This window comes from Glycine soja, chromosome 10 (assembly GCF_004193775.1).
Source record: "Glycine soja cultivar W05 chromosome 10, ASM419377v2, whole genome shotgun sequence".
Classification (NCBI taxonomy): Eukaryota; Viridiplantae; Streptophyta; class Magnoliopsida; order Fabales; family Fabaceae; genus Glycine; species Glycine soja.
The window spans coordinates 26250335-26322423 of record NC_041011.1 but is presented as its reverse complement, the minus strand read 5'-3'; the positions used below and the strand labels follow the sequence as shown (position 1 = coordinate 26322423).

The following is a 72089-nucleotide window of genomic DNA, read 5'->3' as shown; positions in this document are numbered from 1 at the left end:
GAAAAAGGATAGCCTCCAGGTTCAAGGTAGTCCCTGGAAATACACACTATTCTATTTCTCAGTTATCTCAAGATAAGGCATTAATCAATTCTATTGTTGCTAAGCTTCCTACCTTTGACCTTCAGGTAAGGTTGAATGAGTTATTGAATATTTTAAGATTCAATGCATTAGTTACTAACAGGGTTAGTTAATATACTTCTAAGGATCAAGCTGATCCACCTGTGTCATCAGTGCATGAGAATAATAATGTTTTTGACAATGTAAGTTATTTGGTATTGTTGATTGGGTTAATTGTAATTTAACCAATCAGAATGTTGTATGATTAATTGATTCCAATTCATACTTTGATGCAACAATGCTTCTCTGCCACCGTTGAGTCTGATCCACTCTTACCAGGATCCATTAAACCAACTAAGTGCAATATGATTTGCCTTTTATTTTTGTGTGTTTGATGAACTGAGTTTGTTTTAGGTTCTTATAACATCCTGCATAAGTAGGACTTTTAATGATGGGCATGCAATATTTCTTTTTTAGCATAACTGTGACCTTATCAACATGAGTTATGTTGAAGCAACATTACTATCAGACTATGGGCGCTTTGTTGATCTTGTGAATGAGGTATTTTCTTAGACTTATTTTAGCTAAATACTTATATCATTTATTTGTCATTATCTATTCTTAGTTTTTATTTTGGTTGGTTTACTTCTAGGAAGTGAACAAACATCGTCTGATATTTGTGAGCAGTGTTGGTAATAGCGGGCCAAGATTGAGCACTGTTGGTGCACCTGGTGGTACATCTTCCAGTATCATAGGTGTTGGCGCATATGTATCTCCTGCTATGGTTGTTGGTGCTCATTGTGTTGTTGAACCTCCATCTGATGAGCTTGAATACACTTGGTATATTCACTTCTCTCAAAACTTCCTCATTGATAAATTTGTTGTGCATTGTTGATCACAATGATTGAGTCAGGTCTTTTTAAACTTGTAGAATGAATTTAAGATGGGAAAACCAATTACTGATGACTTGTAATCTTATAAAACTGATGAGAAATTAAAGAGTTAACTATGCCACACTAGTTAACATCCTTAAGGAAAGAACATAAATTAGAGTCCGTAGCTATTCTGTTAGAAATAAATTGGTGAGAAATTGTGGGTCTGTTTGATTCCTGTCTCACTTTTTTGTTTGGAAAACAATTTTCTAAAACAATTCTACAATATGTTGCAATCAATTTCTTATTTAAAATCTATTAAGTTTTGAAAGTTATTTCCAAAACAAGTGTTTTAAAATAATAAAAAAAAACAAAAAGAACTAGGAGATGCCTTGTCATTCTCTTTATCTATTTTCTTCAAATGCTTTGTTCAAGTGCTCAGGGTACAAATTTTTAGAAAATACAAATGTTCTCTAGGGACAAACACTTTCGCATGTAGTAAAGGGACTAACAAATTTTAGAAAATATTTTTGAAAACAATAATAATGACTTATTAGTATTTACAGTTGTTGATGACAGTAATTCTAACTCCTAATTCAACCTACATTAATTAGGAAGTCTAATTATTTACAATGAATGGCTTGATTCCTGATATATTCAAGTGTTTAACATATAATTAGGAAACAATGATAATTAGCCTTACTCCCATCAAGTGCCCTCTTGAAGATATCAGCTACTTGTTAATTTTGTTTTCCAGTTCTAACATGCAGTAGGCAATGGCATAAGTCTTAGCTAAATTTTAATTTGTCTTAGGAAATTTTAATTTGTCAACCTGCTATTTTTATTTAATTTATCATTTAAATATTTATTTTACAAATATTTTTAATATTAATATTAATTACAATCATGCTAATATAGATTATTTTTAATTATTAATATTTTTTCTGATGGGATATCATTCAAAAAAAAATATCAATAATTAAAAATAATGTATATTTCAAGGACGGTGCTTACATAAGCACCGTCTTTGAAAGTTGTCAGCTTTCTAAGACGGTGGCTTTTGACCCGTCGCTGAAAGGGTTAACTTTCCACGACGTGGGCTTCTACGACGTTCAACGACCATCATTGTATGTTGTTTTTTACCATCGTAGAATAGCATTTTTTTTAGTAGTGAAGTGAAGGTTATCAGGCTATTACACTAGAGTTTCTACATTCATTAAAAACATCTGGATTACCTAATCATAAAATTAGGCTGAAAAAAGGTACACCTATTATGTTGATTAGAAATTTGGATCAAGCAGAAGGGCTATGCAATGGTACAAGGCTAATTGTGCCTAGAATGGCTAATCATGTTATTGAAGCACAAATTATTTTTGGGAAAAACATAGGTAATTTGGTCTATATTCCATAATTTTCATTATCACCATCACAATCTACTTGCCCTTCCAAAATGATTAGAAGACAATTCCCAATTACAGTGTCGTACGCTATGACAATCAATAAATCTTAAGGACAATCTATTGAGTATGTTGGATTAAATCTTCCTAAACCAGCTTTTAGTCATGGCAAACTTTACGTGGCATTTTTAAGAGTTCAAAGTAAAAATGGATTGAAGATTTTGATTTGTGATATAGAAGGAAAACCACAAAATATAATTGTCAATGTGGTTTTCAAGGAAGTATTTCAAAACCTACAATAAGTGCTAATTTGGATTAATTTTCTATTAATTATAAGTTCTTTATAAACAGTTGGTAATAATGATGTTTTTTCTAGTGTGGGATTTTCCAATGAAGTCTATTTTGGAACAACATCACGACACCAACTTTTTGGTCAAGTTACACTATCTAATATTTGTATTCATAGAAACCCGAGGTTGCAAGGGAAAGTTAGTTATATAGATAGATTATAGATGAGAGCCAACATCATTTATTTCATGCACTACAAGTGTGTGCCATATATAAACTATTATGGTTTTAACTATACAATCAAGACATGTTAAAAATAACTTAATTAACTATATAGTTTTCATTCAATTACACGTTAATATAACATATCATCAATTTTAACTCATTTATTTTAACTTGCACAAAATGTGGTATTTAAAAGTTAATATTTGTTAATTTAATATTTTTCAATAGTGGCACTACATAATTTGTAATTGTGGTCAAATTAATTTTTTTTTAATCAGTAATGATGTATCTTAAACTAGACATTTTCTTCCTACACCATTGAAGAAGGAATAATACATTTAAATTTGAGATATTAGAATATTCTGAATGACTTTACTGGGTGTAGTACAGAAAGAAAAATTTGGATGTAGTGTAGGAAGAAAACATGTTGAATTAGTTAAAGCATGTAACACATGGGTCTTACTCATGTTAATATATGTCTTAATATTTAGGCATTTTCTTCCTACGCTGTGTAGATTTCTTCTACACCCAACACTTTTACGAATTTTCTCATGAATCTGTTTATTAGTAGGGGTAATTTTGGAAAATTCATAAAAGTGTTGGGTGTAGAAGAAATCTACATGGTGTAGATAGAAAAGGCCTAAAATTTAACACATGGGATCCATGTAACACCTGGGCCTTACTCATTGTGGAATTTTAACCCGTTGATTCAGTCGACCATTATAATTGGTCATCCAATTGCCTAACCACTAACTAGTACTCACGTCCCTTCAATCTGTGCACGGTCATAGCTCTAGCAATTCAGGTGATCAGTCGTCACCAGTAGTCACGTTGTTTCACTTGGTTCACTAACATTGCTTCGTGAAAATATGAAAACAGAGGCAGCATTGTAGAGGACCAAACTGCATCCAATGTTCATGAAGAGCACCTTGCTAGAGCAAGCTCAAGCCATCTAACGCCCAACCATAGTAGCACTCTGCCATGTAACACCCTGAAATATTATTAATTATAAATCTATGTTTGATTGTGTTTAGCTTGTTGTTTGAATATATGTTTGACTTGAATGATTTGAAATACGACTTGAATTATTCATGTGTGAATTTCTTGATGTGGATGTTGAGTTATGTGGAGTTTTGTTGAGCAAAGTTGAAATTATGAGATTTTAGATTTTTGCCTAAACCTAGTTCATAAAAATCGTGATCCCAGATTCGTTAACCGTTGGATCGTCTTCATATTTTGTCTCGCACTTAACAAGCCATGTTTCCACAGCCTGACCGGTGGGATTTTGAAAAACACAAATTTTGTTCTTTGCTAAACGCGAATGGCGCGCTTAGCACAATTCCTACCGAGAGGAAGTTGCGCTGAGCGCTCTGAGGTGCGCTAAGCCCAATTCCAACCAGAGAGGAAGTTGCGCTGAGCACCCAAGGGTACGCTAAGCCTGCCCTAACGCAGAGGGGGTTGCGCTAAACATAAATTCTTGGGCTAAGCATAAGAAGTGGACTTCGGCTTAACGCGATAGTCTCGCTAAGCGAAATTTATAGGTTATAAATACATCCTCAGTGTGAAAAACACGATTTTTCACTCTCCTCTTCTCCAAAAATGCCACCCAAACCCTAAAACCTCATTTTTCACCACCCAAGACCACCAGTGGCTGCCGTAAGCCGCCGTTGCTTGTTGTTGGACCCCTACACCAAGAGGAACACTCTAATCGGAGCGGAATTCTCAGGATCCTCCTCAAAGATTCAGTGGAGAGAATCCCTCAATCCTCCATTTCAAAGTTTCTCTGAGGTAATCTTGACTTCTAAACCTTCTCATAGCTAGTTTGAGTTCCTCTTAGTGTCTCTTATGTGTTGGGTACTGTAATAAGGTGTTTTTACACTTCCTTTGAAAAACCCTAGAGAATGAGACATTGTAAAAGTTATCTTTTTATAACATTGAGGTTATTTTTGTGGCATTCACTGAACCCTGGTCACATTGGCGTGATCGGAATTTCAAAATGATGTTTCCATTTGTAGAATCCGAAACACCCCTTAGCCCTTTATGTTTTGACAGGGGTATTTGACCCCGAATGTTGCCTTTGACCTTGTTTTGAAATCCATGCTAAATTCCTTTCGTTTTGGCGTAATAGAGACTTGCATTGGACCGACAAGCATGAATGAGAGAGAGACCTCTAAGTGACACGAAGAGGAACTGATGGGGAGCTCACAATAGGTGAGGTGATTTTATTATAAATTTATCGTTTCTACACCATGGTTAGGGTCAGGGAACCTAGCTATGAGAATATATGTCTGTCCCTGTTACATGCTGAATTTTTTTTTCTAGAAAACCATGTTTTCGACGAATGGGATGCGATATATATATATATATATATATATATATATATATATATATATATATATATATATATATATATATATATATATATATTCCTTATTTGACTTGTGTTGTTTGAAGACCTGGGGAGCGTGAATCTCAGGCATGAAAGATATATGCACATGCGGAATGTGACTTACTATTGATGTTGCTATTGATGACTTTAAATTCATATGTGATGATGTTGATACGCAATGAGGTTGTTGTTGTTGATAACGTCATTGAGACGAGATGATGTTTATGTTGAGAATGATATTGAAATGAAATGTTGATGATGTTGGAAATGCATTGAGATGATGCATGTTGTGTATGTTCGTGGGGGCTGCATTGACCTTGTCGGATGTCCTTGGTAGGGGAAAATAGAGTGATTAAAGAGTTTAAACATCTCTGAGGGGATGTTTAGGATCTTTAATTCATCTGTGGTCTTTGTACTTGATGGTGCTCACGTTCATACGTTGTATGTTGTGTATGTTCATGGGGGAGTGCATTGACCTTGTCGGATGTCCCTGGTTGGGGAAAATAGAGTGGTTAAAGAGTTTAAGCATCTCTGAGGGGATGGCTTAGGATCTTTAACTCATCCATGGTCATTGTACTTGATGGTGCCCATGTTTCATGCCTCATATGACACGGGAAATAGTAGACAGTATGTACTTTGTACTAGGGGGTGCGTCACCTAGTAGGGAACTCCCTTGTGGCCTAGGCTGATCACTGGGGGGGAGTTATGGTGCACGACTGGGTGGCCTCGACTGTGACACCCTCTACCCCTCACATATATATTAATAAAGGAATAAAAATTCAAATATTAATTAAAAGTATTTTTAAAACATTTTTAAATACAAGCTTTTCAAATGGGTAAAAGGCTCACATTCACTTTCTTCTACATCATATTCAAACTTGTCCAAATAAATAATAAAGTCATCTCGACTCAAAGAAAGTCATATAAGTCTCATACAATTAATATAGAACCTATATCCTAATGTCACATCCTATCAGAGCGTGGTTTTCCCGTGTCCTCTAGCATGAGGTTCTTCATAGTCATCCACCTATTCATCTGCTCCCCCGAACACAAAGTTCAAGATCATCACAGGATCCAAACACAAACAGCAAACCGGGAGTGAGTTATCACATTGCTAACTACTAGAGAGAAACAACACAACATATAGTAGCCAAATACAATTTACTTAGCATATCTCACATTATTTCATCACTTTGTCATTCATCAATCACACCTTTCAATCATCAATCATTATACACAGGAATCACACACTCCGATCAAGACATAATAACACATCAATTTCATAATAAACAATTAGCAAGCGTATGCGATAGTTATGCTAAGACTCAAGCCTATATGCAATGTGGTACCATGTCAGTGAAAAACCACCCTGGGGCGCTTAGGAGTACATAACAAGACACACCACACAATGGGTTTGTCAGGTCACTCTCACTAAGTAAGATCATAGGGAGACCAGTCAGGGTCACGATGTTTTACGAGAATGCTCCAACCATATGGGATCAACATAGGCTTAAAGGAGCACTCAAACCCGGTGACCCCCAAGGCCTACACTCCGAAGAGTCCTTCAGGGCCTCTCCCTCCTGATTCAGGTCCAACCCCTAAAATTATTTTAGCACACAGACTCTATCTATGAACTGTACAAAACACATGACTCCTCAATTATTCTCAAAATAATTTTAACTCGTCGCCCTTTAAGGGTCTTATCATTAACTCGTCGCCCAAAAAGGGACTTAGCATCAACTCGTCGCCCTAAAAGGGACTTAACATCAACTTGTTGCCCTAAAAGGGACTTAGCATTAACTCGTTGCCCTTGAATGGACTTATGATCGTGTGATTGTACAATTCATAGTTCACAACTCAATGCACATATATATCTCAATCATATACATACTCAATTTATCACATACACTTAATCCCAATCACAATGGTATAATATCAATTTAACATGTTATCACACCTCATGAATCATGTACACTTTACCTATGAACTATGCAATAGACACATCTACTCAATTGTTTTCAAAATCATTTTAACTCGTCGGGTTCCCACAGTGGATCCCATCACAATACGCGTCGCCCTTAAAGGGTCTTACAATTGTGTGATTGCACAGTTCATAGTTCACAACTCAATACACACATCTCATCTCAATACACATGTATTTCATCATCCGTCACATGTTCAATTTATCACATACTCACAGTTTGAATCATCATTTCATAACCTCAACATAACAATTTATACAAAAGATTTCATCACAACATGGGGTGTAAAATCCCTGAAATAGTTTCTCACAATTATATCAAAATCAATTAATCAAATTCATGGGTTAAACACAAAGACATCAAGAGCACTCAAGTTTATCAATCAATTCTCATCAAGACATCAATTGGTACATAGAACACAATAATATTATATTTATAATCATAAAGAGAAAATTATAATTCAATAAACATCCCAAAATAAACCCAAATTTAGTTCTCTAAGGATCCCTACACATGTTTATTCTAATCCCCAATTGCGATAAACTCATCCCTTACCTCTGAGCGGACTCACGTCTCTTCAGCCAACGATAGTAACATCTATAGCGGTTCCCTGAGATTCCTTCAGTTATTCCTCCGACTGCTCCGATAGAATTCCCAAATGTCAGAGAGACGGATAAGAGATTGAAACCTCCACTTGTACTGTCTTCATGATATTCCTTTTTCTCCCTCCACAAATATTATCTCGAAAATCCCAATGGTGGAAGTGTGCGCAATTGACTTTCGAACAACATATCCAAATTTCATGAAAATCCAACGGTTAAAGAAATCGGGATCGTAGTTTTACCGAGACAGTTTTGGGTTTCTGCGGGAAATTGAAATGCTACAATGCGAAGGGTTTTCCTCTAAGCTCAAACATGATTTTGAAATTCCCAACGGTGAGAATGTTCTAAATTGGGTTGCAAACATGGTACTCAAATTTCACAACGATCCAACGGTGAACGAGTCCGAGATCGTCGTTTTTCTGAGACAGGTTTGGTGGGCTGCGGAAAAAAGAAAGGGTTTTAAGAGGAGAAGGGGAAAAACGAAAATGAGGCCAAAAAGAGGCACCTGACTTAACATAACTATTTATACCTAGGGTATTCAACCTATTATTTGCTCCATATTTATTTATTTATTTACTTTATAAAAACAAACTCTATTTTATTTTCTATCAAACAAATAAATGAAATATCCTTTTTATTTTCTCTCAAATCATTATTTTAATTAATAATTATATCTCCTTATTTATTTATTTATAAAATCTCATCATTTTTCTAAAACTCTATTTATTTATAAATAACAATTCTTTTTAAACTAGATTACAAAAATTGGGATGCTACATCGATAATTACTGCATAGTTTCCCTAAGTGAGGTGTCGTGTGGACAAGCTTAGATTATTTCCTTGGTTGATGGTACGTACCACATTGCATATGAGAGTTGAGGTCAGGTGCATGCATCATTCTGAGCAATATTGATTGGATCCGTGGATGGACGATGAATAATTATTGAATGTGGATGATGAATAATTATTGAATGTGGGTGTTGAATAATGAATGTTGTGTAAGCTCATGATGTTTGCCTATGTTTTCTTGCTAATTGTGATTATTTGGATTTAGCATTGGTTCTTTTTATAATGAACACACCCCTTTTGTATCAAGTGGTTTATACCTGTGATGATTGTGAACCTTGTTCGTGGGAGCAGAATGACAGCAGTAGGGTGCAGGAAGTGAGATTCTGTTGAGGAGCTGCCGAGCCGACGTGATGACATTGGGATTATTTTGGGAGAGAGTTGTGTTTTGTTAATCAACTCCTCCATAGTTGGTTTCATGATTCTTTTGTTGAATTAAAGATGTAAATCACATATTTGAATTATATGTATGAACAAGTTTAATTTCCATTATGTGAATGATGTGTACTAAGTTACTATACTAATATATACGTATCCACTTAAGTAATGTGTGTTGTTTGGTGAATGTATGTCAAGACAAAAATTACTTTCATTTTTTTATATAAGAAAAGTAATGTGTGTTGTTTGGTGAATGTATGTCAAGACAAAAATTACTTTCATTTTTTTATATAAGAAAATTAATGGATTTTTCATTTAAAATTTGAAATGATCGCGATTTAGAATGGTGATATTGTAGCGATGAGGCAGGTCGTTACATTAGTGGTATCAGAGCAGGTTGAGACTTTCGGCTAGTGAGTTGTGAGTCTGCTGATGGAAGCTTGCTTGTGGGGCTTCTATGGAGGCTAGATCTTTGAGCTTCAATGAGGTCCTTTAATGGTGATTTTCCACCATGGAGATGCAGCGGAAGACAAAGGAGAAGAGGTGAGAGGAGGCGCCATCCACTAGGGAATAAGCCATGGAAGAAGGAGCTTCACCACCAAGATGAGCCTTGGATAAGAAGCTTGGAGAGGATGCTTCAATGGAGGAAAAGAAAGAAAGAGAGAAAGAGAGAGGGGGGAGCACAAAATTGAAGGAAGAAAAAAGAGAGAGAAGTTGAACTTTGAGTTGTGTCTCACAAGACTCTCATTCATCAAAGTAACAACAAGTGTTACACATGCTTCTATTTATAGACTAGGTAGCTTCCTTGAGAAGCTTTCTTAAGAAAACTTCCTTGAGAAGCTTTTTTGAGAAAACTTCATTGAGAAGCTAGAGCTTAGCTACACACACCCATCTAAAAACTAAGTTCACCTCCTTGAGAAGCTTCCTAGAGAAGCTAGAGCTTAGCTACACACACCCATCTAAAAACTAAGCTCACCTCCTTGACAAAATACATGAAAATACAAAAAAAAAAGTCCCTACTACAAAGACTAAAACCCTATACTACTAGAATGGCCAAAATACAAGGCCCAAAAGAAGGAAAAACCTATTCTAATATTTACAAAGAAGAGTGGGTCCAACCTTGACCCATGGGCTCAAAAATCTACCCAAAGGTTCATGAGAACCCTAGGGCCTTCTTTAGTAGCTCTAGTCCAATCCTCTTGGAGTCTTCTATCCAATACCCTTGGGGGGTAAGATTGCATCATCTACTATGTTTTTTTGTGCGCTTTTTGGTTGCCTTGTTGAATGCTTGATGTATGTTGTTTGCAATTGGATCTTATTCGCTTTTTGTCTTTCCATGTGTTGTAGAAATTTGATTGTTGTAGTCGTAACGTGTTTGGTTTCCTGATGTCTACTATACCATGAGTTTCAATGTCGTGTCATGAATTATCAGACTGGTCATCTGTATAATTTCTTATGTACAATGGGATGATATGGAAAGCGATCAACAAATACAAACGATGGGAAATGAGTGTTAATGTCTCGAGGCATCAACTCTCAAAAGTAACCAAGTAGGAACTTGTGATGGTTGTGATTTTTGTGTTGCTCTTTTTTTTCTTGTGTGTATTCTTCCCATGTCTCACTTCCTGGTGTGTATAGGGAGTGATGGATGGACTGAATGATCGTGATATAGCTTATGCTCTCCAAGCCTTAGCTCAAGCTATAGGGAATCCAAATAGGGGAGAAGCTGGTGGAGCTGTTGAGTACCAAGGGTTAGACCGCTTCCAACAAAACAATCCCCCTTCATTCAATGGAGGATACAACCCTGATGGTTCTCAGAACTGGATAAGGGAAATTGAGAAGATTTTCCGAGTGATGGCATGTCCAGAAGGGCAAAAAGTTTCTTTTGGTACATACACTTTGGTGGAAGAAGCTGAGTATTGGGGGGAGAATACTCGCCAATGCCTAGATGTTGAAGGTCAAGATGTGACCTGGGATGTCTTCAAGAGGGTATTCTTGGAGAAATACTTTCTTGAGGATGTTAGGAACAAGAAAGAGATGGAGTTCTTAGAGCTCAAGCAGGGAAACATGACTGTAGCTGAGTATACAGCCAAGTTTGAAGAGTTGGTGAGGTACTTTTCCCATTATCAAGGGAGGGATGGTGAAAGCTCTAAACGTGTGAAGTTTCTGAACAGCTTGCGACCTGAAATGAAGCAAGCTATGAATTACCAGGATGTTCGTCAGTTTCCACTCTTGGTTAACATGTGTCGGATTTGGGATGAAGACTCTCGAGACAGGGCGAGCTATTATAAAAGTATAGGTCCAATGAAGAACAAAAAGAATGGACCCCAACATCAAGGAAAACCGTACTCGACCCTTCCTAAGCAATATGGTAACCGCCCTAACAATCAGAAGACTGTTGCCATGGATTTGCGGGTGGTAGTGGTAGCAAACCCAATACCTTCCCCACTCATATCACTTGTTACAGATGTAGTAAGCCAGGGCACATCTCCTCAAATTGCCCTAATAAAGGCATAACATGTTTTAATTGTAGACAAAAAGGGCATTTTCAAAGAGATTGTCCACATCCCAAGAGGGAGCAAAATGGTGGGGGCCTAAATGACCAAACTAGACATCCAAAGGCCACTAGAAGAGTTTTTACCCTTAACGGTGTTGAAGCTTCGAAATCCAAGGTAAATGTTTCATAAATGGAATTCCTTTACTTATGTTGTTTGATTCTGGTGCAACCCATTCTTTTATATCCTATTCATGTGTAGGGAAACTTAAGCTTTCTGTGTCTTCTTTAAATAAAGACCTGGTGGTAGAGACCCCAACTAGTGGTTATGTGTTAACTTCTAAGGTGTGTTTGGATTTCCCTGTGGAAATTTCTGGTAGAACCTTCTTGATTGATCTAATTTGTTTGCCTTTGAGCCAAATTGATGTTATTCTTAGTATGGACTGGTTATCTTCCAACCATGTCTTGTTAAACTATTTTGATAAAATTATGGTGTTTGATGGTCTTGGAGTGAGTAAGGATATGATGTTTATCTCTGCCAACCAAGTTGTGACATCTTTGAAAGAATATGCTCAAGTGTACATGATCTTGTCTAACCTAGAAATAGAGACAAAGGTTTCCATGTGTGACCTCCCTGTTGTCAGAGAGTTTCCTGAAGTGTTCCCTGAGGATATATCCGGTCTACCACTCGAGAGAGAGATAGAGTTTTCCATAGACCTGGTACTTGGTGATGGACCCATATCCATAGCCCCTTATAGGATGTCTCCTATAGAGTTAGCCGAGCTTAAGAAATAGTTAGAGGAGTTGTTGGAGAAGCAGTTTGTGAGACCCAGTGATGCAATCCTATCCCACAAGGGCATTGGGTAGAAGACTCCAAGTAGATTGGGCTAGAGATCCAAGGGAAGGCCCTAGGGTTCTCATGAGCCTTAGGGTAGATTTTGAGCCCATGAGCCCGCTTATCTTTGTAAATATTAAAATAGGTTTTTCCTTCGTTTGGGCCTTGTATTTTGGCCATTCTAGTAGTATAGGGTTTTAGCCTTGTATTTCGGGGCATTTTGAGTAGTCTTTGTAGTAAGGAATTTTTTTTGTATTTTCATGTTTTTTGTCATGGGGGTGAGCTTAGCTATTATAGGGGGTGTGTAGCTAAGTTCTAGCTTCTCATCTCAAGGAGGTGAACTTAGCTATTAGGGAGGTATGTGTAGCTAAGCTCTAGCTTCTTTAAGAATCTTCTTAAGGAAGCTTCTCAAGGAGGTGAGCTTAGTTATGAGAGAGGTATGTGTAGCTAAGCTCTAGCTTCTTAAGGAAGTTTTCTCAAAGAAGCTTCTCAAGGAAGTTTTCTCAAGAAAGCTTCTCAAGGAAGCTACCTAGTCTATAAATAGAAGCATGTGTAACACTTGTTGTAACTTTGATGAATGAGAGTCTTGTGAGACACAACTCAAAGTTCAACTTCTCTCCCTTTTTCTTCCTTCAATTTCGTGCTCCCCCCTCTCTCTTTCTCTCCCTCTTTCTTTTTCTCCATTGAAGCATCCTCTCCAAGCTTCTTATCCAAGACTTATCTTGGTGGTGAAGCTCCTTCTTCCATGGCTTATTCCCTAGTGGATAGCGCCTCCTCTCACCTCTTTTCCTTTGTCTTCCGCTGCATCTCCATGGTGTAAAATCACCATTGAAGGACCTCATTGAAGCTCAAAGATCCAGCCTCCATAGAAGCCCCACAAGCAAGCTTCCATCACCCAGTGTGTCTCTATGGGGAGCACCAGTGTTGTTAGTGAAGAAGAAAGATGGGACCATGAGGTTGTGTGTAGACTACTGCCAGTTGAACAAGGTGACGATTAAGAATAAGTACCCTTTGCCTAGAATAGATGACCTTATGGACCAACTGGTAGGAGCTTGTGTGTTTAGTAAGATAGACATTAGGTCAGGTTACCATCAGATTCGAGTGAAGTCTGAGGACATACCTAAGACTGCTTTTAGGACCCATTATGGTCACTATGAGTATTTAGTCATGCCCTTTGGTGTGACTAATGCTCCAGGTGTGTTTATGGACTACATGAATAGAGTCTTTCACCCTTACCTTGATAGTTTTATGGTAGTATTCATAGATGATATTTTGGTATACTCCAACACTAGAGAGGAACATGAAGAACATTTGAGGATTATGCTACATACCCTTGGGGATCGACAACTCTATGCTAAGTTGTCCAAGTGTGAGTTCTGGTTAGAGAAAGTTAGTTTCCTAGGACATGTGATATCTCAAAGGGGTATAGTTGTAGATCCCTCTAAGATAGAAGCCATTCTGGAGTGGGAGAGTCCTAAATCTGTTTTTGAGATTAGGAGTTTTCTGGGTTTAGCAGGATACTACCGGAGATTCATAGAAGGTTTCTCCAAGTTAGCTTTACCTTTGACTAAACTAACTCGTAAGGGTCAAGCTTTTGTGTGGGATACCCAATGTGAGCATAGTCTCCAGACCCTTAAGGAAAGATTGACAACCGCTCCAGTGTTAGTTTTGCCTAACCGGTGTATTGTGATGGATCAAAGATGGGTTTAGGAGGAGTGTTGATGCAAAATGGCCAAGTAGTGGCCTATGCTTCTAGACAACTCAAGACCCATGAGAGGAATTATCCCACCCATGATCTAGAGTTGGCTGTTGTGGTTTTTGTCCTTAAGATGTGGAGGCATTACCTGTTTGGCTCCAAGTTTGAGGTGTTTACTGATCATAAGAGCCTTAAGTACTTGTTTAGTCAGAAAGAGCTGAACATGCGTCAAAGGAGATGATTAGAGTTTCTTAAAGATTATGATTTTGAGCTTAGTTACCATCCCAACAAAGCCAATGTAGTGGCTGACGCCTTGAGTAGGAAATCCCTACATGTATCTGCTTTGATGGTTAAAGAGATGGATCTCCTAGAGCAATTTAGAGACCTTAGCCTTGCATGTGAGGTTACTCCTAACAGTGTGAGATTAGGGACTTTGAGGATTACCAATGAGTTACTAGGAGATATCAGGGAAGGCCAGAAGTCTGATCCTTTTCTAAGGACTCAATTAGAAGCTATAGAGTCAGGAAAAGATAGTAGTTTCAATGTTGGGTCGAATGGAGTCTTGAGGCTTCAAGATAGGATTTGTGTTCCCAATGTGCCCAATCTTAGGAAGATGATCCTAGAGGAAGGACATAGGAGTAATATGAGTATCCATCCTGGTGCTACCAAAATGTATTTGGATTTAAAGATGATGTTTTGGTGGCCCAACATGAAGAGAGAGATTAGTAAGTTTGTGTATGCATGTTTAGTCTGTCAGAAGGCTAAGATAAAACATCAGAGACCCTTAGGGAAGTTACAACCCTTGGAGGTACCCCAGTGGAAGTGGGACAGTATTTCCATGGATTTTGTTGTAGGACTACCTAGGACCCCCAGAGATTTGGATTCTATTTGGGTTATTGTTGATAGACTTATCAAGTCTGCTCACTTTATTCCCATTAATATCAGATTTTCCTTGGAAAAGTTGACCTCTCTATATATTAGTGAGATTGTCAGGTTACATGGTGTGCCATCTAGCATAGGGTCTGATAGAGATCCTAGGTTTACCTCTAGATTTTGGGAGAGCCTGAACAAAGCGTTGGGGACCAAGCTTAGACAAAGTTCAGCCTACCATCCTCAAACTGATGGCCAAACTGAACGGACCATACAGTCGCTAGAGGACCTTTTGAGGGTGTGTCTTAGAGCAAACGGGAAGTTGGGAGAGTTTTCTGCCATTGATAGAGTTCACTTACAACAATAGTTTTCACTCTACCATTGGCATGGCTCCCTAAGAAGCTTTGTATGGTAGAAGGTGTAGGACACCTCTATGTTGGCTAGAGCCCAGAGAAAACCTCACCTTAGGACCTGAAGTGGTACAGCAAACCACCAAGAAGGTGAAGTTGATCCAAGAAAGTATGAGGACTGCTTAGAGTAGACAGAAAAGTTATCAGGATAAGAGGAGGAAAGACCTGGAATTTGAGGTTGGTGATCATGTATTCTTGAGAGTCACTCCATGGACTGGGGTTGGTCGAGCATTGAAATCCCGAAAACTCACACCTCGCTTTATCGGTCCTTTCCAAATTCTTAAAAGAGTCGGTCTTGTGGCATACCAAATTGCATTACCCCCATCACTTTCTAGTCTTCACAATGTCTTTCATGTGTCTCAACTCCGTAAGTATATCCATGATCCATCTCATGTGGTCGGATTGGATGACGTACAAGTAAAAGAGAACTTGACATATGAAACATTGCCTTTAAGGATCGAGGATAGAAGAACAAAGCACCTACAAGGGAAGGAGATTCCATTGGTTAAGGTGATCTGGGGCGGTACATCAGAAGAAGATGCCACCTGGGAATTAGAGAGTCAGATGCGAGCAGCCTATTCATCCTTGTTTGAATCAGGTAAATTTCGAGGACGAAATTTCTAAAAGGGTGGGAGAGTTGTAACACCCTAAAATGTTATTAATTATAAATTGATGTTTGATTGTGTTTAGCTTGTTGTTTGAATATATGTTTGACTTGAATGATTTGAAATATGACTTGAATTATTCATGTGTGAATTTCTTGATGTGGATGTTGAGTTATGTGGAGTTTTTTTGAGCAAAGTTGAAATTATGAGATTTTAGATTTTTGCCTAAACCTAGTTTAGTAAAATTGCGATCTCGGATTCTTAACCGTTGGATCGTCTTCATATTTTGTCAAGAGCTTCCTAGGACAAGTTTCCACAGTCTGAGCGTTGGGATTTTGAAAATAAAAACTTTTGGTCTTTTCTAAGCATGAATGGCATACTAAGCGCAATTCCTACTGAGAAGAAGTTGCGCTGAGCGCTAAGAGGTGTGCCAAGCTCAATTCCAACCGAGAGAAAGTTATGCTAAGCGCCTAGAGGTGCGCTAAGCCCAATTCCAACCAGAGAGGAAGTTACGCTGAGCACCTAAGGGTGCGCTAAGCCCGCCCTAGTGCAGAGGGGGCTATGCTAAGCCTAAATTATTGCGCTAAGCGCAATAAGTGGACTTCGACTTAACGCGATAGTCTCGCTAAGCGAAATTTGTAGGTTATAAATACATCCTCAGTGTGAAAAACATGATTTTTCACTCTCCTCTTCTCCAAAAATGTCACCTAAACCCTAAAACCTCATTTTTCACCACCTAAGACCACCGGTGGCCGCTATAAGCCGTCGTTGCTTGTTGTTAGACCCCTACACCAAGAGGAACACTTTAATCGAAGCGGCTCAGGATCCCCCTCAAAGATTCAGTGGAGAAAATCCCTCAATCCTCTATTTTAAAGTTTCTTTGAGGTAATCTTGACTTCTAAACCTTCTCCTAGCTAGTTTGAGTTCCTCTTAGTGTCTCTTATGTGTTGGGTACTGTAATAGGGTATTTTTACACTTCTTTTGAAAAACCCTAGAGAATGAGACATTGTAAAAGTTATCTTTTTATAACATTGAGGTTATTTTTGCAACATTCACTGAACCCCGGTCACATTGGCGTGATCGGAATTTCAAAATGATGTTTCCATTTGTAGAATCCGAAACATCCCTCAGCCCTTTATGTTTTAACAGGGGTATTTGACCCCAAATGTTGCCTTTGACCTTGTTTTGAAATCCATATTAAATTCCTTTCGTTTTGGCGTAATAGAGACTTATGTTGGACCGACAAGCATGAACGAGAGAGAGACCTCTAAGTGACGCAAAGAGGAACCGACGGAGAGTTCACGATAGGTGAGCGAAGTTTATTATAAATTTACTGTTTCTACACCATGGTTAGGGTCAGGGAACCAAGCTATGAGAATATATGCCTGTCCCTATTGCATGCTGAATTTTTATCTAGAAAACCATGTTTTCGACGAATGGGATGCGATATATATATATATATATATAGCTGATGAATAAAATTATTGTCCTTATTTGACTTGTGTTGTTTGAAGACCTGGGGAGTGTGAATCTCAGGCATGAAAGATATATGTACATGTGGAATGTGACTTATTGTTGATGTTGTTATTGTTGACTTTAAATTGATATGTGATGATGTTGATATGGAATGAGGTTGTTGTTGTTGATAACTTCATTGAGATGAGATGATACTTATGTTGAGAATGATATTGAAATGAAATGTTGATGATGTTGGAAATGCATTGAGATGATGCATGTTGTTTATGTTCGTGGGGGGTGCATTGACCTTGTCGGATGTCCCTGGTGGGGGAAAATAGAGTGGTTAAAGAGTTTAAACATCTCTGAAGGGATGTGTGTGTGTGTGTGTGTGTGTGTGTGTGTTTGTGTGTGTGGTAGATGTGTGTATCTTAAAGCAATGTGAAGAAAATCTTGTAATAAAAAGCATAACATTTTATGTGTGTATTCTTATATTATGCATTGGTTTCAAATACAACAACATATTTTGTGTGCATAAGAAATTGACACTTTATATTATGCATTGCTTGATCATTTTCATCTTTATTTATGTTTGACCATTCTATGTGTATATTCTCTATTTATTCTGCAATTTAGGAATGATAGATGAGGATCAAAAGTGTTGGAAAGACATGACTAAAGTAATGATGAAAATTAATAAAATAAAATAAAAACTAGCATGTTCGACACAGTACACATTAAGGATCAGCTTACAAGTTAAACTTTATTATCAAATATTCATGACTTATATAACTTATCAGTATTGTTTAAATTAGTTTATTTTATATGTAGTCTTATGGTGAGGTTAGTAGGAGTTTAGCTATTAGATGATACTTGGCATCTTCTAGATAGAGATGACAACATACACTTTATTAAATACAACCAAAATCTTCAGAGCCCAACTATAGTGGCTGGTTGGACTCAGCTCAGAGATTTCTATGGTCTAACAGACAATCATCAACTAACTATGACCTATTGTGGATCATAAGTTTTTTTTGCTGACTATCTTCAAAAGCAACTTTCAACCACGAGCTTTTCCAAAATGACATTTGTTGTATCAACAAAATCCTAACTCAGTCACGTTCAAAGTCCTATTGAATCAATACAAAGTAACTTGTAGCAGTTTGGTAAGTGATTTAAGGTTGTATATAATAAATAGTTTTGACTATGAAATTTTTGAAATTTACAAACAATCTTGCATTCAAGACTATATATATTTATTATATCTCACATAAACTTAATCTTAATTTCAAGATGTGCCAAGTTCTATGTATTCATTCATGAAAAATGCAAATTTCACACATGTCAATTTGAAAAGGACTGTAGAATGCAACATTGTCTAAATCATTGGAGGAAGACTACAAAAATTGACTCCGGATGGAGGTATTTTGCAACTGAAAAAAATTTGGAAGCTGGCCAATAAGTTATTTTTGAGTTCCCAAATCCATAAGAGAACTTTGCTTTATTATGGATTAGTATTTAAAAAACTTTTGATTACACTCTACCAATTTCTCTTACCTATTATTTATAACTCTTGGTGGTTTATGTCACCACACATGATGCTTTAGATTATACTGCTACAATTTTGTAAAGTTATTAGCTATCTAATCATTGTTATTATAACAAACATGTTATATATTCCAATGTTATTATATTTGACTTTCATTTATTTCTTTTCATATTATTCCTTACAAATTTAGTAATTTAATATACTAACCAAACTGTGTGCTTGGGATTCTTTCAATTTCTGTGGTTGTTTTGGAGTTAATTCATTTTTTTTATCTGTTGAATGTTGTTATTGATACATATGGTTGATTTAAATTCAAAATTTGAGAATTCCCTTATGTGTATAAGTACTTATACCAAAATAGTTAAATTTACTTCTAATTGCATTATCTACTTCTAATTCTATAAAATTAAAAATAATAGATACAATTATACCAAGAAGGTAAAATTTGCAACTAGCCCGTGCATCCGCACAAGTGTTTTACTAGTTTAACATTATATCAAGTTATGTTATGTTATGTGCACTCCCTCAACAAAAACTAATTTAACAATATATGAGACAATGTCTCACCTATTTGATATTAAAAAAATAATGGTATGTGATATCTTAATCAAAAGGTTGAATCATGAATTGTTTTTTACATCTTGTGTCCTTTGATATTGTATCAGCTGCATAATTTGAGACTTTTGAAAACAACACACAATAGAGTTTGTCCTGAACCTTCAATTCTAGTAGTGAATGTTTGGTTCTACTTCAAACCATAAATGATCTGCATCAAACCACAAGTTACCCGCAACTTCTGCATTATTTACTTGAAGTGATCATGATTTTTTAGTTTTACCAAAGTTATCAACGTGTAGAAATGCAACTCCTTTCACATTCATATAGTTTTCCATTCGGCTCAGTACACCTAACCATAATTTTCACAATGTTCTCATTTGTGATTTAGAGTGATTGAAGTAAAACTTTGGACAAAAGCTTCATTGCCAATACCACCAGATCAAAACACTGCGACCACAAACCTTGAGAGGGATCAATCCCATTCCCTTCAGCTCCAATCAAGCACCTCCACAAAGATAACAAAGCATGATTTTGAACCTCATCTCTTTGGTCTAAAAAAACACATGAATATCAGTGTTCAACTTAAAACACATGTCTGATGGTGAAAATATACAGAAGATAGAAGTAGAAAGCAGCATAAAAGTCAAACCTCATCATCAACTAAAACCATTTCGACAACAAATAGCTTATTGGGTTCAAAGAAAGAACATATATCCCATAAGCAGATTACTCGAGTATTAATTCGATCTCTATGACTGCCTGCCAGGAGAAACCTGGCACAACCGATCATAAGCTCCTATCATCAAAAGACAATGAGTAGTTACTAGTAATGGAACACTCAGAGTTTAGAAGAGAAGGTCTGTAGGTGTGTTAACTCAGTGCAAACATGAGGGTTTTGTAGAAAAAAAATCTAAGCGATAACAGAATTGTATTCAAATTCAAAATAGCATTAAATGCTACATTGTCCTTTATTCAGTTTTGATTTAGAATGTTGAGAAGTTGATTAATACATAAAATCAAATAGTTCATAAACTAATAATTTGTGAACATGTGATGATCTAGATAATCTAATAAACTAATATAAATTAATAAATCTCAAATAGGATATAAACTAATAAGTCTCTGATAGTTGTACAAACTAATTCTGAAGAAATGGTAGTAATTAAAGCTATGGTGCTTCAAATACTACATAAAGTTTTGTAAGATAATAAAGGATGACACACTTCACACTTCAGGCTAGACTGACATTTCTTCTAATTAGTCTCCGAATGTTTAATGAAATGATCAAATATTTTGAAAGCATATTAACATTTAAACAGATAATAATATAATAAATTGGAATGGTAATCTAACTTAAATATTATGAAACGTGGTATAAACCTAACAATTTTCTGATAATGGTACGAACAAACTCTGATAAAATGGAATCTAATATTAGATGGCAGAAGCTATACCTATAGCTAATAAAGGATCTTCAAAATGTCATCCCATTGGTTTTTCTATTAGGTCAAATGCTCTGGACCAATTTTTTGTAGTGAAGGTGGTGTTTTGATACAAATAAGATGCCATTTCAATTTTTTCTCACGATTTTAGCAGGTAGCAGGTGTTGGAGATATGCAAATTTTTCAAATAAAGTATCATATACTTACAATGATGAAACCCTACCCCATAAAAGATCATACTATTAAGCTATATTTGGAAATTAGTTATATTTGGTAATCTTTTAATGTGCAAATCAGAGTTGATTTTGTTAATAGCTATTTACAACTATATAATAATTAGGCACATGTGTAATTGGTAGATGGAGATATCAGAGGCATGATTTTAGGAGGAATCGTAGGTCACATTCTTGTATATAAACAATGGTCCCTTGAGGAATAAAAGAGTATCTAAACCATTATTTTTACATGGTATCAGAGTCTATCCTAAATGGATCCCTATGTTTGTCACGCTCTAGGCAGGTAGTCTTGAGCGTGAGGGGAGGTGTTGTTGCAACCTACCCTTCGACGGGAGGGTGAGGCAAGACTCAAAGGTACGTCTTCCAAGAAAGAAAATGCGCGGGAGTCGTCACCAACGTTTATTCAAGGAAAACGTTAGAAAAACCAAAAGATGAAGGTCTACAGATTTTGAAAATAAGGGTTCGGGAGTTGTTTACGCACAGAGAAGGTATTAGCACCCCACACGCTCGTCACGAAGGATGGCAGCCTTTAATCGAGTGTGCAAAACATGACTTCAAAATTATGTATTTTCCTTTTTTATATTTTTATGTATTTTCTCTTTTTATATTTTTTATTTTTTTGTTTTTAAGGTCGACAGGGGTGTTACCCTTGCTTTTACGTATCCTCAGGAGCGATGAGGAATCCAGACCTACGTAGTTCTTTAAGTCTGAAAGTTTGTGTGTTACATTGATTTTATGTTTTCTGAAAGATTGATTTTAATTGCGAACAAAAGTCGTTTAAGGCGTTGGATCTTGAAACGATGTTTTAAACTTTGAAAAGTGGAAAGAATCGTTAAGGCATTGGACATTGAAACGATCTCAAGTGATTTTAATGAAAAGAAAATCAGTTATATGTTGATTTCATCTTGTTTTTATTCATTAACTTTCAATCTCTTTAAAAAGATGATTTACGACATTAACGATCGGTTGAAACTTAATTTACAAGAAGAAAAGTGATTACTGATGATAGAAGAAAGAGATAAAGATGCAAAAAACAAGAAAGAGGACCTCTAAGGGTACATAGATCGCATTCAAATGCTTAAAACAAAAACTAACCGGAAGACGAACCAAGAACAATGTAGAAGTCGATTACAGTCGTAATTCGGTAGCGCTTCGACCTCATTTTTCTCTTCTTTCTTCTTCTCTCTGATTTCTCTCAATGCTAGACCTTGGAATCCATCTCTCAGCCTCCCTCACGCCTATTTATAGCAAATGAAGGGGTTAGGGGTCATGACAGCTCGTCCAGGCGAGCTATTGCTTCATCCTGAAGTAAGCTAGCTCGCCCAGGTGAGCTGGTTACTTCACCATGAAGTTATTTGGTGGCCTAGGTGAGCTAGAGGCTAGCCTGGGTGAACCAAGGTTTAGCAAAGGCCTTAAAATGACCTTTTTGCCCTCCCCTTCGGGTATTTTTGCATTCTTGATCGAAACATTGAATGATCATCTGTTTCGCATTGTAACTGGCGTTTAACACCACAAGTCAACTAGCAAGGATCAAAAGATCAACAAACGATAGTCCCTAAACGAAATTAGGGTATGACAATATATATATATATATATATATATATATATATATATATATATATATATATATATATATATATATATTCACCTTGTCATATGAATCGCAACTCTGCATCCACTTGAGGAACCACAGACTCAACAATGGCTTCGTATCACAAATATGTTATACCACAGACTGATGATAAGGAAGAGAAGAGGGTTTTAAGGCCCCTTTTTAATTTATCTTGAAAACTTGTCAAAATAATTTATTGATATTTAATTTTATTTCAATATAATAATAATAATAATCTCAATATCATATAAAAATTTAATTATTATATTAATTTAATGATATATTTATATAATTACTTATTAAGTATAAAAACTAATTACCTAATTAATTAATTTTTACTTTGAAATTCTATAAAACTATTTTCCCTTAAAAATAATCTATACTAAGTCTTATAAATGAGATGTCTATGGAAATGCCTATTGTACCCATGCTCCAGGTGGTGACACGTGTCCCCCTACAGTTAACAGAATTGGAATTTTGTAAATTTTTTAAGATTGACACGTGACCCTACAACTGTCCATTTCTTCTATGCCTAATTCCATTTCTCTCTCTATTTCTCTCGTGCCTCTTCCTTTCTTTCTTCTTCTATTTTCTTCTCTTCTCTTCCAATTCGAACACAACCAGCCACAACCCGCTTCAAGCTTTGGTTGCTCCACATGCCTCCTTCTCCAGCCTTCTCCCGTTGTTTCCTCTGAACTGTGTTTCGCCATTTCCTCACCTTCTCCCGTTTGCTTTTTTTCTTCATTTTTGTGGTCCGTTTCTTCCAGCTTCACTTGCCGTTGAGTTTTCCCCTTGGTGAGGTTTTCCATTTTTTGTTTGCTACACGAGGTTTCTTCCGTGCTTTCTTTCTTCTCCATTTTTGTGGTCCGTCTCTTCCATCTTCACTTCCAGTTTTTGCTTTGGTTTTCTGTTGAGTTTTTGTTGTTATGCATGTTTTCTTCTTAACTGATAGTTATTTTTTTCTTACTGATTTTTCTCACTACTAGAAAATATGCTTTCTACATCGGTTATTTATGACTTTCAACATCGGTTTTTGAACCGATGTTGAAAGTACCGATGTTGATAGTATTTATCGTTAACATCGGTTTTTTAAAAACCGATGTTAACGTAAAATTACCAACATCGGTTATATAAATAACCGATGTTGCTAATATGAATTACACCCAAAAAATGTATATTAATGTTGAAAGTTAACATCGGTTTTTACAAAAAACCGATGTTAACGAATGTGTTAATGTTTCAGAAAACCGATGTTAACGTTAGTTAACATCGGTTTTCTGTAAAAAAAAACCGATGTTAACGAATGTGTTACTATTGACAGTTAACATCGGTTTCTTAAAAAATCGATGTTAACGAATTTGTTAATGTTGACAGTTAACATCGGTTGTTTGTAAAAAACCGATGTTAAAGAATGTGTTACTATTGACAATTAACATCGGTTTTTTAAAAAATCGATGTTAACGTTAGTTAACATCGGTTTTCTGTAAAAAAAATCGATGTTAACGAATTTGTTAATGTTCACAGTTAACGAATGTGTTGCTATTGACAGTCACGTTAACATCGGTTTTTATAAAAAAACCGATGTTAACGAATGTGTTACTATTGACAGTTAACATCGGTTTTTTCAAAAAACTGATGTTAACTAACGTTAACATCGGTTTTTTGTAAAAAAAAAAAAACCCGATGTTAACGAATGTGTTATTATTGACAGTTAACATCGATTTTTTCAAAAAACCGATGTTAACGAATGTGTTGCTATTGACAGTTAACATTGGTTTTTTTTATAAAAAACCGATGTTGCTTTCAGGAATGGTTTTTTAAATAATGTCTCTATTTTTACAAAAAAAACCAAAATTTAACCTGTAAATTTAAAATCAGACCACACAGCACACAACATATATCATTTGCATTCTGTTTTCAAATAGATTTTAGCAAAAAACTAGCTATCAACAAAGGTTATTGAATGTTAAGATGAAACAACAATTGTAAAAAATGTAATGCAAAGTATGTAAACTAATTAATTAACCTAAAGTTACATAGTTGCCTAACATCCTATGTTTGATTTCTAACTTTTAGATAATATTGTGCCCACTGTATGCGAAGTGCCTTGAATCTTTCTGCTTCCAATGGTCTAACTTCATTAAAATACTGCATGATCAAATAAAAAAATAAATTAATAATGTAATAACAATTATAAAAAAAACCAACTTTGTTTGAAATAAACAATTACCGTCTCCCAATTATTCCTGAAAGATCCTAAGATTATCGTGGACATCCAGTTCATCACGTAGTAGTCACAATCAGTTATTCCTTTTTGTCTATTACACTAAATACATAATGAAATTTGGATATTTATTAAATGTTAACTACAATTAGTGTACACTCACATAAAATATATATAAGTAGAACTTTTATTTAAATCACGTACCTTAACAACAATCCACCTAGCAACAGCCTTGAATTTCGGTTGTGGAGTATCATCAAGTCCTTTCAAAGCACTAGTGTTGAATATGAGGAACATTAAAATATTGATGTTGTTGAGTTATGCCAATGAAAATGTATTGAAAACAATATTGACCTGTTAATTATTCCCTTAAGGTAGTTGTCTGGCCTGTTATGTAAAGAACAAAACTAGACAACTAGGTTTTCCTTAGGCAGAATGACGACCATTTGCCAGTGTCCGCTGCAGTAGAGACGAATATGGGTTATTGTAGTAGTATAGATTATTTAAATTCAATTATTGTGTTTGACTTACCCATTCAGGTAGACTCCAAGGTAAACATCTCGTTTTGAACTCTGTATCCAACTCTTGATGTAACTTTCAGATTCAAATTGTGATTGCCCAGATCTCTGAATGGACTGTGGCTCGAGGAATCCATACACATCAGAATTCCCCGCTCGCACACTTGTCTCAGTCAGATGGCTGTGTTGTTAAGTCAAAGTTAATTATGTATGAATTTAAAACAATTACTTTGGTAATTAATAGTAATCTAAAATGACTTACAGAATCCACAACTGTATAATAGATATGCTGAGACATTGACCACCGTGTGCAATTTCAGAGAGATCTTCGTGCTTTATATAGAACGGGAAGTTTTGATTAAACACCCCGAATATGGTAGCATCCCACATAACCTGGAGCGGCTTCAAAAACAGTTGTGGGATGGTCAATGTCATCAGGTACAGGGGATCATCGACCTCTTCATCCGGGCTTTCTGGAGGTTTTGCTGGAGACACAGCTGGCTGTTGATAAAACATAGTTAATTAGCAAGTTTTGATTACAGTGAACAAATTAATTGAAAAAAATAAACATATAATCATAGTAAAATACTTGTTCTGATAAACGCTTCACAAGATGTGTTGGCCAAGCAAGGAAGGTGTTAAGTGTCTGCCCCACTAAGGTAACCTCGTCAATGGGTACAGGAACGAGAGCCTCTGCATCTTTAACCTCCTCAACACCAACCTTGACTTGGCCATGCAACAAAGGGATGTTGTGAACTGTTGTGGATCCCTCATAAAGTCTTCCTAGGGCAACCAGGCAGGAAGGATTTTCTTCAATATATAGTCCGCATTTGTCTGAGTCACCCATCCCTGGATCGTTCCCTGAGGGAGCAACACAACTCTCCTTTGTGCTGACACGAGGACCTGAGGGACCAACCTCTGGCTCTGGAGGTAGTGCAAGTCCCTGTGATTGCATCTGAGACTGGAACCGGGACTGCATCTGGCTGAAGGATTCCATCATCTTTCGAGTCACTTTTTCTGTGATTGACTCCTCCAGTTGGTCTCTGATTTGTTGGGTCAGCTGTTCTAGGTCTTCAGGAGGCATGGAGGAAAAAGTGCGGGACGTTCGTGAAGTCGATCCAAAGTATTGCTTTATGGTGACACCGGCTCCAACAGCACGAACACGGCCAGGGTGCTCTGGTCGCCCAATGGCAGCAGTCAGGATATCCTGACGTCCATGGGCGACGAACGATTCCTGTGACGCCTGCTCGTCCAAAGAATCTTGTACTAAACACATATTTGTCCAAGGAATTCACAAAATACACAAAGATAATTACAATTATTAATTAAAAATGACTTACAATCCTGTCAGCTATTTCCTTTGATGCCTCAGACGTCATCTGTCCAGTTTTCTTCGTGCGGGCCATCTTCCATTTCACGTGACGTCTGATGGGAGATGGAGGGTCAATGATGCCCTCAGTGCTTCCAGACTGGGCAGCTTCTTCCAGTCTTTTCTTTGTCTTCTTAGCCATGAGCTTTTCTTCTAAATATTCATAACCCCCACAAGACAATACGTGGGGGCAGTGTTTTGCTTCTGGGAGGCCTGTGCCTTTTTCCGCACATCCTGCAAAAGTTTAACATTAATGCAAAGTGTTGAGATTCAGCCCTTAGGGTGACCCCGCTGTTTTGCATTGTACTTTTTTCGTTAGTAAGTTTGAGATATGATCTACACGAGCAGTGGCAGGGACAGTGATCACTGGTCAAACTCGCGAAGAGGAACGAATTGAAGCTAAGAACCCAACACTTATGTTGTAGCTAGCGTTTAGGTAGGAGACAGCTTTTGAATGCATATACCTACCATTTACTGTCACCGGAACAAGACAATTATGGGAAAACTGGACTATACTTGACAAATTTATTAAACAAAATTCAATAGTCTGGTAAACAATTAATAACAGGGTTGTAGGCACTTCAAGAATAGTCAAACTCGAGCAAGAAATCTTGTCTTCCAATAACGAAAACTTATTAACTCCTAAAACTAATTGATAATCAAAATCTATATATTAATGATTGTTGAGTGTTAGGTGAAGTCACCAATTGGGGCCTGATTGCAATTCTGGGAATCTAATCTAACTAGGAAAATAGCTCCTAATACCTTGGATGCCATTATTAGGATATTCTAATTAAATAATAAATACCATGCCCCTCAAGTACAATAGCTAACATCATGTGTTGGTTATGGAGTGCATATGTTATGATTCCTGAAATCTGGAGGTGCATATGTTATGATTTGAGACATAAGTGTGGGTCCAACTAAGGGATTCACAATACGTGTGGTTGATTATGATTCTATTACATATATAGATACTAGATAGGGGGGTGAGGAGCAAAAACAGTTGGAATGCTTTGCCGGTTATATTGTGACACAAAGTTAAGGCAGCAGGGCCCCATTGAGCGCAAACGGTGCATATTATAGGAGGCCCTCACACAGTCGCAGAGAAGCTGGGCATAGTTGGATATTATTGTCCGTGGATGAGTTAACAAGGTTTGGGGATATGAATATATATGAACAACATCTTGTATTTTTTTAAACAAAAGTAATTTAACCAAACATACTAAAGAAATAGAAAATTTTGTATTTTATTATAAAAAGTGCTTAGTACAACAACATAATAGCTCTTGTATTTTTTATCATATTAAACTAATTATCCAGTACATATTACACAATGCAAGGTAAAGTAATAATAATGAGTAGTTTATAATATAATACTAAAGAATGATATCATAATATATATACTTGCTTTGTGTAAAAAAAATTCCAAAGCATCTCGTAACCGAAGATTAGATACTAATCTTTTAAGATATAATGAAATCTATTTAAATAGCTATTATCTTGTGTTATGAACTTGTAGATTAAAATTATCATTACATAATTAAAAGACATGATTATCTATCGATAAAGACGTCATGTTGGTGCTTCATAATCATATAACAATTATGGACAACATATTTGCACTAAACATATATTTAAGTCAACTTTATGTTTTTCATATATTTATGCATAAAAGTTGTAGGCAGCAAAAATAAGACATGTATAAAAATATAATGCTCTACAATTTTCATTAAGCTATCCAATTGTTTTTGAAGTATTATTAAAGAATTAACATAAAAAAGTATGAGTATTAAGAATTTAAATTAGAGAGTAGCTTTTTTTATGTCTTTTTAATTTCTCCCAGACTAATCTATCTATTTTTTAAAAAAAATTCTATATGATTCCTCACTTATTTTGTAATAAAAAAATTTTGAGACTGTTGGGTACCCCACCCACAATATTAATTAATGACTCCATTTTCTTTCGTGCGTTGCTCAACAAAAGTGGGTCAGGACTCAGGATGGAGAGGATGATACATAAGAGACAAGATAAATCTTCATCATTTGGGAGCAGACCCGTGGCCATGGCATTCAATTATTTTCAATTTGAATTCTATTGCACATTGTTCTTAAATTTGTGCTGGAGTGAAGCACACGTGATGTTAGTGACATTTTCATCTGCCACTTCCACTTTCTAGTTTATATATCCTTCTATAATAATGATTTACATTTACAAGTTCTGCAGTTTCTAACTATCTTTGAATTCTCAGCTTAATATTCTACTTTATTACTTTTCTCCTTGATATAGTGTCTTTGAACATCACAGATACCACTCCACCAAGGATCCAAGGATCAGTGTCCTGCTCAACCAGATCCCAAAACTATGCCCTTCCCACAGATAATGGGGAGCGTCCCTTTTCAACCATCCCTTTTTCCTTTTTCCTTTTTTCTTTTTCCAAAGTGTTAGGTAGAGACATTAGAAGCTTCCATAAGAATTTTTCTTACGCTTTATGGATAAACTAAAACATTGTTCTTACGCTGAATGTTCCAATTTAAATAAGGCTAAACTAAAACACCTCATGAGATAGTGAAAGGATATAGATTGCATTGTTCAGCCTATTACTTTCTCACGCTTTATCGTGCCAGAAGAATTCATAAATCATGACATAAAATAAATATCAGGCACACCTGGTTATTCTCGAGCCCTGAGGTTCTGCAATCCCAGCTTATTAGCCAACTGGTCTTCCTCTAAGGCTCCAGTTTGTTCTCTTCTTCTTCAAAGCTTTTCTCCAACAGATGGACCTAACTATCAATCACACTACAGTGTCACAACATGTAAATATAGGATGCAACAATATATATTAATCTAAAAAACCAAGATAGTAAAAGCCTTATACAAATTATCAAGGGTTTAAGGGGAAAATTTTCCACTGCACCATCATCGGGTGATTCTCTTTACATAATCAAAAACAAGAAAATTTTATAATCTCTCACTTTGATTTGAACCCGAAAGGCAATAGTTGTGAGTTAGAAACTTTCGTTGGCATAAACCCTAGCCCATGGAGAAGAGTTAATCTGCTGGAAGTATGTGATGGAAGGAAGAGAAAGAGGCATTATAGTACCTGGAGCGAGCGAGGGAGAGTGAGTGAGTGAGTGAGTGAGAGGAAGAAGCTAGCGAGCGAGGGAGAGTGAGTGAGTGAGAGGAAGAAGCTGAATGTCTGCTTTGTCAAAAAGTGTTAGGTTTGTTCTAATGATTAGTTTTCTTTTTCATTCTTTTATTTTTTCTGGAGATGGAGGAGTTAATGGAGCACTTATATAAAAGGGTTGGCATATGAAATCATGATTTATTTTAAAATATAATAAATGATTATATTAAGAATAAAAATGAAATAAATATAAAAAATCTAAAAACTATTATTTTAAAATACGTTAAAAACTAGTTGAAATAATTTATTGATGATATTATATAATGTCAAAACTTTAAAAACATTTTTTGAAATCATTGCATAATGGTCCTAAAACGTGGCATGATGCGATTTACTGTGCTGCTTTCAGGCAGGGCTTTGAATGGTTTCGACTAAGGTAGGAATTTATTATGTTTCATTCTCTAACCATGTCTTTAAATTGGCTAAAAAATTCATTTTAATTGCACCATATAATTTGTACTAATAATATAAACATTCCGAACAGGTCAGTAGTTTTTACATAATTATTATTAATTTTTTATACAGGTTTAAAGATGGCAATATTGATACAGTCATTCAGTAAAAGTTCAAATCATATTTGTATCTGTTTTTTTTTTAAAAAAAATTGTGTAAAAGATATAAGTACGCAAATAATATTGTTGAATCGTGATTTCAATTATTTCTCCATTTTAAGGTCGAATGATTTGGTTTCCTTTCAGTTTGTTTGGTCTATATATCGTAGGTTAAAGCAGCATTTCAGTCATAAGCATTCTACTTTTTAGCCATTGAATACAACATGGGCAGAAGATAAACTTTAGAGTAGATGGGATCAAAAGAATATAAAGCCTGACAAGTTTTTTTGGTTTCCAGTAGAATAGAAAAATGAAATATGCATGGAGTGGGGGTAATTGTGTCATTGTGAATGGTCCACTAATAAAAAGTTGTAGTGCCCAAGCAAAATTGATGATGAGAATAAAAATTATATATGAAAGGGAAAGACATAAAAAACAAAGACTAATGTGGGTGAGCTGTTGTGGTGCATTAGATGCCTTTATTTGATGATTTTCTATAAAGTAAATTTTTTAAAAATTGTTTTAGAAATATATTTGCATATTTTTTAATTAATATAAAATAATTTAATATAATTATTTATTTATTTTTGCTTTCTTTTACGTTCATTCAAACAAGTAATATTAATATTTCCACTTATTTTTCTTTTTTTCTATTTGCCTAACAACACTTTTTCGACTATATTTATCTTTAATTTTTATTTGTTTTCCTTCATTCCTTTTAATTTTTTTCTCTTTATTAATCTAAACAATTGGTAAACCACATTTGCACAATAAAATCTATGTTGTAAAAATTAAATTAGAATGTTCTTAATTTTCCTTTTCTTAAAAAAAATTGTCCTCACCAAAGTCATGAAACCCCTTGCAACCTCATTTTTTTTTTGTTTAATTCCAATTTGAAGTCGTGAGTTTATCCATGATTTATTTCTTTCTTTTTCGCATTTTTCTTACCTTTTATTAGTAAATAAATATTTTATCCTTAATATTAAAATAATCATATTAAATAAATTAAATAAATTTTTATTTTAATAATACTTATTTCAAAAAAGAAAGAAATCCCTAAATATTCTACGACCTCTATTTCAATTATATTAACAAAAAAGGAAAACTAAAAAGTCACAGGCCCAACGACTTCTAAAAAAATCAGATTTCATAATAAAGTCAAAGAAATTTTCACGACTTTTATAAAAAACCAAAAATAAAAAAACTCTAAAGTCCTAAATGGTATCTACGACTTACCCTTGACTTGATAATTTTTCGAAATGTAACTCCATTTTGGAATTTCGGAAAAATAATTGTCCTTTCTTGAAAAAAAAAAAAAAGAAGCCAAACTTATCGTTGTTAACAGTAATGTTAACTAACTCTACAGTAATGTGAATTTCAACTTAATGATTATAAGATCAGGAAAAGAAATAAGTTGACCATAGTTTTGATTTTTTTTTTTTAATATCGTAGCATTGGATTTTATATTATTTATTAATTAAGATCGATAGTATATGCGTGCAAGTGCAAAACAGATTGTAGTATGTAATGTAGTATACTACTCAATAGAAAGATAGATAAAAGAGTTTATTAATTCAGAGCCAAAGTCATATCTCAACTTGAGAGAAATAAAAAATGTAAGAGATAAACTTGTCGGATTTTTTTCAATAAGAGTAGGCAATTTTTTTTTCAAAATTACCCAATAGGGATATATTTCAAAAAAATTCCTAATCGAGGGTACGATAAGTTGTACATAACAGTTATAACTCTTAAGTGAAAGTCGAATACCAATTTATGATAATTTTGTCGTCTATCAAATTCTATTGTGTTGTTTCTTTGTATTTTTCTATTGGAATATTGTAGTGAATATATGGATTAAAATATATTTTTTTCGATGATGTTACAATGCTTCATAGTGGCTTTAGAAACATGTTTGATGATAACCAAAATAATTTTTATCATTTCAATCAATTAGATGAAATATTCTAGATTAATCAAATAAAATGGTTGAAGATAAAATGCTTAAAGATCCTACATATGAACTTGATTACCTGACTTTTCAAATAAAATAATTTCATATGTTCTTCCCTCTCAATCAAGAAATTATTAAGTGATTCGGACTATCATATTATCTATGATCCTAATCAATAATCATGTGACATATAGATAATTTAATATTTTAAATTAATTAAAATCCCTTAGATAAATGAATAATACAATAATTATTATTCACTTATTATGATTATTGGTCGGAATCATGGATGACGTGATGGTCTTAAACTACTTAACAATGTTTTTTTTCATCTACGAGATTCAAATCCAAAATCTTACTTTAGCCCACTACTATTTGGACCAACAATTTATCGATATACAACTTAATATTTGATTTATTTTTCTATAATCAAAGTTCTCAAATAAAAATTAAAAAAAATCAGGAATACATGGATACTTATGTTTTTCAATAATCAGGCATAGTGCATTTTAATTATTAACAATTATTTTTTATATAATAAATTGTAAATTTTTTCTATTTTAAATAATCATCATAATTAAAGTTTTTGACTCTATAAAGCTCAATATAATTTTAAAAATTTGGATCTTTTTGAGCAAATCATTATAATGTTGATTAATTTTCATGGGATATAATCATATTTTTTAAAATATGTATCTTTTTAACGGCATGTATTTAGTATTATGCAAGAATCATATCTTAAATTAATTTTTAGAATTTTTTATAAATAACAATGATTTTATATTTATTCTGAAATATGTCCATTGAAATAAATTATTTTATCGGTCAAAGAGATCTGACTAAACAATTATTTTTTTTTGTCTTTTCTTGGTTGAATAGTTATTATATATTTTTATGTTTAATTTTTACGAATAAAAAAAATTAATCAATCTGACCCTACACTTACTTGGGTAGTAGTCACACACTACATTTGGACATTTGTGGTAGACCGATCTTTGACAAAAAAAAGTTACGCAAGATTTTAATTTCTATAAAGAAACCATATAATTTTTTTATATCATTCATTAGTTAAAATTTATTATTACAACAATTTTTAGGATAACTAACATGAGAAAAAAAAATTGTACATAATAATTTATTATTAAATATTAGCGTAAAAAATTAAATTATTAACATACACTATTTACTCTCTTTTTTAGTAGCATCCACTATTTACTCTTAACACAATGCATTTGGTAATAACCAAAATATTAAATTTTACCTCCATTTATATGTTGGTCATTTAAGCACTGAAGAAAAAACTTTGCTTAGTCAAATGACAAAAAATATGGCGAAGTCTGGTTAAATTTTGTTGATTAAATAATAATAAAATTAAAATTACGAAATTCATTTTAAAAATTTAGTTTAATTTTTAAATGTTTACCTTTTGAATTTATAATTGTTTCTTAATTATTATATTTTTTTAATTAAAATATAATTAATAACGCAATATATGATTTTTTTTAAAATATATAAATAATTAAAAAAAAGTTTATATTAACATCGGTTTTTTGAAAAACCGATGTTAACATATCATACGTTAACATCGGTTTTTCAAAAACCGATGTTAACGTGTATGCATTAACATCGGTTTTTTAGAAAACCGATGTTAACATATCATACGTTAACATCGGTTTTTGAAAAATCGATGTTAACATCATTAGTTAATATCGGTTTTTAAAAAACCGATGTTAACGTGTATGCATTAATATCAGTTTTTTGGAAAACCGATGTTAACATATTATACGTTAACATCGGTTTTTGAAAAATCGATGTTAACATCATTAGTTAACATCGGTTTTTGAAAAACCGATGTTAACGTGTATGCATTAACATCGGTTTTTTGGAAAACCGATGTTAAGAAGGATACTTTATTTACAAATATGTCACTGCGTTTAACTTAACATCGGTTTTGTACAAAACCGATGTTAATAAGCCGATGTTAAAACTGCTTTTTGTAGTAGTGTCTACTTTGTTTTTGGTTCCTTTTTTATCTTTCCCCTTACCAGGCTATCGACGAAGAAGCATCTTGCAAGCAAGTTTTTTTCACTTTTCTTATTATGCATGTTTGTTTTGGTATTATTTGTCTCTATTTGCAAGGTCTTAATTTTGTTTGTTGTTATGCATGTTTTCTTCTTAATAATAATTATGTTTTTGTTATGTTGTTGTTCATTTTTTGTTGAGTGGAAAAATTTTGACTTTTGCTTCCCGTCATGCTTGGTTTTGTTGTTGTGCATTTTTTCGATGGCAAACGAGGTTTTGCTTTTCTTTTCCTATTGTTCTTCTCATGCATGTTTTCTTTTTGTTCTGATCCATGTTAAGTTTTCGTTTTCCTGTGTTTTTGGTGCCTTTGTTGTTGTCCATTTTTTGTTGAATGGAAAAATTTTGACTTTTGCTTCCTTTTTATAATTTTATTGATGGTCTAACATTTATCCAATTTCTTTAGAATCAATTGGATTTTGATGGTTTTTAATTGCAGGTTTCTTGGTGCTGTTTGTGCATTGTACATTATTATCTCTACATGTTCTGGTGAGATGCGCTTCCATTATTATCTCTTGGTGCTTTTTGTGAGCTGTTGCATTTAGTTTTGTTGAGCCTATTTGAAGAGCCCTTAAAACCCTGTTTGGATCAACTTATGTACTTAACTCTTATAAAAGTTGTCTCATCTAACTTATGGGAGAGTTTTATTCATTTTACTTTCTTATTTTTTTTTCTTACAAGTGCTTATGAAGGAGGTAGTCTCAATCGGGCGTAATTGGAAAGAGAAGGTTTATGAAGGAGGTAGTCTCCAATCCAAGTTCTATTATTTCTCCTCCTATCATAAGCACCACCCCAACAACAGCACCACCACAACCACGCACAACAACAAAGGTATTGAAGAATAAAGGTTCCATTTTTATCTATTTTTCCCCCTTTTTTTGTCTAATTTTTTGTGGTTTAATTTTTGGGATAGGCTAACAGCGGTGCTGAAGGTTACGCGTTTTGCCCATGCAATGGTTGCAACAATAGGACTCGAGGTTACTGTTATGTTTTTTTTTGTTTTTTTAAAGACTTGAGGTTACTGCTCTGCTCTTTTTCGTTTTTTTTAAAAGAAAATTATCTCCTGCCATTTTTGCTACGAGAGTTGTTGTTGATTTCTTATTGTTTCTCTTATGTTCTTTTTCGTTGTTTTTTAAAAAAAAATGATCTTCTACCATTTTTGCTACAAGAGTTGTTGCTGATTTATTGCAACAATATGATTACCAGGGCGGTGTTGAAGAATAAAGGTCTCATTTTTATCTATTTTTTCCCTTTTTTTTGTCTAATTTTTTGTGGTATGATTTTGGCTTTGTGTGTTTTTGTGGAGGATTTAGGGGGGTGAGAAAGGAGAAGGGTGGCTTCAGAATCTTCACTATGGTGTGTTTGGCCTTGGAAACAGACAATATGAGCATTTTTACAAGGTCTGCATTGGATTCTTACATTATTTTGGCTTTCTAAGGTTTCGATTTGATTTTAATCATGGAGTTGTTGCTTGTTGTGGCAATTGATGCAGGTGGCGAAGGTAGGTGTCGCCGATTGAATGTAGAAATGAAGAATAATAAACTGCAATGTTGGCAATATTAAAGTCGATACATATAGAGATGTTCTTAATTATATACATCAAATGCTTTGATAACTGATTAAATAGGGTGAAAAGATGTTAAGATTTATGTGTTTTTATATGCATGTTGTTTTGGATTGAGAAAAATGAAATTCGTGATTTTTCTTGGCAATTTGCAGTAACTTTGATGTTATTATCAATTGCATGCAGCTTGCTTACCCGGGAGAGACTGCTTGAACTTTTCTATGCTATGTATGAAAAAGATGCCAAAAAGGTCTTGATTTGTACTACGCTTAGATTATTTAAATCCACATTATTTTTTTACTAATAAGAAATCAATATATGATATCATGATATGCTATTTCGATAAGCGTTTAATTGATATCCATTGTGATTTTTGCTAATGAGATTGGCTTGACCATTGTGATGGACTTTTTTCATACAAGCTAAAGTCATAGGTTGCAGCAGGGTGGCCCTCTTGGTTCTCTAAGGTTGCTGGTGAGGCTATCAATGGATTAACCCCTCGGAGGGTCGACACTTTTGGGAAGATTGATAAGGTAAAGAGCATCTAGAACTCGATGAATAGTACACTTAATTTTGTTTCCAATTTTGGTTTGGTGATGTTGCTGAATTCTGATATGGTCTTGATGTCTAGATTTGATTTTTTTGACAATGTTGAGCTGATTAATATTAATAACTTTACTAAAATTCAGTAAAAAAATTATTATTAAATATGACTTTGTGGTTTTATCATCCGCTCTATTTACCATATTTTGGTTTTTGTTTGGCCAGTCCGTTTCAAGACCAAACCCTTTCGATTTTCGGTGCCTCATTGCATTTTAGCATTAGTATTTTACTCACTAAAAAAGAGAGAGAAACATAGAGGGAAGAAAAACACAACGTACGTACGGTTATTATGGTGATGAAACTCAAATATCTGTCTTCCATTGCCGAGGATGTCATCATCAAGAGATGTTCACAGTAATCTCTCTTTCCACTCTTATAGCCATATGCTAATAATAATGATAATAATCTTATTATACAAGGATGTTAGAATTATAACACGTGTATAGTGTTTTTTCATGGAAGAAAGTAGTTTTGTATTTTGTCCTTTTAATTTTCTCCATGTTGGTGTAGTTGGTCTCATAGAGCTTGGAAAAATTAAGAGAAAATGGAGCCAATTTCATGTTCTAATTTTGTGGTAGATTGTTTTCTTATATCTATATTTACTTTGCATTTGTTTATTTGTTACTTAGGAAACTGGACACTTCGGTAGAGAAATTGGTGGTGGATTTTGAAGGGGGGTGGAACCCTAAAATGGGAAACTATTGCAGAAAATTAGTTGAATTTTGCAGTGGGAAGGCTGTGAGTGAATTGTGCCACAACATAGAAGGAAACATCAACGTTGGCTCATTTAGCAGGTTGATATATGACATGATGCTTGCGTGGGAGAGACCTAGCTACTACGATGAAGAAGACACCACAGTGTGCATATTTATGATTTATCTCTCTCTCACACACACTATTGTTTTTTGGAACAAAATGAACTTGGATATAATCTAATATCATAATACTATCTCCAATCAAAATTAAAAGTAGCATTTCATTTTGATAATAACTGATAATTTTAGTTACGAGATGAAATATGATTTTAATAGAAGAATATTTTGTTTTCCTTTTTTGTTATAAACTTATAATGTACACACACAATTAGCAGAAGCTGTTGAAATGGAAATATTGGAGATATTTGATGAACCCATTAGGGGTCCAGATTATCTTGCAGTGGTTGACCATGGTTTTATTCTTCATATTTTAAGTAATGAAGTCTAATTGAATTGGATATCAGTTCAAGAATCTATTGCTGCTTACCAAATTTTGTTGACACAAGTAAGATTACATTTAGGAGGAGCTGAAGTAGGCTCTCCATGGCTTGAAATTATTGGTCATTAAACATTAGCCTAAGATCTGGTCCTGTTTAATCTGAACTTCAGCATTATCACCTTTCATATCTAAGTAAGATTTTGATCTAAAGCTTTTGTTTTTGTGCTTACTGTTGTCATTAATAAGATGAGGCTTTTGAGGTTTGCAGGAGAATGTAGCAAAAGAGAAAGAAGAAAGGAAGATAACTTTGAATACCACTCAGGAATAGGACGATATCGCTCTTTTTTATTCACATGTGAATGTGAGTATGAGTACGGTGCGTGTGGTGTGCGTTTTTACGATTATGTGTCATTTTTGCTATAGGTGGCTGATGCTTTGGAGATGATGGTGCGCATGACGCACAGAGGTGCTTGCGGCTGCGGCTGTGAAGCCAACACTAGAGATGGAGCAGGGATCATGGTGGCTCTACCTCACCAGTGTTACAAGGAGGTAGTATTCTATTCTATTTTATTTTTTAAATTTTTTTACGGAGAACTTTTGATTTTTTTTCCCTTTTTTTATAAATATCTTACTGTTGAATCACCCAGTGGCCGTCAGATTTGGAGGATGTCTATCCAAGATGGGCTGCAAACTCTCACTACACCTTGGTACCAATTCCGAAGGGACAAGAACTTGATGGCTCGAGATGAAGTTGTCTTTTATTATCGACCAAACCAAGGTGTGTGGGAGATCATTCTGAGGAAGGACATCGGATGGGATGAAGACCAATCCACCTAAATAAGAGAAAAAAACAGTTATCACAGTGTTTTGTTACTTTGGTTGTCCCTTAGAAAAACTGATATGTTTTTGGCTTTCAAATGCCTTCCGGTATTAGACAATATTATATTTGTTGTTTCTCTTCATTTAGTATATGTTATAAGAATATTTTGTGATGTTTAATTTTAATTAAATTATTATTATTATATTGCTGCACAAAATATTATCTGCCAAGCGACTGAATCAATCATATATACATGGTCTATGACAATATACAAAAAATGTAAATACTCACCAATCCTATAATAATTAACCAATGGTTCTCAACATTTATTGATAATTAAAATGTCATACTTAAGCTATCCTGATTTATTTTTGCTACTAAAGTGACAACGGTGGTGCTGGACACGTGTAAAATCATATTGTCTATGATTTGATTTTTTCCCTTAAAAAAATTGTTACATTTTAACCTCCATACATTCAAATTTCTATCAATTTTATTTTTATGTTTTTTTCTACGGGATTCAATTTGTCTTTCTTTTTTTTTGTTTATCCAGTTTATTGTTAATGGAAATATGCGTGATTGCTCCAGAAAATTAATTAACTTTAAAAATAATGAGTTCCATTACATTGATTAGCATATAATGATTGATTACTATATATAACAATTCATTAAATATTAATATATTGAAAAAAAAAGAATTGTTAATTAAAATGTCATACTAAAGCTATCCTGATTTATTTTTGCTATTAAAGTGACAACGGTGGTGCTGGACACGTGTAAAATCATATTACTTATGATTTTATTTTTTCCGTTAAAAAAATTGTTACATTTTAACCTCTATACATTCAAATTTCTATTAATTTTATTTGTTTTTTTCTACGTGATGCAACCTGTCATTTTTTTTTGTTTTTCCAGTTTATTGTTAATGGAAATATGCGTGATTACTCCGGGAAATTAATTAGCTTTAAAAATAATGAGTTTCATTAAATTGATTAGGATATAATGATTGATTACTATATATAACAATTCATTAAATATTAATATATACGTAATTAATTGATGAATCATGGTATCATATTTTTGTCATTATTACATTTGATTTATTATATAATTAAATTCAATATAATGATATGTTACTATGAATACCAAAAAATTAATTATATTTATTATTTATTATTTGGAATCAATCAAAATTTAAACATGTGGTTACCACATGTCATTTTCCCTTTTAAAAATTATTTTGATTAATTACGAAATTATCTTGAATCAATCAAATTGTTTGAAACTATCAAAATTGAATCACTATATATTTTTGAATCTATCAAATTTATATTTTAAAGTATATATCTTTTATACAGCTGCAAATCAATTAACATATTAATATTGAGAAAAAAGGACATTCACTTATTACAGAAATGGCGTGATTTGATTCTCATCATCTATGTTTTACCTATTGAGAAATCATACTGCTATTATTCAATTTGAGCCCATCACCAATAACATTATAGATATGAAAGAAGATTTCTTGTAAAAGTAATTATTGATAATTTGTAAGTGAAACAAAAACGTTAGAAACTTTGAAAAAACCTTTCCGTTAATAGGTACTTGGCAATTAATTAAATATTCTGTTGGAGTATGAAAATGGCCATGCTCTTCAAATTAATCAGAATATTCCGTTAGGATATGAAAATAATCATAATATTGTTACTTAACAATCAGCCTTTAAATATTACAGTATCAATTTTAATATATTATTAAAACCAACTTCAATTTCATACTCCTAATTATATAGTTATCTTTCCTTTAATCAAACAAATCATTATAATTAATTAATTATTTTAAATTTTGAATATTAACATAAGATTAATGTTTCAAACGAAAAAAAATTTAAATATATCAAAGATTAAAATCAAACTTTTAGGATTCAGTTTATTAGAATTAACCAAATAATTAGATTGATAAAAAATTATAGTAAACCAGCTTCAATTCAAATTAGTAGGTTCTTAGCCATCAATATTAAATATATGATTAAAACCAACTTCAATTTTATTCTTGTGTTTCCCGGTAATCACGACCAATTTAATGACATTTAATTAATAAGCATATTTTATTAGTATTTTTGTTAATTTTTATTTTGAATTAATAGCTACTTAACAATCAATTTTAGATTCCCTGCGGTTAAGATATGAAAACAATCATGATTTTCAAATTAATAAGATATGAAAACATGTAATTATCACATGTCATCTTTCCTTTTAAAAATTATTTCAATTAATTACGAAATTATCTGGAAACAATCAAATTGTTTGAAACAATCAAGATTGAATCACAATATAGTTTTAAATCAATCATATCCATATTTTCAAGTATATATCTTTTATACAACTGCAAATCAAATACAAAGTTAGAAAATTTTATAAAAAAACATTAACAAGTACCTAACAATCATTTTTAAATATTTTGTTCAGACATGGGAATAATCATAATCTTCTAATTAATTTTAAATTTATAAAAACAAGACTTCGGTTGCTTTTCCAAAAAGTTAGACGTAAGTTTAAGAACTTTAATAGAAATATATACAAACACTAAACAAACAGACTCTTCATCCTCTAATTAAAAGCAAATACTATTATTAATCCATGTATACTCTCTAAATTAATTTTAATAATTTTAGTTGCAAATGGCATTTTTTAAAATATTTTTGTTTGAAACATTTACATTAATCCTAATATTTTAGGAGTCTTTATACCAATTTTAAAATATAAAAAACTACTCTTTTTAATATAAAAAGGCTCAACATTAATCCTAATATTTACCTTAAAATCATTATTATTATTATTATTATTATTATTATTATTATTATTATTATTATTATTATTATTATTATTATTATTACTCAAGTCAAGTGACCATGACTATGCTAGCGTGTTGCCTAGGATATTCCCGTGATTCGAATTTGTCATAAGCGTTCCTCTCATTTTTCACTTCAAATTTATTTTATTTTAATTTTTCGTGCTTTGTTACACTAGCTGATCTTTTTTGTTTTGGGGATTCGACAAGTACATAATTGATTGAATAATAAGCAAAGCCCTCTCCAGTTTATTATTATTATTATTATTATTACTCAAGTCAAGTGATCATGACTATGCTAGGGTGTTGCCTAGGATATTTCTGTGATTCAAATTTGTCACCATGAGCAGGTCAGGCCAACCACAGGATTTGAAGAAGTAAGTGTTCCTCTCATTTTTTTACTTCAATTTTATTTTATTTTTATTTTTCATCTTATTATTATTATTATTATTATTATTATTATTATTATTATTATTATTATTATTATTATTATTATTATTGTTGTTGTTGTTGTTATTACTCAGGTCAATATGCTAGGGTGTTGCCTAGGATATTCCCGTGATTTGAATTTGTCACCATGGGCAGGTCACGACAACTACAGGATTTGAAGACGTAAGCGTTCCTCTCATTTTTCACTTCAATTTTATTTTATTTTAATTTTTCATGTTGTTGTTGTTGTTGTTGTGATTATTATTATTATTATTATTATTATTATTATTATTATTATTATTATTATTACTCAAGTCAAGTCACCATGACTATGCTGGGTGTTGCCTAGGACATTCCCGTGATTCAAATTTGTCACCATGAAGCAACCACGGGATTTGAAGAAGTAAGTATCCCTCTCATTTTTCACTTCAATTTTATTTTATTTTAATTTTTCATGCTCTGTTACACTATCTGGTCTTTTTTGTTTTGGGGATTCGGCAGGTACATAATTGATTGAATACATGTTTTTAACTCATTAAACTGTTTGGTTATGTTGCGTTTCTCATATTTGTTGATGGTTAACACCTTTTCACTTCGTGCAGGTTATTATTATTATTATTATTATTATTATTATTATTATTATTATTATGTTGTCTTTATTCTTCTATAGTTTCTTAGTTTGTTTTCTGATCAGAAAATCAATTGTTGCTTCATTGAGTGAATATGCAACGGGAGGTGCAATATCAGTAAAAGATAACTATTTTTTCTTTCATTTTCTGTCATTTTTATCATGTTTTTCTTCCTTTTATATGTTACAAATAACAAAAATACATGACATTATCTCTTGTGTGATCCCTTCTCTCCACCATGCGTAGGTCAGGGCAACCACGGGATTTTAAGGCATTAGTGTTCCTCTCATTTTTCACTTGAATTTAATTTTTTAAAAAATTTTCATGCTCTGTTGTTTTTATTTTATCTGTTCATTTGTATGTTGAGAATCAATTCGACTTCAACATAGCGAGTTTTTCTATTTTTTTGAATGTTTGATATTTTATAGGACAATTCAATGTTTTCATTTTATTATTTTTACTGTGATTAGATTCCATTTCCAACACTATCACGTACTCAATCTATCGACCTTTTTATTTTTTATTATTAAATTTTGCTATATAGTTTATTAATTTTATGTGTTTAATTTTTTTTCAATACAAAAAACTGGGTTGTTTTCTGTTTCATTTGATGACAAATTACGTAGGATGATGATTAATAAATTGCTCATGTTTGTTCATAATTGTTCACTATTTTGAGTACAAACCATCATATACTATTCTCAATTAACAGGGACAACATATAATATGTGTTTATGTACCTATTGGTCAAAAAAACATCTTCTATGCCTCAAGTGGTGAATACCTTACAAGAAAGAGGAGCAATGGAACCATGCAATCAAAAATTACAATACTTGCTGGATAAAAAAAATCAAACAACCGTGCGTATGATCCTTTTTAGTGTATGCCTATACATAAGATATCATGCCTAGCTTAAGTAGCATACTTGATAATGCCAAATTTTTTTCTAGCATTTTCCTTTTTCTCTTGTCTTTTGATTTAAGGAATCTATTACTCCTTGAGCACTGCTGCTAGAAATGCATCAAATGGATATCGGGCACCCACACATCAAAATTTGGTATCAAATTTGATCTGTTAAAGTTGTTGTAGCATTTATTTTCATTTTGCTTGATTGGATTGATGATATATAATTATTCTTGCCCCAGTTATAGTGTGGATGGACTCAAGGATTGTGACAAATTGGTTCTTGAATATTTGCAGTAGCATTCAGGCATGTGAGTTATATACGCAACACATAGTTTTAAGACAAACATGTTTTGGGAATCTGATTGTATAACTGCAAAAGGACATTCAAATCAGTGTCTTCTTCACGATCTTCCTCTCTTTCCCCTCCTAAATTTATATCAGCACTTGATTTTGTGTAATTAAGGACGCTCACATTATCAATGGCAAGCAGGTGATAATTGACAGGTACTTGATTTTGTGTACGCTTATTATTGAGGACCTCAATTATCAATAGCACCTCAATTGAGGACGCTTATTATTTTGATGGAAGATTCAAGCTATTTGAGAGGTACTTCAACTTCAAATTTCATGCTATTCTACTATAGATTTATGTCTTCTTTCTTCATTCTTATTAATTCGTGTTTCATTTTCTTCTTTAAAATTAAAGTCATGCTATTCTCATATTTCTTCGTTCTTTATTCGCTTTTGTGATCTCTTCTCTCCACCATGAGTAGGTCAGGGCAACCATGGGATTTGGAGACATTAGTGTTCCTCTTATTTTTTCACTTTAATTTTTTTTTAAAAAAAATATTTTATGCTTTGTTATACTCGCTACGTATTTATCTGCAATTGTCTAATTTCGGTTTGTTATAAACATTTATAATATAAATGTTAAAATTATTTTTATTATTTGTTCAATTCTTTGGTTTTGAAAGAGGTGGCGGCAATTCCTAGAGAGGGAAAGAGCCAAGAAAACATTTATATTATTATTATTGTTATTATTATTATGTAGGCTTTGTTCTTCTATAGTTTCTTGGTTTATGTTCTAATTAGAGAATAAATAAAAAGGATTAGACAAGAAAATAAATTGGTAATTATAAGACAAAAGGATTAGCATAATAGTTATATTGATTAAACTACTTTTTGCAGTTTACAATTTTTGAGAAATGTTTTTGAATGATGTATTTTGAACAATTAGTTAATTATAAATATTAACTTTCTTCATAATTCACTTCTCAATTTAATTTTAAGCCTATATTGCAACTTGAAGAGTTGTACCTAATTAATTGAGCTTTTATCGATTTTTCTTGCTTTCTTTGTTCAATGTCGTTATAAATAAGTTCATATACAACGATAGCATATAATTTATATGCAAGGATAACATATGCAAGAATGATTTATTGTAAGCAGGTCATACATTTTGGTGATAAGTTCATCCTTGAAGGACCAATTGAAAGGTATAGTTACTTGATATCAACATTTATTTTTAGCTCTTTTCATTGACCAGTGAATCCAAATTATGTACTGTTAACAATTATTGTTATGTTTTAGGACATTTTGCTTGATCCCAGACATTAAGTCTTTGTTGCTTTAAGTCCCGGATTTTTTATTTGAGACTGGTAGTAACCATTTTTTTATTTGATACTAAAAGAAAAATTCTTCTAAATAGTTACATTTTTATAATTAATTTATTAAATATATTTTATTAGAAAATAATTTTAATAATTTATCAATAACATAATATATTAAATTTATTTTAATAGCAACCACAAATATCATTCATGAAAGATAATCCTATTGGAGATTGTTATGTGCAATAAAACAAAAATTTATCTTGAAATACTTCATATAAATGTATATCAAAAACTCAATAATATCATAAATTAAAATAATTATAATTATGATAGAGACCACATATATCATTCACATGTAATAATCCCCTTTAAAATCATTATGGACGATAATGTTCCTATCTTAAGTAGTTAGCACCACTACATAACAAATCCTCAATAATATTATTGTTACTTTGAATTTGTATAAATTTAATAAAATATTTTTATTAAAAATGATATTAAATAAATTTATCAATAATATTAAAAATTAAATTAATTATAAATTTTTAATATTAGATAATACAAATATCATTTATGGGAGACAATCCTGTTAGAGATTATCATATACAACAACAAATTTTTATACTAAATTAAAGTAATTTTAATTATAATAGAGATCACAAATATTATTTGTGAGAGACAAATTATGGACAACAATATTCTTTCTTTAAGTAGTTAACACAAATACAAACCAAAACTCAATAATATTTTTTATACTTTAAAAACCTATAAAATAATTTTTACATAAGTAATATATATATATATATATATATATATATATATATTAAAATTAATTCATCACATATAATTTTATTACAAAAATAATTAAAATTATTCACAAAAATAGCATAAACTAAATTAGTTTTAATTTCCTTATAACAGAGGCTAAAGGTATCATTCATGACAAACAATCCTTCTTTTGGGCAAACCATTGTGCGGAAAAACTCCTTTTGTGAGTCATTAACATTGCATATTAAAGATTCAATTTTTTTTTTTAATTTGAAATCATATAAAATCCATTTAAATAATTTCATAAATAAATTTTTTGTTGATTAATATTTATTTTGTAAGGTTAATTTTTTTATACTAAGAATAAATTTCAATCTTATTAATTAATATATTTATTACAAAATAATATATTTTGACTCAGTATTTAAAATTAATTTATTAAATATATTTTTGTTAAAATAATTTTAAATTATTCTATCAATAATATGATAAATTTAATTAGTTTAAATTTTTTAGAATAGAAATCACAAATATTATTTATTAGAGACAATCATACTCGAAATCATGTAAATACCAAAGACATTAAAATATTATAAATTATAATAATTTTAGTTATGATAGAGATCACAAATATCCATTTACGGGATAAAATCTTATTCAATATCATTATAGACAACAAAAATTTTTATGCGAGTGGTTAACACAAGTGCACATAAAAAACTCAATAATATTTATTTTTACTTTTAAAATCCTATAATATCCTTTTAATTAATTTCTTAAATATATTTTTACTAAAAGATAATTTTAAATTACTATATCATAAATTATATTATGTTTAATTTTTACATAATATGTAGTAACAAATTTATTAAAGTTAATTTAAAAAATAAATTTCTTATTACAAAATAATTTTCAATTACTTACTCAATGCCAAAGTGCAGACAAAAGACTCAATAATATAATAAATTAAAATCTTATATTTTTAGGGGAGAGAATTCTACACAATACCATTATCAACGATACAATTATTTCTAGGATAGTTAACGCATTTGCATACCAAAAATTGAACACTATTTATTTTTACGTTGAAAACTGATTTTTACTTGGTAATCATCTTAAATATAATAAATATTAAATTAATTTATTAAATATATTTTATTACAATAATTTTAAAATACTTACTTAAGAATATCATAAATTAAATTAATTTCAATTTTTTATGACAGAAACAATAATTATAGATGAACCATTATGGGTGACAACACTCTTTCTTTGAGATTAAGGATCTAACTTAACAGTATGTCAAAGAATCAACCATATTTATTTTTAATTTGAAATTCTATAAAATCATTTTTAGTTAGAAATTAAATAAAATAATTTTATGAATAAATAATAATTTTGAATAATATTTATATTATACAGATGAAATTTTTATACTGAAAATTAATTTAATTAAATATAATTATTTATTATAAAATAATATTTTGTCTCTCTTTAATAACTTCATATACAATTTTTTTAATCAGTATTTATAAAATAAGGTTAAATATCATTTTTACATAATCATATAATAAACATTTAATATTGTAGATGCATATGTTGTATGAAGCTTTTGATGATGTCAAATAGATGAAAGCTATTTAATGTTGATCCAAGTCAAGAAATCAAGAGAAACGATTAATAATTAATCATTTATATGTTAAAAGAATCTCTTAAAGAAATTGCAAAGGTTTGGCCTTAAAAGTTAATCTTTCAAACACCTTACAAAGTTTTTAAGTAAATTTTAGTTTTGAAAAATATATGTTTTTCTCTCTGGTAATTGATTACGAGAGGCTGTAATCGATTACCAGAAGCAAAATAGTTTTAAACAGTTTTCAAAAAAGATTTTGAATTTGAATTTTAAATGTAATCGACTACAACAATTGTGTAATTGATTACCGGTCACGAAATTTTGAAATTCAGAACTGAAGAGTTATAACTCCTCAAAATTAACTGTGTAACCTATTACCCAATCGATTACCAGTAAGGAAATTTTGAAAAATAACTTTGAAAAGTCACAACTTTTTGAAAAGCCACCAAAGGCCTATAAACATGTGACTTATGTTCGAAATTTTTCCGAATTTTTCAGAACATTCATTGTCTTATTCTCTCACAAGAAAACCTTTGGCCAAATACTTGTAAAATCATTAAGGATTATTATAAGTTCTTCAACTTGTATCATTCTTCTCTAAAGAGAGAAATATTTTTCTGTACTTCAAAAGCAATCAATTGTTAATCAAGAGACCAATATAAAACTGAGTTTGAAATTCTCTCTTCCTTAACTTCCTTTAATTTATTGCATTCTAATTTTACTTTGCATATTTTTAAAAAGTATCGATTGAATTGTTCTTTACTTCTTTTCTATTAAGTCTACATATTCCATTTAAAGAAAGAATTAAAATTTGTTAGGAAATTTTTTTAAAACTTAATTCACTCCCCTCTTAATTTATTGATGCCACTTGTTTAACAAATATTAATTTATTAAATATATTTTTCTTATAAAATATTACATACCAAATCATATAATTAATTAAATTAATTGTAATAGTGTTAATTTTTTTTACATAAATACATAGTAAATACATTGAAATAAAATTTATTAGACGGAAACCGGTAAGAACATGAACAATGGTTTCAATTTTCTAGTTCTGTATTTCGTTGATTTTGTTTTGCTTGAATACTCTAATTTTTTTTTTCATTTTTATAGAATATAATAACTAATTGTGTTTGTTTTAATATCAAATTTTAATTTTATAAGTAGTGTATTTCGGACATACATAAAAACCAATGCTAATGCATGGATATCTTGCTAGTTTAATTAAAGTTAATTAATCAAACATCATGAAAAACACAATATTATACTTTAAATATACCTGAACTTAATAAAATTCGTAAGAACAGATGAATATTAAATTTTAAATCCGTCAATTTTATACTCAAACCTAATCTTGTCCCACCTCTTTTGAGGATGGAAAAAATCAAATCCATCCCCAACGCGCACCTTGCCTTGCCTACTTCCTGTAGAATAATTGTAGTCAATATATTAAAACACTATTCAATCAAGAATAATGAACAAAACCTCAAAAGGAGGGTAGAAATATCAGGGGAGGGAACATCCGAAACACAAAAGGCAATAGACTGACGAGCTCCTACATTGGCTAGGCAATGGGCAACAACATCAGCCTCGTTGCCACACCTTGTAGTTTTGTCATTTCTTTTTTAATGAAGTAAAAAGAAAAGAAAAAAACTGAATGAATGTAAAACAACTTATCTCTATCAATGCATACTTATTAAACTTAAAAAAGAATATCTTTAATTATATACTTTACCATTAAACTTTTACAAATTTTATCAATCAAGTTTTTTATTTTTACGTATTTTTTCACAAGCTTTTTGTCCAGATATTTTACTATCATATTTTTAGTGTATTTTATCATTATATTCATAGTAAAACAATATCATTTAATTTTTTCTTTAATTTTTGTAGTGACACTTCAGATTGGTCATATGCATAAAAATTAAAATTTGGATGGTAAAATTTACTAAGAATATATATTATATAGTTAAATTGTTAAATGATAAAATATGCAACCATGTAAAAAATAATAATAAACAGAATGAGAAAATTTATAAAAATAATAAAAATTTAGGATTGTTTGCGGTGGGAACATGATAATGAACCACTGTTTTGACAGAAAAAGTACACGAAATCAGAAGCGAAAGAGACACCTGAAACGGTTCTTTAAACAACCTATTTTTGTTCTTTGATAAAACCAAAAGCCACTCAAGAATCAAGATGCTTCCAACGTGTAATGGCTTCTAGAAATTGGCCACCGCCACTTTAATCAATGACTTCTCAAGTTTTGATCATTAATCAATCTATTTTCAAGTTACTTGCCTCACAACGAAGAAAATCTAAAAAATGCAAAAAAGGATAAAACAAAAGGGAGGAAATGATTATGAACTCGAAACACATAATGTTTTCTTCCTGAACTCTAGTGCGTATTTATCACATTAATCCCTAGAATTAAAAAAAAATATCAAATTTCTAAATTTGGATACTAAATATATCACTTAAAGTCACACTTTTAGAGACTTTTTTTTTTTTTAATTTTCTTCGATTATAAGATCTAATATGGACAAGCGTGTATCACTCACCAGATATGTTTTATTGATGCTTAAACAGCACTGAAGTGAAATTCGGGAAAAAAAAAATTGGGGCTAATCTGCATTTTTATTTCACAATAACATTGTATCACAAGTGATAACCCAAGCTTCGGAATGACAAAATCAACCAACATTTCACATCATGGACTAACCATAAAGAACATTACCACATGTATATCTGATATAAAGAAGAGGCAAAATCCATCTAAAACGACATGTTCCTCCGGAAAGCCGAAAGCAACATTCCAACACTAAAAACTTGCCGAATCCAAATCCAAATTCTAAAGCAGAAAAAAGAATGAAAAACCAGCGCCTTACAATCGTATAGCAGAAAAAAAAAAGTTCATGTATCATTTATCTTATCCCAAAGATCCAATTTTAAGACTCACCAAGTTCCACATATGTACCAAAACATTAGCACACACAATAATACCACACAATAAACACAACAACAGCAAAATCCAATTAAAACGACAAATCCTATAATAATTTCAAACCAGACAGATAGATAACAAAATGTTTACACCCACAATTTCCCCCAACCCAATTAAAACAAAGTCTAATTGATTAATCTTTCCAAACTCAAATTCCAATTATTAAAAAAAAAAACATTTCTAATAACTTCGAAACCTCCCCAAAAAAACTAGTCTTTATCAACAATTAAAGATATTCCTTACAATCGTATACCAGAAAAAAAACGAATAGATGTAAAAAGTGTCCATATATCATTTATCTTAACCTAAAGATCCAATTTTAAGACTAACCAAGTTTCCACGTATATATACCAACAACTGAAACATTAGCACGCACAATAAACAGAACAACAGTAAAATCCAATTAAAACAACAAGTCCTATAATAATTTCAAACCAGATAGATAGGTATCAAAATGTTTACACTCACAATTTCCCTCAACCCAGTTAAACCATGCCTAATTGACTAATTCCAAACCTAAAAATAACAATTATTATTATTATTATTATTATTATTATTATTATTATATATATAGGGAAAAAGAAAAATAAAAAAGAAACATTTTTAAATTCTAATCAGCACCTCCATAAGCCTGAAGTGCCTCCCCAGTCAACCTGCAAACCCTCCACTCGTTCAAGACCTCAGCACCCATCTCTTGATAAAATCTAATCGCATTCACATTCCAATCGAGAACAACCCATTCGACTCTTCCGTACTCCATCTTCACCGCCTGCTTCGCCACCGCAGACAGCAACATTCTCCCAAACCCTTTCCTCCTGTAACACTCCCTCACGAACAGGTCTTCCACGTAAAACCCTGGCTTCCCTAGAAAAGTCGAATAGTTCGGAAAAAACAACACAAACCCAACAACGGTAACACCGTCGAGGGTTTTGAACGTGTCGCTCTCGGGGTCGTTGATGGGATTGGAAAGGTTAAGGAGTTTGGTGATGGGTTTGTAGAAAGGGTTTGGGTTTAGGGTTGAATTGAGGAAGGGGGTGGGGGAGGCTTCTAGAAGGAGGACGGTGAAGGATTGGAAGGGTGGGGAAGTGAAGAGGGTGGAGGAGAGGGAGGACTCGGTGGCGGAGAAGAGGTGGGTGAGGCGTTCGAAGACGGCCATCTGGTGGATGAGCTTGTGGATGTGGGGAACATCGGAAGGGGTGGCGAGGCGGATGCGGGTGAAGAGAGGGGTGGTTTCCGGGAGGGATGTGGCGGGCTCCGGGGCTGGAGTTGGGGCCGGGGGCGGTGCTGCGGCGGCCATTGCTTGAGGAATGAGGATAGGGTTTTGATTGTGACTTTCGAGATTCTTAAAATATAAATGTCCACTCTAGTCTTGAGGTGTGGCCGCGGCCAACAAACTGTTGTTTTAAACTGAATATTGTATTTTTTTAATTTAAATCATTATGCAATTAGTTTTTATATGTTAGATTTATTTTTAAATTATAAAATAAATAGTAATTTTTTTGAGAAATTTTATATCAATATTATATTTTTAAAAAAATTTATTATATGATATGTTTTTTTAAATTATTTTGTTAATATGTGATTGTTAAACTCTAATTGTTAAATTTATTTTTTAGTAATTAATTTTTATCTTCAAAATTTTTAAATTATAAAATTAATTATAATTTTATCTAAATATTATATTTATCACCTCAAAATATTAAATATATACAAAAAAATGGACACATACAAATTAGTCTTAATATTTTGAGGACTTGTGTAGACATATATGCAATGAAAATTTAATGAGTATATTATTTTTATATGTAAAAGAATTAACATAATGTTTATTTAAATAAAAATTTTCAATTTTAAAATGATTATAAAAAGAATATATTTCAAATGTGTTCTTATAAATATACTAATCAATAAAATAACAAAATTTAATTTTATTTAAAAATAATTTCAACTATATTAAAGAATCATAATAATCTGAAACTTTTCTATATAATACTGAAAAAAAGTTAGCAATGTGCAAGATTTTTCTGTAGTTTTTTTCTGAAAGATTTATTTGTAGATATTAAGAAGGGAAAAAAAACCTTGTAAACCATATTAATATCTGCATTTGGAGAAGATCTGAAGTTTTTTTTTTTTTTTTGTGTGTGTGGTTAATTAAACAGTTAATTTTAAAGTGAAAATTAAATAACAAATAAACAATAACATATTTCATGTTTTTAATGGGAGTAAATTAAATTAAAAGATAAGATTATAACACATCGTTCAAATATAGTTAATTTGATATTTAATTCTTAAATTTCAATTTTAATTTACAAATTTATTTTAAAAACCTATATATGTCGTGATTTTAATGAGAGTAAATGAATGGATTTGAAAGTAAAAATTACATTTGATTCTTATTATGATTTAGTAATAAATTAAAAATATATTGAAAAGAGGAATAAAAAGATTGATAAGATAAAAATAATAGATGAAGAAGGATAAAAATAAGAAAAACAACAATAGATGATGATGAAGAAAAAGATAAAAAAAAATGAATGAAGAATAAAAGGATAAAAAATGAATGAAGAAAAAAAAAACAAGCACAAAAAAGCAAGTGAGTAAGGAAGAGACTTTTCTTTTATTTCAAACTAGTAAGTAACATGTGCGTTCACACGGGTAAACTAAAAAATACAATTGACAATATAGGCATCAACTATATAATTATAATATTGTAATTTTCTAAATTTAAAAGCAATTGAACGAGCTAAAAAACGATATAGGATAAAAAAGCGGATAATCGGTATGTACAAATGAAATCTAATGATGAGACAAAATAAAAGTAGGTGTTATATACCATAACTATTGGGAAATATCCAAGTCCCACATCGACTGCCTCACTCCTTGCAGTGCAACTTATATATCTGTTGGGTAACTTCACTTAAAGCCAATTGGTTTTAAGTTGAAATCTAACATAGCATCAGAGCTTGAATCTGTTCCTGGGACCTCGCCTTCGCTTCTGCTGCGGTCACCTACCATTTGTTGTTCACGCACCAAGCCCAAGAAGTGTTGTGCGTGAGGGGGTGTATTGGGAAATACCCAAGTCCCACATCGGCACTTGATGGTATAATAAGTGTCATTTTGGAAAAGCTTTTTGGATCATTGGAGGTTTTGAATATGGTTAGCAAGAACAGAGACTAACCATAATAGGCTAATGTAACATAGTGATCTCCCTCGAGCCCATAGAAAGTCCTTAGTGTTATCCATCCGTGCAAAATGGTTGGACTAGTCAAATCTTTATTATAGACAACATCATACAAATTGCCATGTCTTTCAATTAAATTCCAGTGATGATCGAGTTGGTCTTTCCATCTAACAGCAAAAGGCTTACTGACTTCACCAAACATCTACATTTGAAATAATTCAACATTAGAATGAGCCTAATTGGTTGCTTAGGTGTAGCACAATGATTCAAAAATCAATATGGTAATTGGAAATGATAGTTATATCATAATAAATGGTTGACTTGATCCTTTGCAAGTATGGTATGGAACATCTCAAGTTTAGTTTTTTTTTTATCTGCATCATTTTTTTTTGCCAATTGATAGCAGTTTGCCTTCAAGTTATTCATCAACTTTGAACTCCATATGGCATTAAAATAATTCCATCAATAAATGTCACTACATTACACAATGCTATAACAGAAATTGCTATTAAGGTTGTACCTAATACTAATATAGAATGTTATACAAAAATTAGCAGTTCCTTGCTAGGTTAACATAAAAATTCAGATGACCCAACTATTTTCCATGTGCAATGTGGCCACCATTATGCATATTAACCATTGAAACAAAACAAATCATTAATACACAGCTGTAATGACATTAATAAATATGCAGTAAACCAAATTTGAATAAAAGCCAATTGCAAGAAGTAAAAAAACAAATCTGACATGTGAAATTGCCAAGTCATGTTTCATAATAGACTATATGTATATATATATATATTTATCATACTGAATCATATATAACCTTGCAACCTACAGGTCACAGGTTGTTGTTGTTGATACAACGTCACAAGTTATGATTGCATTCAAAATGTCATGATTTTGTACTCTTATTTGGAGCTTGATTTGTAAGGGTACACTATCATATATTAGTGAGGTTGTGTCTGGGAGTGTTACACAGTCAGTGTCATCATTTCAGGATGCTAATGAAGGCTCAAAAGAGTATTGCTTGGAACTTCATAGCACGTATGAGTTTGAGAAGCCTAAAAAAGTACAATTTCTTTGGAAGTAAGTAGACAAAGCTTAATGTTACTAGACTGGCAAAGAGAAAAGGCAAGCAACAACATAGACCATTTTCATCTGTTACTATTTTCTAATTCATACAATGTTGTAGTTCGTAGCAATGATCTTAGAAATAACCAAGGAACATGCTAGACAGGGCAGAAAAGCTGAACAACTTGCCTAATAAACTGGTATGTCATGGAACTTGAGAATTGCTTTTGATTAGAAGGAAAATTATAGGAGGATTATGAACTGGCATGGCAAAGATTGGAAAATCATTGACCATGAAATACAAAAGGCAAGAAAGAATATTCACAGGCTCCACAAAATAAGCAATGCATAGGAATTGTTATAGTTAACTTATATTGGTGATGAATTCTGAACTTAATATGGATTGATAATCTTTGCACCATTAAATATTGGATAAAAAAAAACCAATTAATCAGATTAAGATTTAGCTAATTTTATCATTGAATGCTATAACATGTTTGACATTATTTTTATAGTGAATATTGTTATGCAATGTAAATCAAGATCTGTTATCTATTGTTATGTTGAGATAAAAATGCAAATGACACATCTATTTCCATTGTCAATATGCCCACGATTATCTATATTAAGAAATGAAACAAAAGAACTAATAAATACACAATTGTAATTACATTAAAAAGCTATAGGACAAATAATTGGTAGGAAAGCCAATTTCAACATGTCACAAATCGCACCAACTACTCTTTCATATTACAATACATGTTTGTAAATCAGATTAAATAAAATACATGAAGGAACCAATGTTGTAATAGTACAGGATTGAAATGGTCTTGTTTTAAAATATGATTCAGTGTTGACAACAGACACATTTAGAATAATTGATATAATTTTTTCCCCCTGCTATACACATAAATTATTAAAAATTAAATGTATGCTTCTTTGTTTTGTGTTCCACATTGATATGATCATCCAAAAATGAATTTACTGTGATAACCAAGAAAGGAGAAGCAAAGAATCATAACACTAACTTGATCTCAGCTCTGCCGTGCCGCATGAGGCGGACGATTTTCATCTTCAAAGCCAAACTCTGTCTTGATTTTTGACACATTATCCATGGTTTTTCCACTGTTAATGGAAAAAGCACATGAGGTTTTGAAATGCAGAGGAAACTCATGAATCAATGTTTCTGCTTTAAAGATTGAACCATGTTTCAGCAACCCCAGTTTTGCTTCCTGCACCTACCAACATACTTGCACACCCACACAATTTCAGATAATTTGAAAATGTTCCTTTCGTCAATCTGATACGAATCACGGATGTATAAAATCATTACGGATTTTTCATTTGTATGATTGAATAGCCTTTTTTTTTGTTTTTTTTTGCCACTATTTTGATTGTGTATAAAAATAATTTGTGCTCTTGTGGTATATATTATTAATTTCTAGCCAATGCATCACAATAATATGACACTTAAAAAAATTCATTTTCGTGTTAATTAAAAAGAATTGCCATGGTATCATATGTGGCAGATTACTAACTACTGACAGCCGAATTAATAAAATGTGGGTTTTAGCCATTAGACATAATTTTTTTTATTATGTAATTAATGTACTTTTTCTATTGAATAGAAGCAAAAAAAATGTTACTTATGGTAGTAATTGTTACTTTCTTGGTAAATATTTCAATTGCCTGGTTCATATTGTGTGGCTAAACCGTAAGAAGAATAACAAAAATTTCAATACACAGGTTGATTGCACAAATATGATGTGTACACAGTGATGTTATTTTTTAAATTCGAAGGCAAGAGAATAAGTAAAAGATTAATATAAGTAAAGAAATGAATCTAGACTACAAAAAACTAATTTTGATATGAAGCACAAGGTTAATATATATAATTTATCGAAATGCAACTAACAGTCTTAATGTTATGCAAAGGACATAGTAACTTTACAACTTTTTACTAAGCTTAAAAGGACATTGTATATCAATTAGAAACTTGGCCAAAATAACACATAGTTCACAACTAGATCGGGAAACTCGAAGACAAGTAGCATGCCAGGTTGGAATGCCTGCGTTTCACAAAAAAGATTTCCATCCTGCTCCAATTTTACCTATCTTCCTCCAGTGATTATAAACAATGTGACATTCGACAATGTCTTCCAAATTTAAATACTCGAATCCTTTATCTTTCATGAAATAATACATGTGGTTGGGTACATCCTAGTATTAACAAAAATCAATGTGAGAACTAGAAGAAATTAGCAATTTTATAGGTAAAGGATAATTGAATAACTTAATTATGTGTTAAGTCACACAGCAAGTTACTGCAACTAATTTTGTATTCATTGAGAAGCACCGTGAAAGTCATCGAGTTTGGTACTTGATGATATAATGAGTGCCACTTTGGGAACGATTTTGGAGGGCTGCTGGATTTGTATATGGTGATGAAGAAGACACTTTGACCATGGTGGGCTAACATGACTTGATGATCTCTGATTAATTGATAGAAATGCCTAATTGCTCTCCACCCAGAGATAATCCTTGGGCTTTGCAAATTTTGGTTGTAGACAATAGTATGCATGTTGCCATCTTTGTCAATCAAATGCCAATAGCGTTCAAGGAGGTCATTTCATCTCTTGGCAAATGACTTACTAATTTCTCCATGAGGCTACAAATGAAACACTTGTGACATTAGAATAAAGAAAACCAATTGCTCCTCTTAATAAATGTTTCACCTAATAGGTCTGCTGCCTAGAGAAGTAGAGGAAATAATATAGTAAACAAAAATGGAAATAATATGGTAAACAGAAATGGAAATCACAACAACATCATAATAAATGTTTGACCTTGTCCTTCGCATGAACAATGTTTAAAATCTCCTCTTTAGTTTTGGTGACCTTCAACATCATGTTGGCCATCTCATAGCACTATTCGTGGTCTTGATTGCCCAAATCTGAATTCCATATACAGTTCAAGAGTGGTACTTGTTAAATGTTCATATATAAATAAGTGTTTAAGCACATAAATGCCCTTAACCGTTTAAGTGCATAAATGGTATACAATCCTATAACAAAATGAACATTAATCCTGTATTAGCATAAAACTTCAGCACTTATAAATTTCATATCATGAATTGATAAAACTGCAACACTACTATATTATATATAATGTACATCCAGATTATGCATATTGTTGATTTGACACAGGAAAACCAACCAACACACAAAGGTAAAGACGTTGAAAAACCTGCAACACTCATAAATTGATCAAATGCCAACTTCAAAACATAACAACACAGGTTTTAATATGAACTTCAAAACTACTGGGTCAGTATAGACTACATGATATATCAAGGGTACTCAAAGAACTGCAAAACAACCAATGTCATAACACTACAGGATGCATATGATTTTGTTTTCAATGTATCATTATGTGTTGACAGTCGCCAGAGTCATGAATACAATGTTCAAATAAGTGTATACAACTAAGGACTATTTATATAGTAATTTTGTTAACAGTTAAGCCCATTGACAGTATATCTAATGAACTAAAATCAATTGAGTCTATTCAATCAAAACACTTTTCCAAATCATATTTTCAGAAACCTTTTCATATAAAAATACATAACTAAGGACTATCTAGACATATTATTATTAGCAAGGCACACGTGTGATCAACTAAAATCAAATGCCCTGTTTTATATTTTGTATTCCTCATTGCTATAGTTATTGAAAGAATCATACACTCTATTAACAATACAAAGGAAATGCAAAGAAAACAGAGAACCTACATATACTATGAATGAACAAAAAATCATACCACGACCGTTGCGTTGACGCGAGTTGGCTATCGGGTTGACATTGTCACCCAGTGCCATTGGCATCGGAGGGGAGTGTGGTTGTGCCTAAGAAGGACCAGCCTCATCTACAATGTCAGGTTCTTTCTTCATTTTCAATACAACGACGATTGTACTCCCACTAGTCAGCGAAGAAGGCAGATGAAGCCTTGGAAATGCAACAGATTGAAACTGTGTTTACGATTTTAATTTGCCTCTGTGTCCACCAACATGCACTTTTACTTGGTGCACCCACAAATTTGCATCCACATTGACACCAATTCCAATAATTCATAAATTATGATTTGGTGAACGTGATATTATGAATCGATAAAACTGTTACGGATTCGTAATTGGTATGGGTAAATAGTGATTATTTGATTGTTGCTAACCGTTTAAAATATGACTATCTAAAATTAACCTTTTGCGAATGAATGACATTAATATCACAATTTTAAGTAATATTTCAAATTAATTAAATAAAATTTTCATGAAATCCTATAATATGGTCAAACACATACTTAAGCCATATTAGATAACCCAATAGTTCAACAAAGAATAGTTGTCTTCTGTGGCGCTGACATGACACATACAATTTTTCTCATTTAAGTAGAATAGTTTGCATAATATTTTTTCACAACAAACTATAAAATAAAAAATAAAAAAAATTGGATTACATGACATGTATTGTAGACACCAGTGTTAAACATTGCATTCAACATACATGCATACAACATTCAACTGAAACCTGCTGCTGCAACCAATCGTGGTATTCTTATTCAATAAGAAGCACCAAATCATTACACTGTAAATACAATATTATACCTTATACCAAAATTGTACACACATCTAACCTTAAACTAAATACAATTCACAAAACCATTAACTACAAACAAATGTTCGAACTTAGGAGCAACAAAGCTTCTTAATGCCTCTTGTTCACACAACTAACAAACAAAAAAAAGTGTATCAAATTCAGCAAGATATTGATGTGATGAACCAAATTATGCAAGATGTTGCTCCCAGGACACCTATCACCTCTTCCATTGTATTTTTGTTGAGATGTTTACAATAATATAACAGTTTACTGCTACTAACAATAAACTTCATACACAGACTAATACATGATTTTTGTTTCTATGTTACAATCATATTAGTTAAAAATGGTCATACAATTGACAATGATCATATTTTGGACATCTAAAATAGGTATATGTTTCATATTTCCATGTCATATTGTTTATGATCTCTGTCTTACATTAAAGCATAACAAAAAAACAAAATAATATTCCAAATACATTGTTCTTAACATCAAATTTAAGAACAATAGATACATGTTACAATCATGAACCAATTTGTAATACTTAAGAAAATGAAAATTCCTCATTCCAAATTAGTGTAGCTTAGGGTGCATTATTTCTGCTTCCGCCAATACCTTCACACCTGTGATCATCTTAGTATTTTCAATTGATGATCTTTGTGCAATTGTCTTTGCAGCTAACTGCCAATATGATATTGTTACATAATCAATAAAAGCACACTTTACTAACCATTATTACAACATAATAACATTCAACACTTCGCATACCTCCTGTGCCACAATTAAGAACTCCTTTGAATGAAACATCCTTAGCACTTGCTTGTCATGACAAATTTGATTTACCGTATATGCAATAGGATTGTTAACAACATCTCTAAGACATCTACCTTCAGCATTTTCTCTTTCTATTAAAAATAGAAGACGTTTGCCAATAAGCAACAATACCTATGGTGGATACACTCTAGAATCAGAATCCTGCATGAATAAGTTAGCAAAGCAACTTTAGTTAACATTGGTTATACTATTAAAACCATCACATGTCCTTGATAAATCTGTAACTACCTTAGTTGTCAAAATAAGATTATGGCATTCCTCATTCAGTAACTTTGATACATTAGAATTTGGTAATTTTAACCACACAATTCTAGATTCATCATAAACTTGAGCTATTAATGAGTACCTGTAACTTATTGATGTTCCACTGTATTGTTCAAAGGTTCAACATGGATAAAAAAATAGAATGTATGAATTAAACATGTTTACCTGGGAATAAGTGGAACATTGAGTTGAGCTTGGTAATGTCTGTTGTCATCATAGTTGACTAATCGTTCACCATTTTCTATTTCCCACCAAGGTTTATTATCCATGAATCCAACAATTTTTGCCCAAACTACACACAAATTATCCTTAACATTGCACGACACCATACTTAGATATTAGTGAATACCATATTACATATAATTGATGATCCAACTAAATGGTTGTATACAAAGGAGTAAAAATATTGACCGATCCAAACAAATGCAAATCTACAATCCTTTTGTGTGGATTAAGAATTAGGAATATGAAATACACCTCTTTTGTAAATGGTCCAAGATTAATCATATATACTTTGTTAGGCATGACTCTGCTATAACACATGTAACACTAATTTCACCACAAGCATAAAAAAATTCACAAACAAAACAGACACTATGTCAATATCACAACTACAGTATCAACACAGTAAATCAATGGATACCTTATTATTGAATTATGCATGGTTGGTAAACTTGGATCCAATAATATGTTGCTGACATTGGCCATAGTCACAACATACATTTCACCAGATTCATTGACATGTATTTAGTTAATTGACAATTACAAATAAATGTAGCATCATCAACCTACAATGACTCTCAATTTTTTTGTAATACCTACCATGAGTCAATGCACCACATCCTTGCAGTCTCCTATGTTGATTGCCAAAAAAGGAGTTGTAACATTACCATCTCTCACAAACTTTATTATAACTTCCACGTATTGATCACAGAAAACACACTCAATAGTGTTCCTGCACATGCAATTGACTATCAGACACTAATGATGAGGACATGACCAAGAGCAAGGGCAAGGATCCACTTGAAGGACTTGGAGGACCTATGACAAGGGCTAGAGCAAGGAAAGCCAAGGAAGCTCTTCAACAAGTGCTATCCATACTATTTGAATACAAGCCCAAGTTTCAAGGAGAAAAGTCCAAGGTTGTGAGTTGTATCATGGCCCAAATGGAGGAGGACTAAATGGCACCACTTTGTCTCAATTTTAGAGTGTTTAGTTTGTCTAAATAATGGCCCAATCCTTGTAAAGTTGGCTGACCAAAAATATGTTTTGGGTTAATCAACTAAAAGGGCTTTAGTTAGGTTTAGTTCAAGTTGTAATAAGGGCCCAATTGGCAACCTAGGCATCAGCCTTTTGGGAGACCAAATGGTGGCTGACTTGTTGGCTGTTGGGGGTGACTTTTGGTTGCCACAATTTCAGTTACACTCAGCCATTAAGTTCTTTTAATTCCCTAGGTTAATGGCATTAAGTTATTTTAATTCTAGGTTAGTGGGTCATTACTAAAATCTGATGTAAAACTTCTATATAAGCTAAACCATTTTATCAATAAACACAAGTTGAGTTTTAATCAGAAAATTAGAGTTTATCTCTTTTATCTTAGTGAGAGTGATTCTCCTAAATTCTTGAGTGATTCAAGAACACCCTGGCTATATCAAAGGACTTTCACAACCTTTGTGTGTTGCCCTCGCCGAAAAGAGTGATTATTTCCTTCCTTTCATCTTCAACCTTGTTATTTCAAACTACAATTCCAGAAAATTCACTTCTGCCCAGAATTATCTCGTGGCCATAACTCCCATTTTACGCACTCAAATTTAGCAATTCTTGAGCCTAAATTGAATTTCAAAACGAGAGCTTTCACCTCGTTTTGGAATCACCTCATTTGGAGCCCTGTAGCTTGAGTTATTTCCATTTCTATATTTTTGTCCAACCACCACTTAACTTATGTTTTACCATCTCATTAATCCATTTTATGCCAAGAACCACCTTATTAAGACCCACAAAATTAACCACCTTATTTTCCATCCTCTCCTTAATCAATTTCCGCATTTTCCATCAAGGTTTAATCCTAGACGATCCTAAGTCAGCCCTTGTGCCATGAGGGTTCATATCATTTGGTATCAGAGCTCCGGTTCTAGGATCAACACTTCCTTTGCTGGAAATATTGGGTAACATCCTTCTTTATTCTCTTTGCCATTTATATTACCTTCTTATTCATATTTTTTTAGGCTGAACCATTGCAAAAGTTAAGCCTTTTGATCTCTTTGTTAAAAAAAAAAGCAGAATTTCGTATAAGCAAAATTAAAAAAAATAAAATTGGGCTGAATGGTTCATGCTTGAAGAACTTTAAAAAAAATCTCTTTAAGGTAATATATTGGTTGCATGAAGGATTGTTACTTGAATTCCTAAATTCTGAATTTTATTTCCTTCATTTGTGCCTAAAAACATTGTTAGCCTTTTTCTTGGTTAACCTTTTCCTTGTCTCTCTAGCCTTACCTTACACATATTGGTGAATTGTTCTTTGTTGTGGCCATAATCTCTTGAATTGCCTAAGAACTCAAGGGGAATTAGAGTGGTAAAAGGCAAGAGTGTTTCATTAGAGAAAAGCCATAATGGTGTGATACATTTGAGTGGGTGAGGTATTCAAACAACAGCTATAATTGTCTTGTTACGTTTGATTTGTTTGTTTGAGATGGCAGGAACAATCCTAATGATGGAGGGGGGCTTTCGCAATTCCAAATGCAAGCTTTGATGCAACATATGGAGAGGTTAATGAAACAACGAGATGATGCGCTCCATGAGAGGTTGGATCAAATGGAGAACAGAGATCATAATGAAGAAGAAAGGAGGAGAAGAGGGAATGATGGTGTTCCTAGACAAAACCGAATTGATGGTATTAAACTCATCATTCCTCCCTTTAAAGGAAAGAATGATCTGGAGGCCTACTTGGAGTGGGAGATGAAAATAGAGCATGTTTTCTCATGCAACAACTATGAGGAGGACCAAAAGGTGAAGCTTGCCGCCACGGAGTTTTCCGACTATGCTCTTGTGTGGTGGAACAAGCTACAAAAGGAGAGAGCAAGAAATGAAGAGCCAATGGTTGATACATGGACGAAGATGAAAAAGATCATGAGGAAGCGTATGTGCCGGCTAGTTACTCAAGGGACTTGAAATTCAAGCTCCAAAAACTAACCCAAGGTAACAAGGGGGTTGAGGAGTATTTCAAGGAAATGGATGTGCTCATGATTCAAGCAAAGATTAAAGAAGATGAGGAGGTAACTATGGCTCGATTTCTTAATGGTTTGACTAATGATATCTGTGATATTGTTGAGCTGCAAGAGTTTGTTGAAATGGATGATTTTCTTCACATAGAAATCCAAGTAGAGAAACCATTATAAAGGAAAGGAGTGGCTAAGAGGAGTTTTACCAACTTTGGTTCTTCTAGTTGGAAAGACAAAGGTAAGAAAGATGGGGCTGCTACTTCTAGTAGTTCCACACCTATCCCATCAAAAACTCGCTCAAAGTCCCAAGAGGAACCCTCTAAAAGGAGTAGAGATGTGAAGTGTTTCAAGTGCCAAGGCCTAGGACACTATGCTTATGAGTGCCCTAACAAAAGGTCCATGGTTCTTAGAGATGGAGAATATATAAGTGAATCCAATGTTGAAGAGGAAGAGGAGAGTGAGTACGTAGAGGAAGAGGAGACTCCGGAGGGAGATTTGATGATTAGGCGGTTACTTGGTGGTCAATTGAAGCATGAGGAGGAGAGCCAAAGAGAAAACATCTTTCACACTAGATGTTTAATCAATGGCAAGGTGTGCATGGTGATCATTGATAGAGGTAGTTGCACCAATGTGGCTAGTGCTAGATTAGTGTCAAAGCTAAATTTAGCTACTAAACCACATCCTAGGCCATACAAACTTCAATGGCTTAGTAAGGATGAGGAGGTGCAAGTGATGGAAAAATGCTTGTGGGGTATCTATGGAGGCTGGATCTTTGAGCTTCAATGAGGTCCTTTAATGGTGATTTTCCACCATGGAGATGCAGCGGAAGACAAAGGAAAAGAGGTGAGAGGAGGCGCCATCCACTAGGGAATAAGCCATGGAAGAAAGAGCTTCACCACCAAGATGAGCCTTGGATAAGAAGCTTGGAGAGGATGCTTCAATGGAGGAAAAGAAAGAGGGAGAGAAAGAGAGAGGGGAGAGCACGAAATTGAAAGAAGAAAAAGGGAGAGAAGTTGAACTTTGAGTTGTGTCTCACAAGACTCTCATTCATCAAAGTTACAACAAGTGTTACACATGCTTCTATTTATAGACTAGGTAGCTTCCTTGAGAAGCTTTCTTGAGAAAACTTCCTTGAGAAGCTTCTTTGAGAAAACTTCCTTGAGAAGCTAGAGCTTAGCTACACATACCCCTCTAATAACTAAGCTCACCTCCTTGAGAAGCTTCCTTGAGAAGCTAGAGTTTAGCTACACACACCTCTCTAATAGTTAAGCTCACCTCCTTGAGATGAGAAGCTAGAACTTAGCTACACACCCCCTTATAATAGCTAAGCTCACCCCCATGACAAAATACATGAAAATACAAAAAAAGTCCCTACTACAAAGACTACTCAAAATGCCTCGAAATACAAGGCTAAAACCCTATGCTACTAGAATGGCCAAAATACAAGGCCTAAACGAAGGAAAAAAAAACCTATTCTAATATTTACAAAGATAAGCGGGCTCATACTTAGCCCATGGGCTCAAAATCTACCCTAAGGCTCATGTGAACCCTAGGGCCTTCCCTTGGATCTCTGGCTCAATCTACTTGGAGTCTTCTATCCAATGCCCTTGCGGGGTAGGATTGCATCAGCAAGTGAGGCAACAAGTTGAAGTGGACGTTTCCATTGGGAAATATAATGATAAGGTACTTTGTGATGTTGTTCCTATGGAGGCCAGTCACTTACTTTTGGGGAGACCATGACAATTTGATAAAAGAGCCAATCATGACGATTACAGAAACAAGATCTCTTTCATGCACCAAGACAAAAAGATTGTGCTCAAGCCATTGAGTCCACAAGAAGTGTGTGAGGATCAAAAGAAAATGAGAGAAAAACTTCTTCAAGGGAAAAGAGAAAAAGAAAAAGTGAGCAAAACACTTGAGAGTGAGAAAAAGAGGGAAACACTTGAGAGGAAAAAGAGTGAACAAAAGAAGAGTGAAACACTTGAAGTGAGGGAGAGCTATTTAGCGACAAAAAGTGAGGTCAAGAGGTTGTTTCGTGCTAAACAGTCACTATACATCTTGTTTTGCAAAAATCAGATTTTGACCACTAACACTTTTGATGATTTTGAAGTGCCTTGTAGTGTTAAAACTCTTTTGCAGGATTTTCAAGACATGTTTCCATCAAATGTGCCAAGTGGACTACCACTGATGCAATCCTCCCTAGGAAGGGACCAATCACTAGAACCATGAGCAAGAGGCTCCAAGAAGATTGGGCTAGAGTTGCTGAAGAAGGCCCTAGGGTTCTCATGAACCTTAGGGTAGATTTCTGAGCCCATGGGCCAAGGTTGGGTCCAATTATCTTTGTACATATTAGACTAGGATGTCATTATATTTGGTCCTTGTATATAGGGCTCCATATTGTAGGTAGGGTACCCTAGAAATATAGGATTTTTCAACCCTTGTATTTTTGGGCACCTAGACTAGTTTTTGTATTAGGGGTAGTTTTGTAATTTCACATGCACTAAGTGGATATTTGATGTGTGTGGTTGGAAATAAATTTAATTGAATTGGTAGAAGCCCAATCCAATTAAATTTTAGAGGGGGAGGTGAGCATTTGCTTACTACACCCCATTGTCACATCATATAGTCACACTTTGTGCATGTCCTTCATGCTTTTCATGCCTCATGACACCTAAGCACACTTAGTGGAGAATCTTGTAATTGATCTTGGATTAGTGGGCTGAACCATAACTAAAATTCACTAATCATAATTAGTGAAATTTTGGCTCCAAAGTTTGGCTCCACAAATTCAATTTCAAATTCAAGTGAAATTTGAATTTCCCTCCAATTTTGTGTGACACTTAGGCTATAAATAGAGGTCATGTGTGTGTATTTTTTTTCAACTTTGATCATTTGAATATTAACTTCATATTTCAGAGCTCTTTTTTTTAGCACAAAATTTCGTGCTCTTCTCTCCTTCTCCCTTCATTCATCTCCTTCTTCCTCCAAGCTCTTATCCATGGCCTCCTATGGTGGTGAGCTTCTTCTAGACTCATCTTCTCCTTGAAGTGGCGTCTCCTCTCTCTCTTCCTTCTCCATTCCGCTGCCATTTATCTTCCAAGAAGCAAAGGAATCCATTGATGAAGAAGATCCTAGGCCTACAAGCTCCAATGGAGCTTGCATCATGTGGTATCAAGAGCATCTTCATCTAGGTGATGTTCTTTTGCTTCCTCTATCTTTTTGTTCGGTGAATTCTCTTTAATTCCTTGTTCTTCATCTTATTCTCCATGTATATCCTCCATTGTCTTGTGGTTTGGTGCTGGATAGAGTAGATTCAAAAAAAAATTAAACCGATTAAATCTTAGATCTACACTTGTTCTTGCATTTCCATGGTTCAAATTTTGTAGATCTACTCTTGAATCTTGTTTTTGTGTTGATTTTAGGTTCTATAAATTTTCATTCATAATATTCTTGTGCTGAACCTTTAGATCTAAATTTTGTTCCAAAATATTGATTAGAAAAAAAAACACAAAAATCTAAGTGTAAATCACTTAATCCATGTTGTCTTAGAGTCATGTTTAGTCATAGTAATTGTCACATTATGTTCTAAGTTTGTGTTGAATTTTATTTTGTTGATTGAATTCTAGATACATTTGTTCATGTATTCTTGTCATTCTTAGCCTATCTTTTGAATTTTGAGTCTAATTCATGCATGTTATTTAGTTCATAACATGTTCTAAATCAATTCCTAGAAGTAGTCTTGTTCTTGAACTTTTTTTTTTTTTTTGCTTTCTAAGTTTCCTACATGATGCCTATGATGAAGTTGAGTTGTGGTGCTGAGTTGTGGCTGGATTTGTGAATCAAAATAAGTCTTAAGCTCTCTTTAATTGTGTTATTCAAGATAATTGAGCATAAGCAAACACAAATTGTAACTATCCAAGCCTTAAGCAACATAAACACTACTCTTGATTTCTAGGCTGAAATCGCTGGTGCTGGCAGCTTGAACATACGAACTTGTATAAATTACTGGGAACTGGTCACTACGTTTTTTGAGCTGAAACTTTTACTGAATTTTATAGACATCTGGAACAAAATTATAAAAAAAGAAACAAGCGATTTGGATTAAAGGAAAAAATAAGAAAAATCTCACAAGTTGGCAGAAAAATCAGTGTCCAGGAAAAAAAAAAAAAAAGTGAAAGGAAAGTGTGCTTGTTGTTTTGGCTCAAAATTTGTTCTATAATTGGTGCCTATTTTATACCAATCCTAGTTCTGAAATTTCAATTGAAAATTGTTGTGAAAACAAGTGCCAAACCTAGAGGTTTCTTGAGTCTTTTTTTTTTAGAGTTTTTCTACTCTACTCTAGAGCCATTCTAGGTTTCTCTTTGAGTCCTAGCTTGCTTTTTTGTGCTTTTCATTGCTTTAATTGTTGAATAATCCTTGGAAATTTGTCTTGTTAAAACTCTATCGGTTTAGCTTTCATTTCATTTTTTTTTTGGTCTTTGGTTATTGCTTGTCTCTTTGTTTCCTTGCTTGTGAGTTGCCATATAGGGAATTGGAAAGAAGGATTGGTGCCATATCTTGAAGAATTTGAGTCAAGAAGCAAGGGGCCAACCACCTTAAGAGCTATTGGACTAAGAAGCACTCCAAATTGAGTGAAACACTAAAGAGAGAATAGCCACCACAATTGAGGACTTTTTTCTTTGTAATTTTGTAATTGGCAATTTGCTTTGCTTTCAAATTTTGTAACAAAAAGGCCTTTCATTGGAAGTAAGTTGGGAGCCTCCGCTAGGTCACCCTACTTCCATTTGTGTGTAATAATTTTAGGCAATTTCCCATTAGGATAGTGAGTGTTTTGTTGGGAACCTTAAATGAGGTCATCCAAACACTCCTAGGATCCGCCTAGTTTGCATTTCTTGCACTTTAATTTCTTGCTTATTTTCATAGCTTATTTCCTTTACCCTCCATTGTCAAACCGCCTAGATAGCTTGCCTTTTACCAATTAGTTTTTACCTTATCTTTCACCCCTCTTTTAGTGTTATTTTGGCTAGTTTCAACCATAGTTTCTTTTACCTTTTGTTTTCAAACCCCCAACAAGAAAGAACCATAACTTAGGAACCAACATGAGTCTTCATTCTTCATCTAGTGTTAATGGTGAGGGTTCTACTCCTAAGGACCCCTTGTATAAGATATTAGATGAGTTGAGATCCCTTAAGTTGTGGAAAGAAAAACAAGAGAGAAAAGAAAAAGGTAAAAAAAGAGTGGAAGAAATAAGTCAAGATGAAAGAGAGAAAATAAGAGAGGAAGAAAGAAGAAAAATAATGAAAGAAATGAAAAGAGAAAAACATGCCTCCTATAGTAGTCATGACTCTTGCAAGAGTTTAAGTAAAGAACTTAGCGACTATTATAGAGGGCGTCATAGTTCACATACTAAACATCACTCCCAAAGAAGAGAAAAGGATAGAAGGCCTCACGAGGTTAACATTAGCCTCCCATATTTCCACGGAAAAGATAATGTTGAGGCCTACTTAGATTGGGAAATGAAGGTTGAACAACTCTTTGCTTGCCATCATATTAGCGAAGAGAGAAAAGTTCCATTGGCTACCCTTAGCTTTCAAGGGTATGCCCTCTATTGGTGGACTTCCCTTGTTAAAGAACGAAGGATTCATGGGGATCCTCCAGTAGAGTATTGGAATGATCTTAAGAGTGCCCTTAGGAAGAGGCACATTCCCTCCTACTATGAAAGGGAGCTTATGGACAAGCTCCAAAGGCTTAGACAAGGGAGTATGAGTGTTGAAGAATATAGACAACAAATGGAACTACTCCTTTTAAGAGCTGGACTTAGGGAGGAGGAAAGAACAAGCATAGCTAGGTTCCTTAGTGGGCTCAATATGGAAGTGAGGGACAAGGTTGAACTCCTTCCATATAGGGACCTAGATGAGCTAGTCCAACTTTGTATAAGAGTGGAGCAACAACTTAAAAGAAAGCCTTCTTCAAAATCTTATGGCTCTCACTCTTATCCAAGGAAGGACCAAGCCCATGGAATTTTAGGGGCTGCACCTTGAAAACCCAAGGAAGATAAGGGTAAGACCATAGAGAAATACACCCCTAAGACTAGTTCCCAAGAAAGGACTAGCAACATTAAATGCTTCAAATGTCTTGGGAGAGGTCACATTGCCTCTCAATGCCCCACAAAGAAAACCATGATCATGAGGGGTCAAGACATTTATAGTAGTCAAGAGGAGACTACTTCTTGCCCTTCCTCTAGTGGAAGTGAAGATGAAGTAAGGGGTGAAGAGTCTAGTGAGGAAGTCTACCCTCATGAAGAAGGTGACCTCTTAATGGTTAGAAGGCTCCTTGGAGGTCAATCTTGTGATCTATCTCAATCCCAAAGAGAGAACATCTTTCATACAAGATGCAAAATTTTAGATAAAACTTGTTCTCTCATTGTGGATAGTGGATCTTGTTGCAATTGTTGTAGCACAAGATTAGTTTCCAAGTTGAACCTCACTATCATTCCCCACCCAAAACCTTATAAACTTCAATGGCTCAATGAGCAAGGGGAAATGATAGTTAACCAACAAGTGAAGGTACCTTTCTCCATTGGGACATATAAGGATGAAGTTAATTGTGATATAGTTCCCATGGAGGCAGGACATATTCTTTTAGGAAGGCCGTGGCAATTTGATAGGAAGATCATTTATAATGGCCTAACTAATGAGATTAGCCTCACCCATCTTGGCACTAAATTTGTGTTGCATCCTCAAACACCTTCACAAGTGGCCAAAGATCAACTAACTATGAAAGATAAGAGGGATGAGGAAGAAAAATTAGAAAAACAAAAGAAAAAAAAGGATAGTAAGGTCTTGTCTTCAAAGGCTAGGGGGAAGGAAAAAGAGGGAAAGGATTCCTCCAAGAAGATTGTTAAGAAGGAAAATCATTTTGCAACAAAAGGTGATATTAAAAGAGCACTCCTTCTTAAACAATCTTTCTACCTTCTCCTATCAAGGGAAACATCCCTTAGCACTGCCACAATTCCTACATTTGAGACCTTACCCCCAAAGGTCCAAGAACTCTTACATGAATTTGGTGATATATTTCCCAAAGAGATACCCCCTGGGCTACCTCCTTTAAGGGGAATAGAACACCAAATAGATTTAGTCCCAGGAGCAAGCCTTCCTAATAGGCCAGCCTATAGGACTAACCCTCAGGAGACTAAGGAGATAGAGTCTCAGGTTAAAGAATTGTTGGAGAAGGGCTGGGTCCAAGAGAGCCTAAGCCCATGTGCTGTGCCAGTGTTGTTGGTGCCCAAAAAGGATGGTACGTGGAGAATGTGTACAGATTGCAGGGCCATCAACAACATCACTGTAAAGTATAGGCACCCCATTCCTAGACTTGATGATCTGCTTGATGAGTTGCATGGTGCCAATATCTTTTCAAAAATTGATCTTAAAAGTGGTTATCACCAAATCAGGATGAAAAAGGGTGATGAGTGGAAAACTGCTTTCAAGACCAAGTTTGGTTTGTATGAATGGCTAGTGATGCCTTTTGGGCTCACTAATGCACCAAGCACCTTTATGAGGCTTATGCATCATGTCTTAAGGGATTTCATAGGTAGATTTGTAGTTGTTTATTTTGATGATATTTTAGTGTATAGTAGGAGCCTAGATGATCACTTAGGACATCTCAGACAAGTTCTTTCAGTCCTTAGGAAAAACACCCTCTATGCAAATATAGAGAAGTGTACCTTTTGTGTAGATAATATAGTTTTCTTAGGTTTTGTAGTTGGTAGAAATGGGGTCCAAGTGGACCCTGAGAAAATCAAGGCCATCCAAGAATGGCCCACCCCAAAAAGTGTGGGAGATATTAGGAGCTTCCATGGGTTAGCAAGCTTCTATAGAAGGTTCGTTCCTAATTTCTCTACAATTGCATCACCTCTCAATGAGCTGGTGAAGAAGAATGTGGCATTTACCTGGGGTGAAAAACAAGAGCAAGCCTTTGCTTTGCTCAAAGAAAAGCTTACTAAGGCACCTGTTCTAGCTCTTCCTGACTTTTCTAAAACTTTTGAGCTAGAATGTGATGCCTCTGGAGTGGGAGTTGGAGCTGTATTGTTACAAGGTGGGCACCCTATTGCTTATTTTAGTGAAAAACTTCATAGTGCCACCCTCAACTACCCCACCTATGATAAAGAGCT

General features: G+C 33.2%; 3 protein-coding genes across 4 annotated transcripts in view; 2 read left to right on the top strand and 1 right to left on the bottom strand.

Annotated features, from left to right (window-relative positions):
- Positions 1-4039, top strand: part of LOC114369490 (tripeptidyl-peptidase 2-like) — a 6444-nt gene extending 2405 nt beyond the window's left edge. Inside the window, exons 2-4 of one of the 2 annotated variants that reach the window (XM_028326723.1) lie at positions 535-618; positions 710-897; positions 3719-4039. In XM_028326723.1, the coding sequence (XP_028182524.1) occupies positions 535-618; positions 710-897; position 3719 (273 nt within the window). In that variant the 3' untranslated portion in view covers positions 3720-4039. Of the gene's footprint in view, positions 1-534; positions 619-709; positions 1077-3718 lie in introns of those variants that run through there. The other variant, XM_028326722.1, reaches the window with a different exon arrangement.
- A 6641-nt stretch (positions 4040-10680) lies between these two features.
- LOC114371569 lies at positions 10681-11553 on the top strand. The gene has a single exon (XM_028328969.1). It carries the CDS (start codon positions 10681-10683, stop codon positions 11551-11553), a length of 873 nt encoding a protein of 290 aa, XP_028184770.1.
- A 37432-nt stretch (positions 11554-48985) lies between these two features.
- LOC114369304 (probable acetyltransferase NATA1-like) lies at positions 48986-52080 on the bottom strand. The gene is made up of 2 exons (XM_028326513.1): positions 51315-52080; positions 48986-49110 (listed from the first exon to the last, which is right to left on the bottom strand). The coding sequence occupies exons 1-2, from the start codon at positions 51988-51990 to the stop codon at positions 49001-49003; spliced, it is 786 nt and encodes a 261-aa protein (XP_028182314.1). The 5' UTR covers positions 51991-52080; the 3' UTR covers positions 48986-49000.
- Between the last annotated feature and the right edge of the window lie 20009 nt (positions 52081-72089).

What these genes read in the sequence shown, in the direction of transcription:
- LOC114371569 (XM_028328969.1), top strand. Translation starts at nt 10,681, where the DNA reads ATGGATGGACTGAATGATCGTGATATAGCTTATGCTCTCCAAGCCTTA.
- LOC114369304 (XM_028326513.1), bottom strand. Translation starts at nt 51,990, where the DNA reads ATGGCCGCCGCAGCACCGCCCCCGGCCCCAACTCCAGCCCCGGAGCCC. An exon ending in GGCACTTCAGGCTTATGGAG is followed by an intron (nt 49,111 to 51,314) that starts GTGCTGATTAGA and finishes ATTATTCTACAG; the next exon opens with GAAGTAGGCAAGGCAAGGTG.